Below are 72089 nucleotides of genomic sequence, written 5' to 3' on the forward strand. Positions count from 1 at the left end.
ATTTATATCTTTAAATTTCATCTTTTTAACTTTAGTTTAAGCACTAAAATTATTTCATTCAAATAAGTTGTTAAATTTTTAATTTCTCAATATATAAGTTATAATTTATCAAACACATAATTAACTTATCTTATAAGTAAAATTACTCAAACCTCTAAATAACTCTTACTTTTTTTAAGAAATTTCAACGGGCCATGTTTGATCCATCTCTATAGTATTTGATCGAGCAGCTTTCAGGTGAAATTAAATATCTAATGAAGGACCTTTTACTTTTAACCATTAATGTACCAAAATATCACTTCTAAAATTTATGATCCAAATTGTCACTTAACTACGTTACATCGTGTAGCGTTTGGAAATCACCCAAAACGCTACACGATGTAGCATTTTGTTATTTTTTTAATTTTTAAATGGGAAAACGTTACTTGAAATAACGTGTTGTGTATTTTGCTTTTTTCTTCTTTTTTTTCTCTTTTTTAAGCTTTTTTTGGTGTATTGTTTGGGGGTCTGGAAACACAACTTAATGTTACGTTTTCGATATTTTTTTATTTAATTTTTTAAAATCTAAGATTATACCACAATAATTAAGAAATGTTAGGCTCTGGCTCGGGAGGCATAATCATAAATACTCGCGTGGGATTCGAACGTGTGACCAAGAGGATAACTATCCCCTCTTTAACCAATTGAGCCAATCGGGCATCTTTAATATTTAAATAAATTTTTAATATTTTAGAATTTAACAATATTTTATTTGGTTTTAAATTATTTTTTTAAAAAAATAATGTGCAAAATGCTACACAAAGTAGTGTTTTAAATTAAACAATTTTAAAATTTAAAAGTATAACTTAATTTAATAATTTTTATCATTTTAGGGTTTACCAATTATCTTTTGGATTTTGGAAATAATTTAAATAAATTTTTAATATTTTTAGAAATATTTTTTTAAAAAAAAATTATGTGCAAAACGCTACATGATGTAGTATTTTGGTGTCAAAACTCTACATTATGTAGAGTTATGTACATTAAAAATTTAAAAAAAGAAAAAGAAAAGGGGTTACACCTACACGATGTAGCGTTTTAGGGTTTTTAACTACATTTTGAGTCATTATTTCCAGAAGTAATATTTTGAAACATTTTTTATCCCAAAATGACACTTCATGTAATATCCGGGATATATCGTGTAATTATTTTTGCTATTATATAATTGTTATGTGTGTTCAGTATCTATTCTGTGAGCTAATTGTTAAGTGTTATCTGTACTTGAATATTCAAAAATAATATTAATTGAGTATTTTAATTTTTATATGTCCAAAATAAAATATAGATAATTGTCATATCTTTCTAATTATTTTTATGTTGGTTTATGGATTTATAAGAATCATATGAAATTTCTAAAAACGGGAACCAACCGACGTCACCCGTTATTACGTTTTTAGAACCCGAAACTCTTTCGAGAACTCCTTCCTAACCTAATTGTAATATTCCGAGCATTTTTCATGTTTCGACTTTTTCGATCCGGCTTACGGTTTGTCCTGCGCGGGTCCCGGCGCAACATTTTCGATACAATATTCATTTCGGTAAATCAATAAAACCCGTATTTTCGATAAACGGGAGCTTTTTATTAAACTATCGCAATTATCACTTCGTAATACGTGTAACCAGGCGCTGAGACCAAGACCGCAGTACAAATTGTACTGATTTGGATAATTATCCCGAAAACCGATACCGTTTGGATCAGTTTTTACAAATAAACGTACCGTTTTATATCCGGAATGATCCAACGGGATACTAATTTTCCGTAATTATAAATAGCCTTTTATAGTATTTTATTTCGTATCAAAATCATTTGCAGACAGATAATTATATAATTTTCAGAGAAAAGCCCTAATTACATAAACTGTTCTAAGAATCAAACAGCAAAACGAAGGCGTTACCGATCTCTGTTTTCAAAGCTTGAGTAACCAAAACGAAGGATTTGAAGTGTTCTATCAGATTCTGAGCTTTATTTCACTGCAGAAATCAAGGTTATTTTTCTAAAAATTTATTTATTTTCGAATTTATTTTATTAAAAATATGAATTTTTGTTCGGATGATTGTTTATATGATTTGATGATTGCATGTTGTAGAGCTTGTTTTCCTGATGATTTTCATATGTCATACGTCTGATTTGGAGTTCAATAACATGCTCAAAAGTGGGTTTAATTTTCGAATTTCAAAATTAGGGTTTATAACCCGTGTGAATGTTCTTAATTGAAATTTGGGGGTTTCTTATTCTGTGATAGATTGATGTTGTGTTATAGTGGGTTGTGTTCTCTGTGAAATTTGCAATCTAGTCGTATAAGTTTCATGAACCAACGAGGTCTGTAGAGAAGGGAGTTGTGTTTTGAAGTTTTCCGATGTTCGCCGGAAACTGGAAAACTTCACGGCCAAATTCCGGCCAATCAGGGATTCTTAGGTTGTTTTGATTGCATGATTGTATTCCTGGTAATTTGTAGATGTGATCTGGAGCTTGTGGTAAGGTGAGGAGGTCGGAATCGTGTTCTCCGGCGAACCCGACTGTTTTCCGGCGACGGGATGTAAAATTGCAGTTTGGTCCCTGGACTTTTGGGGACGATACAGTTAGGTCCCTGAAGTTTCCAGACTTTGCAAATTTAGGATTCCTGTTTATAAAATGTTTAAAAATCATATTTTCTATTTATTTTTATTATAAAAATTCGTTTTTAATTTCTGAAAATTCTAAAAATTATTATTATTTTAATTCCGAAAATTATTTTTAATTCACAAATAAATTTGAATTAATTAGTTAATTAATTTCAGTTAATTTTTAATTGATTAATTAGTCAATTAATTCAAAAATTAATTGATTAATTGATTTAATTAATTATTAATTGATTTTAATTAGTTATTTAATTAGATTTAATTATTTAAAAATGATTTAAAAATTCTGAAAAATAGTTTCGAGCTTTAAAATATTATTCTAAATTATTTCCAAGGCTCAATAATTATTCTAAAATTATTTCGGAGCCAGAATTGGCCAACCGAACCCTGTTTATTAACCCGAAATTGATCTAACGACCCGTTTTAATTCCGAAAAATGTTTTAAAAATCATTTTAAATACCCGAAAGCATATTTATGACCCGAGACTTCTTTATAGATGATATGTCATTGATTACGTGATGTATTATGTGTTATACGTGACCTGTTGTTTGACTATCGGTCTATATATTCGGTGTTTACTTGGTTATTGCATAGATTTCAATCCGTTAATCGGATTTGGGTAAAACGAAGGGTAGATAGAAGTATGTGTTGAATAGAATCCTGTGAGTTGATGATTGATAGATGCTTATGATATGTGAGCAGAAGAGGCAAGGCGTAGGAAAGGGAAACAGGTAGTTGAGGAGTAAGACGATTGTGATTGAAAGCAAGTGCATGATAGTAAGCTAATATCAGGAAAGTGTTCTGAACTTTCTCGAGATATTGTAATTCTTGATAGTCTTGTTGACATTGCAAGTGCTTTGAAGCACGGAAACCTAAATCCTGATTTCAGTTATTGTTCTTGAGCTATGAACCATATTCTTTCTAAGCCATTGATTATTGTATACACAAACACGAACCACAAATCTACGATACTACTCCACAAATACATACAAACTAAATACCAGACACTGAACTGAATTATTATATACTCAATCCATGATATCTTATGCTTTGAAAGACCAAATCCTTGAAACCCTGAAACGTTGTTTCCTTTGCTATCCAATTCTTTCATTACCCAGCATTCAAGCTTTGAAAGTACCATGTTGATCCTTACAAGGATTGAAACCCTTTCATTGTTAAACATTTATTGTTGTTAATGATTTCGGTTATTGTTTATTATTGCATATTCTGTTATTATGTTAGAATTAGATTGTTTTTATAAAATTGTGGACCAGATTCGTGGTCAGACCATATAATGGTCAAGTTAGGCCAATGTGTGCCTTGGATCCAGTAGTTAGAGCAATGCTGTGTGCCTTGCTCGGGGTTAGTGCGTGACTGATCAGCAGCCTAACCTTGGTTTTAAATTAAAAGTATAATATCCAATTCTAAATCATAATCCATTATTCACTTGATATCATAACCATATTCACCTGATGATCATTATTCTCAGTTTTGTCATTGTGACTTGCTGAGCTAGTTAGCTCATTTGTACAACGTTGTTTATATTCTTTCCAGTTAAAAAGGAACCAGTTGGTAAAGAGGATCCCCAGTCCAGCGCGAGAGCTAGGGGTTCAGGTTGAGAAAGCTGAGCTAGTAGGCTTCTTTTGGAATAATTTAAGTTTGTAAAAGTTTGTAATAATGTTTAATACTCAGTTTGAATTTGAAATAGTTGGGATTTGAACGGTTTGTAATATATTAGTGTGTTTGGCTTGTGTGCATACTTTAACCTGTTGCGGTCCATGGTGGTTGGTAAGTAGGGTCACTGCATATATTATTATTATCTTTATTATTGTTATAAGCAGGTTATAATTAAGGTGTGTGTGTGGACCCCAAACATCTGACCCGGGTTTGGAGGGCGCCACACTTCAGGCCACCACCCCTAATAATAGAACACCACTCCTAATAATAGAATTTGAGGGGCTTCGGGATAATCCGAGAATACATATTTGGTTTCACTTATAAACAAATATTATTTGGTTCCACTTATAAACAAATACTAGCATAATAACCCGTGCGAGGCACGAGTCATTTTCTATATATTTTTTTGTACACCGTACACTTATATTAGTAAAATTCTTGATCGTTTTCTTATTGATAGATATTGCATAACGTCTAAAATATATCAACTACAAGTTGAGTATCTATCAATTTGTGTGATTTTCATATAAAATATTAATAACGTTCATAACATTTTTAATATATCTCATTAATTATAATACATATTTTCTTGTTTGTGTCGTGTAATGTTTATTTACTAAATGAATACAAGCACGTAAAAGGAAAAGATTGAAGTTAATCCATCAAATATGGTCAATATGTTTATAAAAAGAAACTATAAAATTAACATTTATGTATATTGCAGAGTCGAGTAAATTTTTTGAGTTTTGGTCAAATAAACCCGGAGTAATGAAATATTTTATTACTAAAGTCATTACTAATTTACAATTATCTTGCTTAATTTAAAAGGATTAGTAATGCATAATTAAAGTGGTCAACACCTGCAATCGTAATATTTAACAAAGTAGAATTTACACTACAATTAATATAAGTTTATTTTTTAAGAAAAATGTTATTTTTTAAATTCAAAGTTTATGTTGATTTAATATCATTGCTAATGTCTTAATTCATTAACTAAAGTTGATCTCGGTCGTGTACTTAGTTTTAATCCTCTCTATTATACAAAGTTAATTTTATAAGATGTCAAATAATTGTCAATTCATAAATTAAAATTGACATAATCTATTTAGTTTTTAATATATTGAAAAAAAACTTAAATTTAATTGATCATTCTTATTTTCAGAACATAAATTAGTTTTGTTATTTTTCTTCTAGTATATATATCAATAACTCTGAAATACACCATTAAAATTGAATCTTTTAATATTGGTAAAGATAAAGTCACATATGTGTGTATGCAAATTATTATTTATTATATTTTTGAGTAAATTATGTTGGTCTCGTTTATTTATATGTTAGATTTATGGGTCATGTATATATCTAATTGTTGTTCAGTAAATTACTCAAATAACATGTATTTATGATTATTCAAAAAATATAAATATTTAATAAATAAATTACAATTATTTATATATCGTAGTCGTAGTAGTACTGACAATCAAACAATATCTATTTTTACTTAACAGAACATCAGTCATGAATGTGACATAAAAATAATTCATATATTGTAAAGACTAACTACTAATATTTAGAAGTTTTTTCAAGAATCTGAAGATAAATTTATACTAATATCATCATTCAAATCATGTTGAAGTTTCTTTTATTTATTATTCTAATATTTCTTTTTATGGTAACTTGATATCATTGTATATTATTTTTTTATAATTAAATATTTTCAGTTTGATGATTTTTTTTAAATATTAGTTGAACTTGTTAATCCTTTCAAAATATCGACTTATATTAATTTTTTTTATTTAGATAGCATTACATGGGTTAAATCAAATAGTACAATACATTATAGTTTTCACCATTTTCAAATAATTCAAAATAGTTGTAAAATATTTTCCAACACTAAATATTTTTCTTGTAAATTTATTATTGCTAATTTTAAATATATGTTTTTCAAAGTATTGCTATAATTTTTTAAGTTAAGTCCATATATATTCTACAAGTAAAATAGTATAAAAAATTTGTAAAACTTTTTATAATGTGAATCATACAAATATCACTAATTTTATAAATATCTTTCAAATCTCATACATTTGACAAGTAAAACATGCTGAACATATGATTTTATTGAACATGATCAGTTTGAAAAACATACATATTCACATTGTAGAACACGTAAATATTTCAACTTGCTGAACATTAATGATATAACACCATAAACACGATTATATCATGTAGTTTATTATTTTAGTTTTTAAATTATTAAAAACATAAGACCTGAACCATTAGATTGGATTGTAATATAAAGTTAGGATTTTGGACTTGAGAACTTCACCAAAAAATAGGGACTTTATGTATATGCTTACTTATAATAACCATATAAAATTGAATAATATAAAATTTAGGATTTGTCTAACAAATATTTGAATATAAATATATCTTTAATTAAATAATGTAATAAATAAACTATTTTTCTATGAAAAAGCATCAAATGTCTTATCATTTTTCAAATAGCATATTAATGAAAATTATTAATTTTACTTTATTGATAGGCAATAAATAAATCATGATTACGTAGTTAATGTTGTATTAATTACACCTGATTTGGGTTGCAAGGCCCAATAAGAAGATGTATTACATTCAGACCAAAAAGGTCAACAAATTGATCAAGGCTGCTGGACCAGATCAGGCTTGATGGAACAAAGAAGACCCAAAACCCTGAATATTAATTAATTTCGTAATTAATTAATAAGGGAGAAAAATAGCTATTAAGATAAGTCCTAATGGAAATATAAATTCTTGTAGATTGGCCTCCAAGGAACCTCATGGGATAAGAAATCAGCTTCCTACTTCCTAGGACTCCAAAGTCCATTTTAATTCAGAGACTTCACCACCAAGTCTCCTATACCAAGTCCAATTCAAGGACTCCCAACATCTATATAAGGGGCCTCACCCCACAGATCAGAACTACGTTTTTTGACTTGATCCTTGGCAATCAGCAAGGTACGTAGGCATCTTGTTAAGGCAGATTGAGTCACGAAACACAAGAGCAGTCAAATCGAGCCTCGAAGCTCACGTCCCTTATTAATAAATACAGCAATCATATACTTTAGTTTTTAATCTATAACATTTGGCGCCATTTGTGGGAAAGCACAATAACAACCATGGCAAGAACACGAAGAACAATTAGAGCTCTTGAGGAAGGAACACCATCGGGGACAACCAAAGTGATTTCGTCAACCGTGGAGATACCTCCTTATTCAACTTATGCAGCTACCCAAGGAGAAGCCCAGATAGGGGCAACTCAACCTCAGCCACAAGGGACGATTCCCTCGGCTATTCAAGGTACGAATCCCCAAGTTCAACAACTATATGCACCTGTGAATTCTCGACCCATCGGGTACGAATATTCAACTGTTGTGACTACTAACCCCGCTTATGGGATGCCCCTTTACCCCGAGGTTGGAGGAAGTGGACATGCTAGATGGAGTGAAGCACGAGGGCGATCGCCCCCATACATACGAGGTTTGGCTCCTATCCCAGAGGATCAGGAATTTTCTGGTCCTTACACTGAGAGAGACTACGAATCTTTGGATGATGAAGTAGCCCCAAGAAGGAGACGTGCTTAAAAAGAGCTGATGGCTGATGGTAGCCAACGTCCTCAAAGCACCCAAGGGATGAATCCCCAAGAAGTACAGGAAAGAATCAGGGCTCACGAGGCTGAGATTCAGAGGCTGAAGCGCGACTTAGAGGCACACCAGACCACTAGACCCCCAATACCTCCTAGGGGGAGAAATCATCCTCCTATCATAGACCTGGATGGTTCAACACAGAGAAGGGTTGTTGTCCCAAGGGCTGATCCAAGCAATCTTCTCCCCCTTAGAGATCCTGATGATCCTACTCCGCCCTTCACTGAAGTAATAATGAGTGCTCATCTCTTAAGGAAGTTCAAGATGCCAACCACCATAGGTCAGGAACCAAGGCAAGCAACGCAGATGTTGGACTTTGTGGTGGTAAAGGCGAGTTCAACTTATAATGCTATCATGGGAAGAACAGGGATACATGCCTTCAAGGTAGTCCCTTCTTCCTACCATTCAGTTATGAAGTTTCCCACCCGGATTGGGATTGGAGAAGAGAGAGGAGATCGAAAAATGGCTAGAAGCTGTTATGTAGCCTCTTTGAGGGCAGATGGAGTTGGGGGGCAGGTTCTTCCTATTGAAGATATGGATATCCGAGAGAATGATGAGAAAAGAGGAAAGCCAATAGAAGACTTGGTTTCGATTTCTTTAGCCCCTGAGAATCCTGAGAGGGTGACTTTTATTGGAGCCACACTCGAGGAGCCCCTTAGAGGGAAGTTGGTGAGATTTTTGCAAGAAAATAGTTATGTATTTGCATGGTCAGCAGCTGATATACCAGGCATAGACCCAGAACTGATTACCCACAAGTTGAATGTGGACCCAAATCGGAAGACGGTAAAGCAAAAGAAAAGAAACTTTGCCCCGGAAAGACAAGAAGCTATAAAATAGGAGGTTGAAAAGCTCTTAGAGGCTGGTTTCATTGAGGAGATGCAGTTTCCAGAATGGTTAGCAAACCCTGTAATGGTGAAGAAGGCCAATAGAAAGTGGAGGATGTGTATAGACTTCACTGATCTGAATGATGCATGCCTTAAGGACTGTTTTCTGTTGCCAAGGATTGATACTTTGATAGATGCCACTGTTGGGCATGAGATGCTAAGCTTCATGGATGGATTTAGTGGATACAATCAGATTAAGATGTAGAAGGATGACATTCCAAAGGTATCATTCATCACTGACTTTGGTGTTTATTGTTATCTTATTATGGCATTTGGTCTTAAAAATGCAGGAGCCACCTATCAAAGGTTGGTAAATAAAATTTTTAAGGATCTTATTGGCAAGACTATGGAAGTCTATGTTGATGACATGTTAGTCAAGAGTCTTGTAAAGACTGATCATATAACCCATTTGAGGGAAGCTTTTGAGGTCCTGAGGTACCACAAGATGTTAAATCCTACAAAGTGCGCTTTTGGAGTAGGATCCGGAAATTTTTTGGGATTGATGGTCTCCAAGAGAGGGATCGAGGCCAACCCCGATAAAATAAAGGCAATCCTGGACATGGAACCACAAAAAACTGTCAAGGATGTTCAGAAGCTCACAGGAAGGGTTGCTGCGCTGGGATGATTCATCTCCCAGTCAAGAGACAAGTGCTAGTCATTCTTCAAGTCACTAAAGAACATTAAGGACTTTGTATGGAGTGAGGAAAACCAGAAGGCATTCAAGGAATTAAAGAAATATATGGCCCAGGCCCCGTTGTTGGCCAAGCCTGCTTTGAATGAAGTTTTATACTTGTACTTAGCCGTATCAGAGAGTGCGTTGAGCGCTGTATTGGTTAAGGAAGAACTGAAAATCCAAAAACCCGTATACTATTTCAGCAAAATTCTGCATAGTGCTGAGTTAAATTATTCAACTATTGAGAAATTTGCTCTAGCCTTGGTAATGGCATCAAGAAAGTTATGTCCTTACTTTCAGGCTCATCAAATTGAGGTGCTAACAAATCAGACCCTGAGAAATATCATTCATAGTCCCAAAGCTAGTGGGAGGTTGATCAAGTGGGCAATAGAGCTGGGAGAATTTGAAATCAAGTATAAGCCACGAACGGCAATAAAAGCCCAGGCATTAGTTGACTTCGTGGTGGAATATACCATACCCAACCAAGAAGTCGGGGGTAAGAAGATACCATACCTCAAGACAAGGAAGTTCATAAGGGGGACAAAGAAAAGGATGATAAGGAGAAAGAATATTGGGTTCTCTATTTTGATGGAGTATCAAAAATAAATTCAAGTGGAGCAGGTTTGGTTTTACAAAGCCCTGATGGGTTCTTGATTGAGTATGCCTTGAAGTTAGATTTCCCGACCATAAATAATGAGGCAGAATATGAAGCTCTGATAGCTGGACTCGGCCTAGCAGGGACACTTAGAGTCAAGAACTTAAAAGTCCGTGGAGATTTGAAGCTGGTCGTATCCCAGGTAAAGGGAGAGTTTGAGGCAAGGGAAGATACGATGGCTAAATATGTCCGCCTAGTAAGGGCTGTGATGACCCAATTCGATGAATGCCATGTTGAGCACATTCTGAGGGAGGAAAATGCTAATGCAGATGCATTATCAAAGTTTGCTTCGTCTGAGATAGAAGAAAGTTCAGGAAGTGTATACTTCCGTATTTTAAAGACACGAAGCATCGATGTTAAGCTTGTAGCTCCTATAGGCCTAGGGACGTCATGGATAGATCCCATTAAGGCCCACATTTAAACCGGTTGGTTGCCAAACGATGCTACTGAAGCATGGAAGTTAGATGTTCGAGCACTAAGGTACTCTTTGATAGATGGGATTCTGTATAAAAGATCTTTCGTGGTTCCTTACTTAAGGTGTCTCGGGCCCGATGAGGCACGCTTGGCTCTTGAAGAAGTACATGAAGGTATTTGTGGGCAACACTTGGCGGGCAGGGCCTTAGCTCATAAGATAACCCGTTTAGGCTTCTATTGGCCAGAAATGATGGCTGATGCCAAAGAATATGTGAAGAAGTGTGACCGCTGTCAGAAGCATGCACCGGTCGTTAGACAACCCCCTGAGATGCTGACCTCTATCAACTCACCCATCCCCTTTGCTATATGGGGAATGGATATACTTGGGCCTTTCTCCATGGCCACGGCACAAAGGAAGTTTTTTATTGTAGCCATTGATTATTTTACCAAGTGGATTGAAGCTAAGCCCTTGGACAAAATCACAACTAAGCAGGTTGCATAATTCCTGTGGGAAAATATCATGTGCCGGTATGGAATTCTCCGCATCCTAGTCACTGACAATGGAACACAATTCAATATCGAGGAATTTAAGAAGTACTGTGAAGAAAATGAAATTGAGTTACGGTTCACCTCTGTGGCTCATTCGCAAGCCAATGGGCATGCGGAAGTGGAAAATCGGATAATCCTAGATGGACTAAAGAAGAGGATCGAGAAGTCGAGAAATAACTGGGTGGATGAAATACTCCCAATACTATGGGCCTATAGGACTACCTGTAGAGTCACGACTGGAGCAACTCCCTTCATGTTAGCATATGGGGCAGAAGCAGTTGGTCCCGTGGAGATATCACATTCCTCTCCCAGGATTCAAGCTTTCAATGCTGAGGAGAATGAGGAAGGGCAAAGGTTAGCCCTGGATCTAATTGATGAAGTGCGAGATGAGGCACATGCGAAGATAGTGGAATATCATAAAAAGGCTTCGTTCTACTACAACCTAAGGGTTAAAGAAAGGTTTTTCAAACAAGGTGACTTATTTTTGAGGAAGATAGAAATTTCTGGTGTAGGACAGAAAGGGAAGCTTGCCCCAAATTGGGAAGGGCCATACAAGATCAAGAGTGTTCGAGGTAGAGGAACCTACAAGCTGGAGACTATGGATGGTTTTGAAGTCCCGAGAACTTGGCATGCACAAAACCTGAAGGTTTATTATGTGTGAAGCAGTTGAACATGATTCTCACTTGTCAAGATGACAAGTAGGTTGAAAACACCTTGAAGCTTTGCTTGCTTAGGATTTACATGTTTTAGCTTTATTTTGGAGTTTATTAAGATTTTTGTAAGGGATGAATCCCAATGACTTATGAAATTCAGAAAGTTTTCGAAATATATCTGAAATCTCTATGGCAAGTCAAGTAAACTAAGTGCGTGAAATACAAGCATAAAATCCGATAAATAAAATAGATCAAATAAATATTACAAGAGTTTGATAAATAAAGTCTCGAAAAAAGATAAAGTAAACAAGCCACGCAGGGCTGGAAAAGCTCTAAGGAGCTAAGGTGCCCTCGGCATCCATATCGTCATCCCCTCCGCTCTCGCTAGAAGTCTCTGTCGTCTCGGAGGAGGAGGAAGAGCTGTCATCCTCAGCAAGCCTGGAAGAAGACTCGGGAGGAGGAAGAAGCAGGCACCTGAGGGACGTGATCCGAGACAACTACTCGAGTGCGAAACCTCTGCAGCAAAGCCTCGTCATCAGGGCAGACATAATCCGTCGGGTTAATATCAGGACAGGCCTCGTTCACGGTCCCAAGGGCCGTGTCCCAACCAGTCCTGAAAAACCCAGGGAAGACTGAGTCATCCCTTATCCTCATGGACTGGGTAAACTCCTCCGAGTCTAGATAGTTATCTATAGCCTTATCTTTCTCGGCCCGAAGCACCACCAGCTCGGTGTTAGACTCTTTGAACTCTTCCTCCTTACGCTTGAACTTCTTTTCTAGAGCAGCATACTTCTTCTGCTGCCTCCTGAGGGCATTGACGGCCTTGTCAGAAGCCCTCTTCCATGACTCGGCTTGCCTCACAGCGCCTTGAAAATAGGCATTAGACTGAAATGAAGCAATAAACAAAGATGTAAGGCAAGTAAATGCTACAAGTAAGAAGGATATATTCCAAGAAATAATCATACCGAGGCTAAGGACTGAGCTCCCATGAGCTTGATCCTCTCAAGGTTAGGAATAGCCACCACGTCCGTGAAGTCTTTGGGAGTAACGCCATGGTAAGACCAATCCAGGCGTGTTTCGTGGATCCAACCACGGTATCCCCTCGGCGGAAACCCCAGAGAGGCTGGAAGACGCCTATAGCAGCAGCAACATCAACAGCAGCAGTAATAGGAGCACTGTGACCCTCAGCTCCCTCAGCTGAAGCCTCCCCCATGGGCTCCTTGTGTTTCCGTAAGAAGATAGGCTCAGTAGCCTTTTCTCGAGTGTCAAGGCCTGCAAGCTGAGCCTTCTTCATCCTGGCAGTCTCCTCAATGGGAGGCACAGTGTCCTCGTTGATCTCCTTAGCAGCTGCAAAACAAGATAAAAAAACAAAATAAGTGGTGTCAATAATGCATGAAATGAAGTAAAATTGAGAAGGGAAGAAAAATACCCTGTTGAAAAACAGAGGATAGCCCCACATGGATGAGGGAGAAGTGCTCTAAAAGAGTCCAGCTGGTAGTAGTGTCGTCATCCCGGGTAAGCTCATTGTAAATAATAGTTTCCTCGGGAGTTAAGTGAATGGATTTGAGGCTACTATCACTAACCTTCTCGAAGGAAGATCTGAAGAGTGTGCCCCAGTCGCCATTCTCCCACCGTAACCCGACAAAACTATTCCTCCAATTTTGGTTATTATCGGGAATGGAGGCGCTGTTAAAGATATGCTTACACTTGGGCCTTTGTTTAACATAGACCAAACCATAAATACTGGAAGAACTGTTATAACACTGAAAAATCTTCCTAAAAACAGCTACAGACAGGGGAAAACCTTCCCTAAGGCAGCAAACCATAAAACATAAAATGTTCCTCCAAGCGTTTGGAGGAAGCTGACACGGGTTTATTTGTAAATCAGCTAGAAGGTGAGGAATGAAGGGATGAAAAGGGAACCTAAGCCCAGCATTAAGGGCATTTGTGTAAATAAAGAGGGTGTCAGGTTTCCAGTGGCAAGTACGGTCACCACCAAAAACTGGAACTAATCTAAGAGGAGGAAGAACGTTATAACATGCATTTAATTTATCGAAATCTATGTTGTGCCAAGTGTTACAATGATTAAAAGAGTCGAGATGTGCAGTGGAGGGATATTCATCCCCCTAGTGTTAATCATATCGATCAAAGACATGTATGAAGAACGGATCTCGATATCCTTACCTCGTTTTGAAGCCGAGGCTATCTTGGCCGCTCTCTCATAATTCTTGTCAGCCATTAATGAAAAGCTTGGAAAGACTTGAAAACCTTGAAAGGAACTTGGCCGGAAATTTGCAAAAATGAGGAAGGAGGAAGGAGAGGAGAGTGTTTGGAAGTTGGAAGAAATGAAATGAGAAGTGTGAAATCACACCCCCCACACCTCACTCTTATATAGCCCTTGGTAGGGCAAATTGGGCCTCAAAAAAGCCCATTTGAGCCCAAAAATGGAAGAATCTGGAATGTTCCAGAAAATTTTAGAAAAATTTTGGAAAATTATGGCAAAATCTGGAATAGTCTAGAAATTCCAGAATATTCTGGAAATTGGGCTTGAGAATTAAGGCCCAACCCAAGTTTAAACGGGACTTGAATAATGAAACCTAGAAAAAAACCCAATTCAAAATGGACCAAACCAATGGGCCAAGTGCAAAACCTAGATAAGCCTAGAAAAATGGGCCTAAAATTTTGTTTATTGAAGCCCAGCAAAAAGAGGGCTGCTGAAAACAGGCCCAAGAAAGGGGTTGGCCCAAAAGATTCCAGCCCAGACTTATGGCCCAAGTCCAAATATATGAAAATTACAAAAATATATGTCAAAAAGAAATATACTCTTGACCCAGTTCGACCAGAATCTACATCATATTCCTGATCGAAATACGTGAGGTCAAAATCCTGTCGATTAGGGCTGAAAAACAGGCTTAATTCGACCAGAATTGAGACTCATTCGACCAGGAAATACAAAGGAATTCTGATCGAAATTATTGAGGTCGAAATCATGTCGACCTAGGCAACCAAAAGATGGATAATTCGGTCAAAAACAGGGAATCCTGACCGAAAGGGAAGAAAAATCCTAGTAGAAAATCTCCTGCTCGAAAAATTCAAAAAAAAATATACAAGGCAAAAATCCTGGCCGAAATTCGACCAGGAATTGAGGTCGAATGCACCCTCCTCGAAATCCTGTTGACCAGGGCACAGTAGAGGCCAAAAGAGGGAGGAAAAAGAAGGAAAAAATGTGTTTTCTGAGAAAGAATTTTTTATTCTGAATATTTCCAGAAAATTAAGGAAATTCCTTAAAATATTTTCTGAAATATGTTAATATTTCTAGAAAATAAGGAATTAATCCAGAAAATTAAGGATAAATCCCAGAATTAAGGGAAAAATTCCTGGAAATTAAGGATAAATCCGAGAATTAAGGGAAAAATTCCTGGAAATTAAGGATAAATCCCAGAATTAAGGGAAAAATTCCTGGATACTAAGGAAAAATCGCAGAATTAAGGGAAAAAATCCTGGAAATTAAGGAAAAATCCCAGAATTAAGGGAAATTCTTGGAAATTAAGATAATTCCTAAATAAAAAGGGATGAAAGTAAATCATTGTAGATGTGTAGGTCGCTCCACACTTTACGCAGAAACGATACCCCGTAAGGGAACAAATGAACTTAACTTTTGTGAAACCTAGTCACTGTTTCCCATAAGTTGAGGGACAAATGATAGGGAATAAATAAATCCTGATTACGTAGTTAATGTTGTATTAATTACACCTGATTTGGGCTGCAAGACCCAATAAGAAGATGTATGACATTCAGACCAAAAAGGTCAACACATTGATCAGGCCTGATGGACCAGATCAGGCATGACGGAACAAAGAAGGGCCAAATCCCTGAATATTAATTAATTTCATAATTAATTAATAAGGTAGAAAAACAACTATTAAGATAAGTCCTTATGGAAATATAAATCCTTGTAGATTGGCCTCCAAGGAACCTCATGGGATAAGGAATCAGCTTCCTACTTCCTAGGACTCCAAAGTCCATTCTAATTCAGAGACTTGACAACCAAGTCTCCTATACCAAGTCCAATTCAAGGACTCCCAACATCTATATAAGGGGCCTCACCCCACATATCAGAACTACGTTTTTTGACTTGATCCTTGGCAATCAGCAAGGTACGTAGGCATCTTGTTAAGGCAGATTGAGTCACGAAACACAAGAGCAGTCAAAGCGAGCCTCGAAGCACACGTCCATTAGTAATAAATACAGCAATCATATACTTTAGTTTTTAATCTATAACATTTATAGTCGTAGTTTAATTTTTTTCTAAAGAGAATGAAAAAAATAGGACTTTAGGTGCACCTCTTTATAAATTCACCATCATTAAATAATATTTTAAACTTAGTTTTTTTAAAGTGAAACACTAATAAATAAATCGATTTAGTATATCTTCATAATTTTAACGAAACTTGTGACATCTCATGTCAAATTTTGAATATATTTAAATATTGGGTCAAGTTTCAGATGTAATAATATAAAACCACTCAGATAGTAATTTTAATACATAATATCAATTGACTTGATCGTATGAAAACCTCAAAAATATTATTTTTATTAATATAAAATATTATAAAATTTATCTTTATTGGTAAGATATTCTCATCGAGCTCGTAATTTAAATTTATTAAACCTATATAGTGATGATGTATTTTCGGCTGGGTCATGTAGTCAAATTTCGAGTATTTGTTCAAAATAGGTAAAATTCTGATTTTGAAGCTAGTAATTTTGATACATATTATCAATTGACTTGATTCTATAAAAACCTCAAAGATATTAATTTTTACCAACATAAGATATCACAAAACTTTTCTTTGTTGGTAAGATTTTCTAGGCGAACTCGTAATTTAAATTAAACCTAGGTAGTGACGTGGTATTTACGGGCAGGCCATTTAGTCAAATTTCGAGTATTTTTTGAAAAATGGGTCAATTTCTAATTTTCAATTCTAAATAAATCGAAATACGCTAATTATAAGTTATCTAAATATGTAGTACACATATATATTATTTATTTAAGCGTGTCTCTTTTCAACATATAAAAAATTTAATTATATGTATAATTTATTTTTTATTAAAAATACATATATTAAAAATGTATGTGACATACTTTTCAAATTAAAAATAGTTTAATAAATAAGAGATTGATCTGTTTATGTACTATGCTTAACTTTATATCTCAAATTGAATTGGCATATTATGTGTATGATAAAAACTCAATTAAAGTTAAATATTTAAAGTTAAATAAATTGGCGATATTTACGAAACTCACATATTATGTGTATGATAAAAAAACTCAATTAACTGTGGTGTAGTGGTAAGGTGATGTGTTTGTGAATGTAAGTACTCGGGTTCAATTCCTCCCAAAAACCTCTTTTATATAAATTTAAAGTACAGGGCTAAATTAGTCATTTCAATAAGACTTTTTAATCTCACGAATATTATCACCATGTTCTCTTATTATATATAGAAGAGATTAGTGTGTACTAAGTGAGTCACTTGGTAATTAACCCCATAATATATGAATTATCAGTTCAGTCTAAGGACAAAAGATTAAACATATATTGCATGTATAACAAGACATACAAGAGAGGAATAGATTAACTAAATTAAAAGGTGTAATAAAACAAAATATGTAACACGTGAAGGATGAGTATATAAACTTATAATTATAAAAACTTATAAGTCTAATGGAGTAGTTCACATTATTCTTGAGATGAAGCTCAGGTTGATCTGTTCAAGAGAATAGTGGTGATAGGGAATAAAATAAGGCCTGAGTATGTAATTAATATCACATTAATTATATCAGAATTGGGCTGAAAGTTAGGCCCATTCGAAAGGGCCCAAAACTCTAAATATTAATTAATTTCATAATTAATTAATAAGGGATAAGTCAGCTAATCAGATGAGTCCTAGTGGGGAAATAAATCATTGTAGATTGGCCTCCAAGGAACCTCATGGGATAAGAAATCAGTTTCCTATGTCCTAGGACTCCAAAGTCCATTCTAATTCTGAGACTTGCCCACCAACTCACCCCCCACAAATCAGAACTACATTTTTTGACTTAATCATTGGCAATCAGCAAGGTACGTAGGCATCTTGTTAAGACAGATCGAGTCACGAGACACAAGAGCAGTCAAATCGATCCTCGAAGCTCATGTACCCTAGTAATATATACAGCAATTAATATACCTTAGATTTTAATCCATAACATTTGGCGCCGTCTGTGGGAAAGCACAACAACAACCATGGCGAGAACACGGAGAGGAAGCAGCGCCCTTGAAGGAGGAACACCAGCGGGGACGACCCAAACAATTTTGTCAATAGTGGAGGTGCCTCCGCATTCAACCTATGCCGCCACCCAAGGAGGAGCCTAGGTAGGGGCAACTGAACCTCAACCTCAAGGGACGATTCCCCCGACTCCTCAAGGGACGAATCCCCAACTTCAACAGCTACATACATCTGTGAATTCTCGACCCGTTGGGTATGAGTATTCAACTATTGTGACCACTAACTCCCTTATGGGATGCCCCTTTACCCTGAGGCTAGAGGAAGTGGACATGCTGGATGGAGTGAAGCACGGGGGCAAACACCCCCTACATACAAGGTTTGGCTCCTATCCCGGAGGATCAGTAATTTTCTGGTCCTTATACTGAGAGAGACTCCGAATCTTCGGATGATGAAGTGGCCCCAAGAAGGAGACGTGTTGGCAAAGAGCCGATGCCTGATTGTAACCAACGTCCCAGGAGCACCCGAGGGACGAATCCCCAAGAAGTGCAGGAGAGAATCAGGGCTCATGAGGCTGAGATTGAAAGGCTGAAGCGCGACTTGGAGGCACACCAGGCACCCAGACCCCCACTACCACCTAGGGGGAGAAATCCTCCTTCAATCATAGACCTGGATGGTCCGTCACAAAGAAGGATTATAGTCTCAAGAGCTGATCCAAGAAATCTTCTTCCCCTTGGAGATCCTGATGATCCTACTCCACCATTCACTGAAGGGATAATGAGTGCCCATATCTCAAGGAAGTTCAAGATTCCCACTATCAAAGCTTATGATGGCACTGGAGATCCTGCTAATCATGTCAGGAAATTCTCTAATGTACTGTTATTGCAGCCCACGAATGACGCTATTAAGTGTCGGGCCTTTCCTCAAACCCTGTCGGGAATGGCTCAAAGATGGTATAGTCATTTGCCCCCGAACTCTATTGGGTCTTTTAGAGAATTAAGTCAGGCTTTTATTAAGCAATTCATCAGCGGGAGAGTGCATGATAAAATTTCAGCATCCCTCATGAGCATTGTGCAGGGACCAAAAGAGTCATTGAGGGACTATCTGAATCGTTTCACAAAGGAAGCTTTAAAAGTCCCGGACCTTGATGACAAGGTAGCTTTGATAACACTGCAACAGGGAACTAGGGACGAGTTCTTCAAGATGTCCTTGGCCAAGCGCCCCCCTGAAAGCATGTTACAGCTCCAAGATAGGGCCGGGAAGTACATCAAAGTGGAGGAGAGGATGAGGAAGACAGTAGTAAGTAACGAGCCCACTAGAGGCAAGAAGCAGAAAATTTGATGATTTTTTTTAAATATTAGTTGAACTTGTTAATCCTTTCAAAATATCTACTTATATTAATTTTTTTATTTTGATAGCATAACATGGATTAAATCAAATAGTACAATACATTATAGTTTTAACCTTTTTCAAATAATTGAAAATAGTTGTATAATATTTTCCAACACTAAATATTTTTCTTGTAAATTTATTATTGCTAATTTTAAATATATTTTTTTCAAAGTATTGAATTCTATAATTTTTCAAGTTTCTTATATATATATATGAGTTAAATTCTATTGAGTCCTTATTTTTAGTTGAATACGGGAGTCCATATATGTTCTACCAGTAAAATAGTATAAAAAATTTGTAAAATGTATTATACTATGAATCATACAAATATCACTAATTTAATAAATATCTTTCAAATCTCATACATTTGACAAGTTAAACATGCTGAACATATGATTTTTTAGAACATGATCAGTTTGAAAAACATACATATTCACATTGTAGAACACGTAAATATTTCAACTTGCTGAACATTAATGATGTAACACCACAAACACGATTATATCATGTAGTTTATTATTTTAGTTTTTAAATTATTAAAAACATAAGACCTGAACCATTAGATTGGATTGTAATATAAAATTAGGATATTGGACTTCAGAACTTCACCAAAAAATAGGGACTTTATGTATATGATTACTTATAATAACCATATCAAATTGAATAATATAAAATTTAGGATTTGTCTCACAAATATTTGAATATAAATATATCTTTAATTAAATAATGTAATAAATAAACTATTTTTTTTATGAAGAAGCATCAAATGTCTTACCATTATTCAAATATCATGTTAATGAAAATTATTAATTTTACTTTATAGTCGTAGTTTAATTTTTTTTCTAAAGAGAATGAAAAAATAGGACTTTAGGTGCACCTTTTATAAATTCACCATCATTGAATAATATTTTAAACTTAGTTTTTTTAAAGTGAAACACTGATAAATAAATTGATTTAGTATATCTTCGTAATTTTAACGGAACTTGTGACATCTCATGTCAAATTTTGAATATATTTAAATATTGGGTCAACTTTCAGATGTAATAATATAAAACCAATCAGATAGTAATTTTGATACATAATATCAATTGACTTGATCGTATAAAATCTCAAAAACATTATTTTTATTAATATAAAATATTATAAAATTTATCCTTATTGGTAAAATATTCTCATCGAGCTCGTAATTTAAATTTATTAAACCTAGATAGTGATGATGTATTTTCGGCTGGGTCATGTGGTCAAATTTCGAGTATTTGTTCAAAATGGGTAAAATTCTGATTTTGAATCTAGTAATTTTGATACATATTATCAATTGATTTGATTCTATTAAAAGCTTATAGATATTAATTTTTATCAACATAAGATATCATAAAACTTTTCTTTGTTGGTAAGATTTTCTAGGCGAACTCGTAATTTAAATTAAACCTAGGTAGTGACGTGGTATTTACGGACAGGTCATTTAGTCAAATTTCGAGTATTTTTTGAGAAATGGGTCAATATCTAATTTTGAATTCGAAATAAATAGAAATACGCTAATTATAAGTTATCTAAATATGTAGTACACATATATATTATTTATTTAAGTGTATCTCTTTTGAACATATAAAAAAATTAATTATATGTACAATTTATTTTTTATTAAAAATATATATATTAAAAATGTATGAGACATACTTTTCAAATTAAAAATTGTTTAATAAATAAGAGATTGATCTGTTTATGTACTATGCTTAACTTTATATCTCAAATTGAATTGTTCAAAGTTAACTCTACAAATATTTTAGTAATCTTATTTAAAGTTAAATAAATTATCGCTATTTACGAAACTCACATATTATGTTTATGATCAAAAAAAACTCAATTAACTGTGGTGTAGTGGTAAGGTGATGTGTTTGTGAATGTAAATACTCGGGTTCAATTCCTCCCAAAAACCTCTTTTATATAAATTTAAAGTACAAAGCTAAATTAGGCATTTCAATGAGACTTTTTAATCTCATGAATATTATCACCATGTTCTCTTATTATATATAAAAGAGATTAGTGTGTACTAAGTGGGTCACTTGGTAATTAACCCAAAAATATATGAATTATCAGTTCAATCTAAGGACAAAAGATTAAACATATATTGCATGTATTACAAGACATACAAGAAAGGAATAAGCTTAACTCAACTAAAAGGTGTAATAAAACAAAATCTGTAACATGTGAAGGATGAGTATGTAAACTTACAATTATAAAAACTTATAAGTCTAATGGATTAGTTCACATTATTCTGAAGATAAAGCTCACGTTGATCTGTTCAACAGAATAGTGGTGATAGGGAATAAAATAAGGCATGAGTATGTAATTAATGTCGCATTAATTATATCAGAATTGGGCTGAAAGTTAGGCCCATTTGAAAGGGCCCAAAACTCTAAATATTAATTAATTTTGTAATTAATTAATAAGTGATAAGTCAGCTGATAAGATGAGTCCTAGTGGGGAAATAAATCATTGTAGATTGGCTTCCAAGGAACCTCATGGGATAAGGAATCAGTTTCCTACTTCCTAGGACTCCAAAGTCCATTCTAATTCTGAGACTTGCCCACCAAGTCTCCTAACCCAAGTCCAATTCAAGGACTCCCAACATCTATATAAGGGGTCTCACCCCCCACAAATCAGAACTACATTTTTTGACTTGATCATTGGCAATCAGCAAGGTACGTAGGCATCTTGTTAAGGCAGATCGAGTCGCGAGACACAAGAGCAGTTAAATCGAGTCTCGAAGCTCACGTATCCTAGTAATATATATAGCAATTAATATACCTTAGTTTTTAATCCATAATATTTGGCGCCGTCTGTGGGAAAGCACAACAACCATGGCGAGAACACGGAGAGGAAACAGCGCCCTTGAAGGAGGAACACCAACGGGGACGACCCAAACGATTTCGTCAACAGTGGAGGTGCCTCCGCATTCAACCTATGCCGCCACCCAAGAAGGAGCCCAGGTAGGGGCAACTGAACCTCAACCTCAAGGGATGATTCCCCCGGCTCCTCAAGGGACGAATCCCCAACTTCAACAGCTACATACATCTGTGAATTCTTGACCCGTTGGGTATGAGTATTCAACTATTGTGACCACTAACCTCCTTATGGGATGCCCCTTTACCCCGAGACTGGAGGAAGTGGACATGCTGGACAGAGTGAAGCACGGGGGTAAACTCCCCCTACATACAAGGTTTGGCTCATATCCCGGAGGATCAGGAATTTTCTGGTTCTTATACTGAGAGAGAATCTGAATCTTCGGATAATGAAGTGGCCCCAAGAAGGAGACGTGCTGGAAAATAGCCGATTCCTGATGGTAACCAACGTCCTAGGAGCACACGAGGGACGAATCCCCAAGAAGTGCAGGAGAGAATCAGGGCTCATGAGGCTGAGATTCAAAGGCTGAAACACAACTTGGAGGCACACCAGGCCCCCAGACCCCCACTACCACCTAGGGGGAGAAATCCCCCTCCAATCATAGACCTGGATGGTACGTCACAAAGAAGGACTGTAGTCTTAAGAGCTGATCCAAGCAATCTTCTTCCCCTTGGAGATCCTGATGATCCTACTCCACCATTCACTGAAGAGATAATGAGTGCCCATATCTCAAGGAAGTTCAAGATGCCCACTATCAAAGCTTATGATGGCACTCGAGGTCCCGCTAATCATGTCAGGACATTCTCTAATGCACCGTTGTTGCAGTTCGTGAATGACGCTATTAAGAGTCGGGCCTTTCCTCAAACCCTGTTGGGAATGGCTCAAAGATAGTATAATCGTTTGCCCCCGAACTCTATTGGGTCTTTCAGAGAATTAAGTCAGGCTTTTATTAAGCAATTCATTAGCGGGAGAGTGCATGATAAAAGTTCAGCATCCCTCGTGAGCATTGTGCAGGGAGCAAAAGAGTCCTTGAGGGACTATCTGAATCATTTCACAAAGAAAGCTTTAAAAGTCCCGGACCTTGATGACAAGGTAGCTATGATAGCACTGCAACAGGTAACTAAGGACGTGTTCTTCAAGATGTCCTTTGCCAAGTGCCCCCCTGAAAGCATGTTGCAGCTCCAAGATAGAGCCGGGAAGTACATCAAAGTGGAGAAGAGCATGACGAAGACAGTAGTAAGTAACGAGCCCACTGGAGGCATGAAGCATAAAACTGATCTGGAATATATTGCTAAGGACAACTGTAACACCCCCAGATCCGGGGTCGGGGATCCGGGTCGTCACAGTCTTTCTTTCCACAATATCACTTCACTTAATTAATAATAAATAACCTTATGCTGTGACCCCACACTAACACACACCACAACCCGTTATAGTCTCAGAGATGAAATTTAAATAAGTACAAGTCTTTGAATCCACAATTTAAAAGTTATTACAACCCGAAATGATTACTTGATAAATTTACAGTTAATTGCCATTATCTGCCACAAGTTATAATTATACATAATTGATTCTCAAAAGTAGAATGCCTGATCTACCAATAGATCTACCTCTGCAGCTATAGCAGCCACAACATCATCGGGAAGACGCGGGACGCTTCCCACGCGCTTGCGCTGGGTCTGCTGGAGTCTGGCCATCTTTCCTAACTGTTGTTGTGTGATGAAGAAATAAAGCAAGAGTGAGCCTTACAGCTCGCAAGATAATATATAGTGATAATAATAATATAAGTATCTAAATGGATACTTACTAGAATCTTTTATCGTGTGTAAGATAATTACTAGTATATACTTACTAGTATATGAGCCTTCTCATAGTACTCATGAAAGTCTTGGTCAAAAGAAATGAACCAAGTTTGATATCTTAATGCGATGAAGTCGCAAAATATTCAGTATATATATATATACATATACATACTTTTCAAAATATTGGAAGTCCTCTTCCATGCATAATACACACAAAGTTCCAGTTTATAACTGTATATATAAAAAAAATATCGTTGCAAGGTGATCTCATATATCTAACCTTGTCTCAACGTTTTTCCGAAAATCTTTGTCATTCATAAGACAATCATTAACTAGATATAAGTTTCAAAGATGAAGTTACAAGATACCCCAATATACTTATATCTTTCCCAAATACTACTTGAACTACCACCGTTCAAGTTATAATTAGTTTTAAGAAAAACATCCCATAGATGAGAGCACAAGTTAAGACTTGAATAGATTCAATCTTTGAAATATTATTGAACGAAAAAGTTATGAGATACTTTATTTAGTCCCGATATATATATATCCACATATATATATATCTCTAAAACATTTCCTGGAACCTCTGTTATGTAAAGTATGAACAGAGTTTGAAACATCCAATGAATTTTGGAAAGGAAAAGAATTTTGGCATAAACCAGATATCTTGCTGATCAGGCAAAGATACCCATTAGTAACCTTTTCTACTAGTAGATGGACGAATTCCCCACTGGTCATCACCCTGGCCGCATTAGGACCTATGTTGGACTGCCACTCAGCCACTTATGCATTTGATGGACTCCCACTGAGCCACTTACACTATCATGGACGCCCACTGAGCCCATGTTGCTTATGCCGACTCAATAGATGGACTTACTTCCCGAACGTTGGGTAAGTAATCAATTCATTTACCAAAACTGCAACCTTGTTGCGAATATAAAATACACCACAGAGCCGGATCCCTCAGGTTTTAAGCGAGTATTTAAATCCCCTTAAAAAGGAAGATCTTAAATATAAAAAATGAGTTTTGGGATCCGCTCTAACTTTTAAAAATCATTTTGAAGACTCGAAAACACTTTATAGAGTGTTTGGAGTAAAGCTGATTTAATGAAGTAAATCAGTCCCCAGAATATTTAGAAAATGACTGAATATTATTAATTAAATAATATTCCCATAAAGAATAATCTTTATAAAAATAATTGAAGTAGAAGTATTAAAATTTATACTTGAAACGAGTATTAAATAACCAAAGATATACTTATATGAAAGTATTATCTTCATTTGAATAATCGAAAATAAGTTTGATTATCGAAACATTATTCTTTAATAAAATACAGAATATATCTCAGCAAATAATCGGAGTCATAGATCCTCAAATGAATATTCAAATAATATTCATTAAATAATATAAACTGAGTCATAAGCCCTCGAATGAATATTCAAATAATATTCAAATAATAAAATAAACTGAGTCATAAGCCCTCGAATGAATACTCAAATTAATATTCAATTAAGTAAAATAAAGATATCGAATAAACCTTATTCGATCCATAGTTTTAAAAACTATATCCATATATATATAAATATATATATATATAATATACTCGGGAACATCGACTCCCGGTTTAGAAATATGTTCACCTTTTATCCCCTATACTAAGGGTATACGCAACTACTTGCTTATTTCTAGCATAGGTATTATGCAACTATAAGCATTGAAACCAACAGATATATAAATCAAGAATACGAAACAGGCATGCATATATATACCATATCAGCATGCTTCAATATATCGCAACATTTGCTAATTAACCAACATGCATCTATCGCAAGATAATGCATATACATATATTCATCACAACAACAGTATAACGGGTAGAAAACTTGCCTGAGCGACTGGGGGTTACGAATGGCTCGGGACGAGTCTGGTAACCTATAAGCAACAAGTAAGTTGGAATTAAACCAAAGTCACTTGTAAATCTATACTTTAACTAACTTAGACTCTAACGCTTGTTTTGCGCTCACTGATTCGCTTAAGTCACTCAGGTGCCCTTGGCTCCACCATTTTTAATAATTTAACCTTTACGAGTTTTAAAGCGATTCCTTCGCGAGTGTCTTACCAACTGCCTAACACACTTACCATAAATGTTTCATACATTAATTAACCCTTTTTGGTCTTTAACCTATGTTTCAAAGTAAGGCGAGGGGAAAAGTTTCGTTCGCAAAACGCCGTTACTTGAAACGGTCGTTTCTCCTAAACCGTGCCTCGGAATCGAACGAACTACATATCAAAACGAAGCTCGTAACATGAGCTATCTAAACATGGCAGTGGTCATAATCTAGCAGGGGGTTCTCGGGTCCTAATGTTATGCACAAAAACAGTCTACAGAAAATCGGACGTTACGACGGCTATGTTTACGCGATTTCCCAAATTTTTAAACCATTCAATACCAACCACAAATCAACCCCAATTCAATCATACAACCAATATTCCTCCAAACCACATCATAACAGCCCCAACAAATCCACATTAACCATTTATACTTATTCCTCACATGAACTAAAAGCTTTACTTAGGTTCTTTAACTAATTACCAAGATTTACAACTCCAACAATGCAACAAAACCAACTAATCTCTACAAACTCAACCAAACTTCAACCAATCAAGCATCATGCTTCACATATGCTATATCAAACACATTCAATCCTAATTACTCAAAACTAAAGCTAGGGTTTGTAGTTTATACCTTCCTTGGAGAGTGGAGAATCAAGAGAATGGCTTGGAATCACCTTTAAAGCCCTTATCCAAGCTTAATCTAAACAAAACTTCAAGAACACAAATTTTAGTTCTTGAAAACACTATTCACCATCTTCTTTCATGATTTATAGAAAAAGATTGGCTTGGAATTAGAAGCTTAAACTTATAGGAAGTATGTAACTATCCATGGGGAAGCTTAGATAATTACCTTGCTAAATAGTAAGTGGAGGAGCTTGGACTTCCCATTTCTTAAGAAAGAAGCCGAGAGCTTCATGAAGAAATGGAGGATTTGGTGTTTTGTGATTTGTTTTGCTTGGTTTCTAGGTTTTTGTTTTGTTTGATTTAGTCAATTACCTTGTTGCCCTTGAATTTGTGTGGTTAAAAAGTCACCACATCTCCTTCCTTTCTTGTCATGCTTGTGTCATCCTCATGATGTCATCCTCCCTTCCTTGTCCTCTTTCTATTGGTTGGATGACATCATTCCCACTAATCCCTTTGATTAACTTCCTAATCGTTTGACTAATGACCGCTGATCTGTTATACAGTTCGCTTAACTTTCGTTCTCGTTTATCGTTTGAGGGATCATACCCGGGATCTTATTACTTAGGTTCCCTTAACCTTTCTCAATATATTATATTCCTTTTATGATCCTCTCCTATAATCCTTTAATTTAAATCCTTTTTATCCTGTTACCTTATACTCAATTCTTTCCGTATCTAGTGGATTTCCGGGAAAAATCAAAGTGTTCGGAATTGGATTCTGGCGATCTTTACATACACTTATATACCATATAGAGTACTAATAAAATCTCAGAATATCCATAACAGAACCCCTACATAGTGTGGCATGAAAAGTTTTCTCGTTCAGCAAAAACACTATTCATAAGGGTTTCAAAATTTCTCAAAAATTGGGGTTATTACAACAACTATCCTAGAACTGAGCAAACCCTGATTCAACCCCGAAGAAGGGAGGGCTTGGGCAAAATTTCACTGAATATGCTAAGCTGAATGCTCCCAGAAGCCAGATCTTGATGGAAATCGAGAAAGATCGAGATATTCGTTGACCTAAACCCTTGAAGGCTGATCCTACCAAGCTAGATAAGAGCAAATATTGCAGATTTCACAAAGATGCTGGGCATGACACCGATGAGTGTAGACAATTGAAATATGAAATAGAGTTTCTCATTCGAAAAGGAAGATTGAATAAGTACACCGGAGATGGAGGAGATAGGAACAATAATGGAAGAAAGAACTTTGAAGATCGTAGGAGGGACCAAGACGATCAGGGGCGGAATCCCCAGCCTAGGGAACCGGTTATAAATGTATTTTTTGGAGGACCGCGACCCCGAGGGCCTGTGATAAACACAATTTTTGGAGGACCAACTGCTGCTGGATTATCCAGGAACTCCAGAAAAGCATATACCAGAGAGGTTATGCATATTGTTGGGGAAGCCCCGAAGAGGGTCAGGATAGGAATAACAATGGCATTTGATGATTATGACTTGAAAAGTGTGAAATTTCCTCATTATGACCCGCTGGTCATAACACCAAGAATAGGGAACAGCCCGGTGAAGAGGCTCCTTGTAGATAATGGTGCTTCAGTGGATATCTTGCTCCATGATACCTTTTTAAGGATGGGTTATAATTATTCTCAACTAACCCCGACCGATATGCCAATATATGGATTTGCATGAGTGGAATGCCCCGTAGAAGGGATAATTAAGTTGCCAACAACCATAGGTCAGGAACCAAGGCAAGCAACACAGATGTTGGACATTGTGGTGGTGAAGGCTAGTTCAACCTATAATGCAATCATGGGAAGAACAGGAATACATGCCTTCAAGGCAGTCCATTTTTCTTACCATTCAGTTATGAAGTTTCCCACCCAGAATGGGATTAGAGAAGAGAGAGGGGATTAAAAAATGGCTACGAGTTGTTATGTGGCCTCTCTGAGGGCAGATGGAGTTGGGGGGCAGGTTCTGCCTATTGAAGATCTGGATATCCGTGAGAATGATGAGAAAAGAGGGAAGCCAGCAGAAGACATGGTTTCGATTCCTTTGGCTCCTGAGGATCCTGAGAAAGTGACATTTGTTGGAGCCACACTAGAGGAGCCCCTTAGAGGGAAGTTGGTGAAATTTTTGCAAGAAAATAGTGATGTGTTTGCATGGTCGGCAGCTGATATGCCAAGCATAGACCCGGAACTGATTACTAACAAGCTGAATGTGGATCTGAATCGGAAGACCGTGAAGTAAAAGAAAAGAAGTTTTGCTCCAGAGAGGCAAGAAGCTATTAAACAAGAAGTAGAGAAGCTCTTAGAGGCTGGTTTCATTGAAGAGATCCAGTTTTTGGAATAGTTAGCGAACCCTGTAATGATGAAGAAGTCAAATGGAAAATGGAGAATGTGTGTGGACTTCACTGATCTAAATGATGCATGCCCAAAGGACTGTTTCCCATTGCCAAGGATATATACATTAATAGATGCTACTGCTGGACATGAGATGCTGAGCTTCATGGATTGATTCAGTGGATACAATCAAATCAAGATGCAAAAGGACGACATCCCAAAGGTATCATTCATCACTGACTTTGGTGTTTAATGTAATCTTGTTATGGCATTTGGTATAATATCCGGGATATATCGTGTAATTATTTTGCTAATAAATAGTTATTATATGTATTCAGTATCTATTCTGTGAATTATTTGTTAAGTGTTAAATGTGTTTGAATGTTTAAAAATGTTATTAATTAAGTATTTCAATTTTTATATGTTCCAAATAAAATATAGATAATTGTCATATCTTCCTAATTATTTTTATGTTGATTTATGAATTTATAGGAATCATATGGATTTTATAAAATCTTTTTTTCCGGGTATTTAAAACCTATTTTATAAAAACAGGAACCAACCGACGTCATTCGTTTTTACGTTTTTATAACCCGAAACTTTTCCGAGAACTCCTTCCTAACCTAATTGCAATATTCCGAGCATTTTCCATGTTTTGACTTTTTCGATCCGGCGTACGGTTTGTCGTGCGCGGGTCCCGGCGTAACATTTTCGATACAATATTCGTTTCGATAAATCAATAAAACTCGTATTTTCGATAAACGGGAGCTTTTTATTAAACTATCACAATTATCACCACGTAATACGTGTAACCAGGCGCTGGGACAAAGACCGCAGTACAAATTGTACTGATTTGGATAATTATCTCGAAAATCGGTACCGTTTGGATCAGCTTTTATAAATAAACGTACCGTTTTATATCCGGAATGATCCAACGGGATACTAATTTCCCGTAATTATAAATAGCCTCTACCGTATTTTATTTTATACAGAAAATCATTTGAAGTTAGCTAAATATATAATTTTCAGAGAAAATACTTTATATCCATAGTGTTCTTCGTGTTCTTCGTGTTCTTTGCAATCAAACAAGGATTTAAAGGCGTTATTGGAATCCGATGGAGGCGTATGAGTAGTCGAATTAAAGCCCTAATCATGCTCTATCTGATTACGCAAGCAAATCAATCAAAGGATTGGTAAATGTTAATTTCACTTTTTAGGGTTTAACACTCGAATTAGGATTTTTGTTTTTAATGATTGTTTGGGTGTTTTGATGTTATAAGTAGTTTTATCTGTTAAATTGCAATCGATTCGGGTATATAGTTGGATGGACTTTTGATTCTTCTTTTCTATGATTCTTGATGATTGGTTGTTGATGTGAGTGATTGTAATAGATTCGTATGAGCTTGGGCTTCATTTTCTAATCAATTCGATCGAGTTTTGGTTCGTAATTCTGGAAAGTTGAGGTCGACCGGAAGAGTTGCGAGCTCGTCGGTGTTTATGTCTTTAATTGCCGGATTTCTTAACTCTGTTGCTTATCTGAGTTGATATGGAGATCGTTGAGTTGCTGTGATGTGGTTTTTGTCATTGGGATTAAAAGAGGATGTTCACAGCTTATTTCAGCCGGGGAAATGGCTTCACCGGAGTCGGTGACACTCGCCGGAAAACTGGGTAATCCCAGAATCCGGTCGGTGCTCATACCGACCCGGATTGATTCTTCATGACCCGATTGGATAACCCGGGTTTAATTCCCTTGCCCCCATTTGCAATTACTGAAATCTGTTACTACAAATTCTATTTAAAAATTTAATTAAAATTCTTTTTTTAATTCTAAAAAAATTCATTTTTAATTCCAAAAATCATAATTTTAATTCTGAAAAATTATTTTTAATTTAAAAAAAAAATTAATTATTTAATTAATTAATTTTAGTTAATAATTAATTAATTAATTAGTCAATTAATTTAAATATTTATTTATCAATTAATTTAATTAGATATTAATTGATTTTAATTGATTATTTAATTGGATTTAATTATTTAAAATTGATTTAAAAAAATTCCGAAAAATAGTTTCGAGCTTTAAAATATTATTTTAAATTGTTTTCAAGGCTCGATAATTATTATAGAATTGTTTTGAAGCCAGATTTGGCCAACTGAACCTTGTTTATTACTCTAAAACCGATCCAACGACCCGTTTTAATTCTTTAAAATGTTTTAAAAATCATTTTAAATACCCGAAAGCCTGTTTATGACCCGAGACTTCTTTATAAATGATATGTCATTGATTATTTGACGTGTTATGTGTTATATGTGACTTGCTGGATTGATTGTCGTTCTATATGTTCGGTGATTACTCGTTTATAGGATAACTTTCAATCCGTTAATCGGATTTGGGTGAAATGAAGGGTAGATAGAAGTATATGTCGAATAAAATCGTATGAGTTAAATATTGATAAATACTTATGATTCCTAGCAGAGTAAGCAAGGCGTAGTAAAGGGAAGCAGGTGATCAGAAAATGGAATCGACATGTAGAAAATACAGCAAGTGATCAGAAAGTAGAATCGAGGCATAGGATAAGTAGACAAGTGGTTGTTGAAGAGAGTCATTTGACGAATACAAGTGAAATTGGAATCGATTGTGATAAGGCAAGTACTTCTAAACCTTTTTCGAGATATAAAGCAAATATTTCTAAATTCTCTTGTGACATACTGTTAATATTCAAAATAGCTCTGTTTTATATTGTAAATACTTTAAATCCTTCAGCCTTGAACCTGAGCCACATCATTTGATCTTTGAGCCGTAAGCCTTATTCTTTGTAAACCATTTCTTGTTGATTTACCAGATACTAACCCACACAAATACGATACTACTCCACAAATATATATCCATCATATACTAAACACTGGAACAGAATTATTACACATACAGAAACTTTTATACTCAACCATACCTGGATATATCAAAGTGCTAAAACCTTATAAAAACCATATTCATCTAATACCCGATTATCCTACTGGCTGGAGGCTACTTCTTTTATATACTTTGACATACCCTTTCGGTAACCATGAATTTTTACCATGCTCTTTTACAAATGTTTTATTGTTATTGATTATGATTTAATTTTATTGAACTCTATTGTTTATCATATTAAAATCCTTTAGAATTGGATAGCTTTTTTTATATGGACCAGATTCGTGGTCAGACCATATCGATGGTCAAGTTAGGCCAATGTGTGCCTTGGATCCAGTAGTTAGAGCAGTGCTGTGTGCTTTGCTCGGGGTTAGTGCGTGACTGATCAGCAGCCTAACCTTGGTTTTAAAAACTTAAAAATGAATATCCAATTCTATTAGTTGTTTAACAAGAAATTTGATTCCTTTGAATCATCTCGTTTGATCATTGTTTAACCTCAGTTATTGCCATTATGACTTGCTGAGCTAGTTAGCTCACTCTTGCGAATCTTTTTATATATTTTACAGTTAAGAAGGATATGGATGATAATGAAGTTCTTCAGTCCAAAGTGCGCGCTAGGATTCCAGATTATGTTGGATCGAGCTAGCAAGAGCCTAACACAGTAGTGAGATAGTAAGATTGTAAGAATAATTTCATTATCAGTTGTAAGTTAAATTAGTTGGGATTTGATACGTTGTAATAAAAATTAAGGTTGTGGCTTGTTTTCATACTTTAACCTGTTGCGATCCGTGGTTATGTACAGCAGGGTCATTACAAATAATATTTCTTATTTAGGTTTATATATTGTATATGTGTTGTGGACCCCAAACTTCTGACCCGGGTTTGGAGGGCGCCACAGGTTGGTATCAGAGCTACAGGTTATATGTCACTGAAACAAGCCTAGATTGTCGGGGATGGGTAGAGGGTTAGGATTAGGAATAGGAAATTGAAAGATAGGTCATCATGAGGTTGAGTGCAACTGTATAGTAGGTCTCCGGCACGGTTCGTGTTGCGATTCGGGATTCTTAACTAGCGACGTGATATGCAGGCAACGGAAATGGCAGATCCTGATTTCCTTGCATCAACCGATTGTTTGGAGCTTTCCGTTTAAGGATCATCATCTTCTCTCAGATTCGATTTACGCCTTGTTCCTCCATCAGTATTAATGGTATTACCTTCTATTATGACAATTGCGCTTTTCCAAGTTATTCAACGCTATTCTATCATCTCTCAATATGAGACTACCTATTCAAGAACCTTCATTTGCTTATTCTTGTTCTTTTGAACATTCAACTATGAGTGTATCTTTTCTGTTTACTATACACCATATTCTATATCCTCAGTTTAAAAACATTTCCAATGAAACAACAGTATTTGCGAGAAGGGACACGATAGCTGTAGTAAATGGTGAGTATTGAGATACAAATTAAGGTGAGAAGGAGTTTAGAAAGAAGATTCAAGTATTCTGGAGAATGGCTGTTATCAGGTTACAAGAAGCTATTAGTAATTAGGCCACTCATGACTAGCTTGTGAAATGGAGTAGATAAGTGTTGAAGAGAGAGAGTTAGAGGAGATTAGGGATCTGAAGATTTCTTGAAATTAATGGTGTTGTAATGATGTGATATATATTTTAACAAGATGATGTGACATTAGCTGACTTGTTGACTATTGGATAGTCTGTTCCACTTAATGATTACAAAGTGGTTAACGGGAATACTACCAGTATGGGAGCCTTAATGTGAAGCTACGAATAAGATAACGTGCAACGGCAGCGGAAGTTTTCATTGATTACGGAAAGTAATAGACCCCAATGAAGGAGAGGAGATAAATGGAAGTGAATGGACCTTTGAGTGATCGTTCTTTAACTTGGTATTTGGTCATAAGAAGGACAACAACCAACTCATACAGTAAGGACAACCGGAGGTGTGATTTTTAAAATTTTCAAAATTTTCAACAAGTTTTCGAAAAAGATTTTCCTTATAAAATTTCTAAAAGCCTTTTTGGAATAAAATAAGTTTTAAACATCGGTTGTCAAGTTACTACTTGAGTTTCTTGTTTGTCAAAAGACTCGGATTAGCTGAAAGGATATTATTTTAGATTTAGTATTGTTAATTCAGAGGACGAAGTAATCCGTGATTATGAGGAAGTTGGTTATTCCTAACAGAAATGTACAAATATTGTTTGATAAGATTAACAACAGAACTAGCGTACGGAGTAACTATTCATCCAATTACTGGGATTATCAGAAATTCAAGGAATTCATGGATTTAATGGAAGCCTGAGCATGACCGAAGAAGCTTGGGAAAATTTTCAGACTTTTCTAAAGAAAGAATATTATTAATAAAATGATCGCTATGTTGAATGATTCATGGTTATTCCAAATTAAAAAGAGGAAACTTAAGGTTATCTGATAAGAACGCCATTATGATCGAATTGTTAAAATATTATACGTGTAGGTGCGACGTTACAGACGCGAGACTTAACAAGTAAGAATCTACCATAATGCTTAGTTGTGAAGGCATTTTAGCATACTTCTAAAGTTGTTATGTGATACAATTGGAAAATGATCGAGCAAGCTCGAAAGATAAATACAAGTGAAATGTGGATGATAACCAATGGTATCATTCTCGTCTTCAATATTACAGCGTATATTCCGTTTTAATTCCTAAAATGTCTAAACTCCTTTTCTTAATAAATTCTTTTTGATGATATCAAAACAGAGGATTTTGCTTTCCTTTCCAAATTCAATTGTTCCCCTCAAGTTTTGCTTTCTGATTGGGACAAACAGTGTTATGATGAGACACTTTATCGGAATGACGAAGAGTCGGGTGGGACGCCACCTAATCATGTGCTGTATGCCATACGGTATGAAAGACTGGTCATCTTAAGTACTAATGTGGTTGTCTCATTCATATTCAAATTATTACTTCTTCTTTCTTTTCAACTCTAAGTTTATTAAAATTATGAATCCTTCTAGTTGTTTCGTTGTACCGTTGTTCTTTGCGAGAGCTTTTCAAACAAAAGTCAACGTATTATACCCCCAGCGGGCAAAGTCTCATTTACCTCTCATGCATGGAAAGGAAACAAGGGCATATAGTGAGAATTGCAAATCACTGGCCCTAGCCAGGGATGCATTACGAGTCAAGGGAATCTACTTCAATAAGGAATATGTCTCCGAGAACGAGAATTTGCGATTTTCCTGAGAAATATGTTGTTTAGAATATGGATGTGATGACATGGAAGATTATTGCGGATACCTTATGCGTTAAAGTATTAAAAGATGTGGGAGCAATTTGATCGCATATCTCTCAAGGTTTTATTGATAAGATGAATTATCTTGTCGAATCAATAAGTTTATGACTAAATGACTAGCAAGTTAAGAATGTGCAGTTATTGAATAAGTAAGTACCAATGGCGGAATCGATATTTCTGGCAATAAGTTGTGAAGAACTGATATCATTTAAGATAAGAGGATTTGACATTATTCTAAGGAGTGGATTAACTATTCAAGTGTGATGCCCAGGTAGACCGTCGTGATGAAAGATGGTTTTGAAGACGCCAAATGAGAACATGAAAAAGTTTAAAGGACAAAGGAAAGTAAAGAACTTGTTAAGAATGATTTAAGATTACAGTGACCAAAATATAAGTGCTATGGCGATTATAAATAAGAGTTAGGAGCAAACCAAACTTAAAGATTTTACAGTCTCAAGATATGTTTTCAGACGAGTTACCAATATTTCCTTTAGATAAAGAAAATGCGTTTATGATTGATTTAGCACCTGAAATGAAGCCAGTGTCCAAAGCCCCGCACAGAATGGCACCAGATAAAATAAAGGAGTTACCAGAGCAAACGTATGAGGTAATTAAAAGAAAAGGCAACTAGACCTAGCGTACCCCCTAGAGTGCACCGACAAGATGTGTTAATAAGAAAAATGGAAGTGTGAGATTATGTGTTAGCGAAAGCTCAACAAGCTTACTCTCAAGCGCAGAAATCTGTCACCTCGAACCAATGATTTGTTTAACTAAATGAACGAAGCAAGGTATTTTTATAAGATTGATTTAAGACTGGGTATATTACCAAGTGAAGATTGAACTTATGGACATATCAAAGATAATTTTCAGAACTCAATACTGTTGTTATAAAATCCTAGAAATGTTAGTTGGACGAACTGAGATACCAATGATATTTAAATTTGATGAGTAGAATCTTGAAGGAGGAATTTGGATAAGATATACTTGTGTTAATTAAGAAGAACCATGCAACCTATACAATGATAGCTGAGGAGTCAAAGAAGAAAGAAGCGGTATAAAAAGGTTACTAGGTGAAAACTTTAATGCCCGGAAGTATAATTCTTAGTATAGACAGTCAGTAAGGAGGAGACAAAAAGGGGATTCAGCAGAGGAGTTTAAAGATAGTATTAATGAAGAAAGACCAGAAGCACCAACAAAAGTAAGAAGTTTTATCGTGGACCAGTTATTATCAGAAATTGTGCAAGATTTCTTGAAAGTTGCAATATTTTGGATGAAGCTAACCAGGAAAAGCAAGAAGGTTATATGAAATGGAGAAGGGTGAAGAAAGTTTTGCGGAGTTAAATGACAAAATGATTACGACACCTATTTTATCACTTTAAAAGTATCAGGGAGATTTGGTAGTTTATAGTGATACTTCTCGTAAGGGAATAGGATGTGTGTTGACGCAAAGCAATAAAGTTATTGCATACGCATCCAGTCAACCGAAACCTTATGAGCAGAAGTACCCTACTCATAACTGGGAATTAAAAGCAACCATAATATTTGTTTTGAAAAATTGGGAAATATTATAAGTATAGAGAAAGATGTGAGATATATACGGACCATAAGAGTTTGAAGTATGAACTCCCGAGGAAAAGCGAATGTAGTGGCAAGAGATGAGTAAGAAGGAGAGAGAATGAACATAGAGACTGTACTAGAAGAATTAGCTATGGAATTCTAGAAGTGGGAATTGAAAGTCAGGGTTCATGATCCAAAAAGGAGTAAGAATGTATAAATATAACTTTTCAGTCGGAATTGTTAGAGAAGATAAAGAAGTGTCAGGAAGAGGTAATAGATCAGGATATAAATCATTTAGTAGGTGAAGAATTGTGCATGCAAAAAAAAGACGATCAAGGTGTTCTTAGGTTTTCTTCTAGAATTTGGATTCCACCAGTGACGGAATTGAAGGATGAAATTTTACAGAAAGCTCATAATTTAAGGTATTCAATCCATTCAAGCAATACCAAGACGTATAGAGATTTAAAGGAAAATTATTGGTGGCCAGATATGAAGAGGGAAATTGCGGAATGGATTAGCAGATGTTACATATGTCAAAGAGTTAAAGTAGAACATCAGAGATCAAGTGGATTGCTACAGCCATTGGAGGTTCCAGAGTGGAAGTGGGAGCATATCTCCATGGATTTTATAGTTGGGTTACCAAGCACAAAAGCTAATCATGATACCATTTTGGATTATAATGTATAGACTTACCAAGTCAGCTCATTTTCTGTCTATAAATGGAAGATTTTCACTAGACAAGTCAGTTTATATGTACTTAAAAGAAATTGTAGTTCGTCATGGAATTCCTGTGTCTATCGTATATGATCGAGATCCAAGATTTAATTCAAGATATTGGGAGAGTTTTCAAGAATGTTTGGGAACGAGACTGAATATGAGTACGGCTTACCACCCGCAGACGGACAGCCAGAGTGAAGGAACGATCCAGACAATCGAAGACATGTTACGTGTTTGTACTATAGATTTCAAAGGAAGTTGGAACGAGCATTTACCTCTGGTAGAATTTGCTTGCAACAATAGTTATCACGCCAGTATTGGGATGTCACCCTAAGAAGCCCTTTTATGGATGCAAATACAGATCTCCAGTGTATTGGGACGAAGCAGTAGAACGCAAAATACTTGGACCTGAATTAGTACAGCAGACAAAGAAAATTGTTGAAGTTATCCAAAAGAGATTGATAGCCGCCCAAGATCGTCAAAGGAAATAGGCAGATCAATCAAGGAAAGATATGGAATTCGAAGAAGGAAGCTTAGTATTACTAAAAGTATCACCGTGGAAGGGATTAATGAGGTTTGGAAAGGAAGGAAAACCGAACCCAAGATATGTCGGACCTTTTGAAATTTTAAAGCACGTTGGCAAAGTAGATTACGAGTTGTCGTTACCTTCGTACATGGAGCACATTCACAATGTTTTTCACGTATCGATGATTAGGAAATATAATCCAGACTCCAAGCATGTAATAGAATAGGAGCCAATAAAGCTCCAGGCAGATTTATCATATGTAGAGAATCCGATAGAGATTCTAGAGGAAAGAGATAAGGTATTGAGAAATAAAGTGATAAAATTAGTAAGAGTATTATGGAAAACCCAAAGGTTGAAGAGTCAACCTGGGAGTTAGAAAGTGATATGAGAGCAAAGTGTCCTCATATGTTTCTTAGGAGATTCTGAGGACAGAATCCTTTTAAGAGGGGAAGGATGTAATATCCGGGATATATCGTGTAATTATTTTGCTAATAAATAGTTATTATATGTATTCAGTATCTATTCTGTGAATTATTTGTTAAGTGTTAAATGTGTTTGAATGTTTAAAAATGTTATTAATTAAGTATTTCAATTTTTATATATTCCAAATAAAATATAGATAATTATCATATCTTCCTAATTATTTTTATGTTGATTTATCAATTTATAGGAATCATATGGATTTTATAAAAAAAAAATTCCGGGTATTTAAAACCTATTTTATAAAAACGGGAACCAACCGACGTCATTCGTTTTTACTTATTTATATCCCGAAACTCTTCCGAGAACTCCTTCCTAACCTAATTGCAATATTCCGAGCATTTTCCATGTTTTGACTTTTTCGATCCGGCGTACGGTTTGTCCAGCGCAGGTCCCGGCGCAATATTTTCGATACAATATTCGTTTCGGTAAATCAATAAAACTCGTATTTTCGATAAACGGGAGCTTTTTATTAAACTATCACAATTAACACCTCGTAATACGTGTAACCAGGTGCTGGGACCAAGACCGCAGTACAAATTGTACTAATTTGGATAATTATCTCGAAAATCGTTACCGTTTGGATCAGCTTTTATAAATAAACGTATCGTTTTATATCCGGAATGATCCAGCGGGATACTAATTTCCCGTAATTATAAATAGCCTCTACTATATTTTATTTTGTACAGAAAATCATTTGTAGTCAGCTAAATATATAATTTTCAGAGAAAATACTTTATATCCATAGTGTTCTTCGTGTTCTTCGCAATCAAACGAGGATTTAAAGGCGTTATTGGAATCCGATGGAGGCGTATGTGTAGTCGAATTAAAGCCCTAATCATGCTCTATCTGATTACGCAAGCAAATCAATCAAAGGATTGGTAAATGTTAATTTCACTTTTTAGGGTTTATGTAATAACCCCAATTTTTTGAATTTTTTTAAACCCTTATGAATAGTGATTTTGCAGATTATGCTGAATAAGAAAACTTTTCATGTCACACTATGTAGGGGTTCTTTTATTGTTATTCTGAGATCTTATTAGTACTTTATATGGGATATAAGTGTATGTAAAGATCGTCAGAATCCAAATTCGAACACTTTGATTTTTTACCGAAAATCCACCAGATACCGAAAGAATTGAGTATAAGGTAATAGGATAAAAGGGATTTAAATTCAAAGATTATAAGAGGGGATCATAAAAAGGAATATAATGTATTGAGAAAGGTTAAGGGAACCCAAGTAATAAGATCCCGGGTATGATCCCTCAAACGATAAACGAGAACGAAAGTTAAGCGAACCGTATAACAGATTAGCGATCATTAGCCAAGTAATTAGGAGTTAATCAAAGAGGTTAACGATGATGATGTCATCACACCAACAAGAAGAAGATAAGTGTGGGAAGATGACATAAGTGGATGATATAAGCATGACCAAATGAGAAGGATTTGTTGGTTGATTTCAAGCCACACAAATTTTACCATGGTAAAAGATTAATTAACAACAAAAATAAAGCAACCAAGACAAAATAAATCAAAAACACAAAATACAAGTTGACTTTCACTTTCAAGAACATCAAGCTCTCGGCTTTCCTTCATTTTCAAGGAGAAAAAAATGAAAATCCAAGATCCGAGCATTGTTAAATCATGAGGTAATTATCCAAGGTTCCTTATACATAGATATAGCTATCCCATGAATCTAAGCTTCAATTTCCTTCACAATCTCTTCCAATAATTCAAGGAAGAAGATGGTGAATAGTAACTTCCAAAAAATAACTTTAGTTTTCTTGAATTTTTATGAAAGTTTAAGGTTATACAAGCAAGGATCAAGGTTCTTTTAGGCATTCAAAGCTCTTATGTTGTGTTAAGAAGCTTCAAGAAGGTATAAACACCAAACCCTAGCTTTAGTTTTGAGTAATTAGGAATGGTTATGATTGATATAGTATATGAGAAGCATGATGCTTGTTTATTTAAAGTTTGGTTGAGTTTGTAGAGATTTTGATTGTTGAATCTTGGTTATTAGTTAATGAATCTTAGTATGGTTAGTAGCTTTTATTGTGATTGAATAATTTGGATAAAACATGAAGTAATGGACTGATGTGGTCAGGTTTGGAGGGATTTTGGTTGTAATGTTGATTACGGGTTGAATTGTGGATTGGTTTGGAGTAGAATAAAAATTGGTAATCGCGTAAACATAGCCGTCGTAATGTCCGATTTACTTTAGACTGTTTTCTTCTTAACATCAGTACTCGAGAACTCACTGTTAGGTTTTGACCTTTGCCATGATTAGATAGTTCATGTTACGAGCTTCATTTTGATATATGGTTCGTATGAATCCGATGTACGGTTTAGGAGAAACGACCGTTTTAAGTAACGGCATTTGGCGACCGAACCATTACCCCTCACCTTACTTTGAAACCTTGGTTAAGGACTTTAAATGACTAATTGGGATATGAAACATTTATGTAAAGTGGATTAGGCAGTTGGTAAGGTGCTCATGAAAGAATCGCCTTAAAACTTTTAATGGTTAATTTATTAAAAATGGTGGAGCCGAGGGTACACGAGCGACTTAAGTGAATCGTTAAGCGCTAAAGCAAACGTTAGGGTTCAATTGGTTAAAGTCTAGTTTCTTAAGCGACCGGGGTTTAATTCCGACTTATGTTGTTGTTCATAGGTTATCGGACCCACTCTAAGCTTAAGTCTATCCGGGAGCACTCAGGCAAGTTTTCTACCCGTTATACTGTTGTTGTGATGTATACATATGTATATGCATTATCTTGTGATAGATGCATGATGGTTAATTAGCAAATTCTTGCGATATATTGGAGCATGTGATATGGTATATATGCATGCCTGTTTCGTAATCTTGATACATATATCTGTTGATTCAGTTGCATAATACATATGCTAGAGATAAGCAGTAATTGCGTATACCCTTAGTATAGGGGACCCGAAGGTGAACATTTTCTAAACCGGGAGTCGATGTTCCCGAGTATAATATATATATATATATAGATATATAGATATAGTTTTCAAAACTATTAATCGAATAAGGTTTATTCGATAACTTTATTTTATTAATGAATATTACTTTGAATATTCATTCGAGGACTTAAGACTCCATTTATTATATTTAATGAATATTATTTTGAATATTCATTTGAGGACTTATGACTCCGCTTATTTATAATATAATATTCTTTATTTTATTAAAGAATAATGTTTCGATAATCAAACTTATTTTCGATTATTCAAATAAAGATCATACTTTCGTATAAGTATATCTTTGGTTATTAATATTCATTTCAAGTATGAGTTTTAAAACTTTTACTTCAATTATTTTTAAAGATTATTCTTTATGGGAATATTATTTAAATAATAATATTCAGATATTTTTTAATATATCGGGACTGATTTATTTCATTAAATCAGCATTTCTCCAAACATTCTTAAAAATATTTTCGAGTCTTCAAAATGATTTTAAAAGTTAGAGCGGATCTCAAAACTCATTTTTTATATAATTAAGATCTTCCTTTCAAAGGGGATTTAAATTTTCGCTCAACACCTAAGGGATCCGGCTCTGTGGTATTTTATATTCGCAACGTGGTTGCTGTTTTGAGAAAACAATTTGATTACTTGCCCAATGTTCGGGAAGTGAGTCCATCTAATTGAGTCGGCATAAGCGACAGGCCGGGGTACGGTCTGTGAAGGTGTAAGAGGCTGGGTGACAGTCCATCCACGCGTGAGTGGCCGGGTAACGGTCTAGCACGAGGTTCGAATGCGGCCAGGGTGATGACTGGAGAGGAATTCATCCATCTAGTGTAGAAAAGGTTACTTATTGGTATCTTTGCCTGATCAGCAAGATATCGGGTTTATGCCAAAATTCTTTTCTTTCCAAATTCATTGGATATTGCAACTCTGTTCATACTTTAGATGACAGAGGTTTTCAGGAAATGTATGGGAGATATATATGAATATATATATATATATATATCGGGACTTAATGAAGTATCTCGTAACTTCATTTCATTCAATAATATTTGAAAGATTGAATCTATTCAAATCTTGTCTTGTAGTCTCATCTATGTGATGAACTTTTGAAACTAATTATAACTTGAATGGTGGTAGTTCAAGTAGTATTCGGAAAAGATATAAGTATATTGGAGTATCTTGTAACTTCATCTTTTTAACTTATATCTAGTAAATGATTATCTTATGCATGACAAAGATTTTCAGAAAAACGTTGAGACAAGGTTAGATATATGAGATCACCTTGCAACGATATTTTTATACAGTTATAAACTGGAACTCTGTGTATATTATACATGTCAGAGGATTTCAAAGATTGTGAAAAGTATATAGGTATATATATACTGAATATTTTGCGACTTCGTCGCATTAAAATAACAAACTTGGTTCATTTCTTCTTAACCAAGACTTTCTTGAGTACTATGAGAATGCTCATATATTATAAATTATTATACATACTATTTCGGTGGGCTTGTTGCTCACCCTTGCTTTCTTCTTTCATCACACAACATCAGATAGACAAGATGAACAGGACCAAGCTCCCAATTCGCGAGTGGATAGGAAATGTTCCGCAGTTTCCTATAGGCGTTGATATCGCTGTCGCTGTAGCTGAGGTAGGAACTACCAATAGGCTAGGCTTTCAACTTTTGATGTACCAGACTTATGTATCTTTATGAATTGTAATAATGGCAAAGAAATGTAAATTTATTCAGAAACCCTTTTAAGGTGTAATGGCATATAATTGTGGAATAAAATGACTCGTGTTATTTTTGGATATTCATCTCTGAGACTATAACTTGTGGTGTGTGTGTTTATTGTGGGGTCACAGTACGGAGTAGTTGATTGTTTATTAAGATTGGGTGTTATTAAGGGAAATGGAACTCGTGACAACCCGGATCCTCGACCCCGGATTTGGGGGCGTTACAGAAATGGTTTCAGAGCTAAGCGTTATAAACCTCAGAGATGATATGACGTTAAAATAATAAGTTCACTAAGATAATAAGAACTCTTGCCAAGTTCATAGTCGGACTACCTTACGTAGTACTGACAGTTAAAACCCTTATGGGAACCCTTATAAATATCGTGATAGAAGCGTAGTTCGTTATCGTATATGGGAGCGGGACTCCGAACCCTGAGGTTGAGGAGCAACAACGCGATGATGTTTTATTACTTATTGGAGGTCAGATTATGGATCCGATAGAGCGTCCTAACGAGGGACCAGATGATGTTCATATTGAGGATATAGCGGTTGAGGATGTTGTACTAGAAGGGATCATTGCTGAGAAGGATCTCGTGGAGGATCCTGACAAGACTGAATAATGGACCACTGAGGAATTGATGACCATGGTTAGGGAAACTACCAGAGGTGGGATTGGCCGGTCACTACCGGAGGTTCGTTCAAGTTTGTAAAGATAGTAGCCCCTTTGACGCGGCTTACTCGTAAGACTAAGAAGTTTGAATGGACAGAGAAATACGAGAAAAGCTTTTAACAACTAAAGCAAAGGTTGGTGGCGGCCCCTATGTTGGCGTTGCCGGATGAAAAAGGAGATTTTGTGAATTGTAGTGACGCTTCGCATAAGGAATTAGGGTGCTTCTTATACAGCACAGCAAGGTAATCGCGTACGCATCAAGATAATTAAGGGAATATAAAGTTCGATATCCCCACCCATGAGCTTGGGCTCGTGGCAATAGTTTTGCCCTAAAGATTGGAGGCACTACTTGTATAGAGAGAAGTGCGAGATTTACACAAGCCATAAGTGTTCTAGTGCATTTTCACGCAGAAAGAGCTCAACATGCGCCAGAGGAGGTGATTAGAGCTAATCAAGGATTACGATTATGAGATTCTTTATCATCCAGGGAAAGCCAAAATGGTGGCTAATGCCCTTAGTATAAAGGAGAGACTCAAGATGAAAATGTTTTTGGGAGAGTTTATAAGAGATTTTGAGAAAATGGAAATAGAAGTTAAGGTAACCGGAGCCGGTACCGAAAAGCTGTTTGAGATTGCAATACAGTCCGAATTATCGGAAAAGAACATATTGTGCCAGAAAAAGTGATGAATGAAAGCAGAGAGCCAACAATTAGATAAAAGATTAATACCGAGAAAGATGATAAGGGAATAATGAGGTATTCCTACAGAATTTGGGTTCCAAATGTTTAAGAGCGTAAGGACTGGATCTTAGACGAAATCCATAGCTCGAGGAATAAGATTTAGGGCAAACCCCGAATGTGATAGTCAGGGAGTTTGCCATTAAGAAAGAAGGAGCCCATAACATAATGAAGTGGAAAACAAGGATTTTAACGTATAAGATAATCCCAAGTATGGGAGAAGGATGAAACATTTCATACTAAGGAAACAGAAAGTCGAGTAAGGAAAGGAGACCTGAGATGGTACTCCTATACGGCAATTCATGGACCTGTCTAAAGAGAACTTAGACTATTATCCCCAATCACCACCCTGAGGAGACAGTGCGGTGGGAAATTCTTTCAGGACCTTTAAGTCACTAAGCTCTCAGAGTTCCAAGGAACAAGCGAACCCAGTCGAGGCAAGAGCCTGGCTAAAGGAAATATAGGAATCATTTGAGATTCTAAATGATTGACGAATCACGAAAGACTGTTTTTGTCACTTACCCTCCTAAGAGAGAGGCCACCCGCTGGTGAAAGACCAAGAAAGGCACGGAGCCAGAGGTTAGAATAAACTGATTAAAGTTCAGTCAATTGTTTTCGGGAAAGTAACTCCCAAGGTTATGAAGGTAGTATAAAAACTTAAAGCCAGAACAAAAGCGGACAAGTATGATGAATTATGAATTTAAGTTGTAAAAGTTGTCAAGATTCGTTCTGAGGACATGAATCTAGAATGACGGGATGTTTGAAATCAATGCTTATGTTGTGTTGGTTCATGTAATGGTTGTAATGGAAACGAAAATAAAAGACTGAAAAGGGTAGGAGTATAAAGTGATATAAAGGAAATAGAGTTGAGAAGTGATAAGGGAGTTAGGTATGGGAAACCCTAAGAAACCCTTGCAATAAATATAGAGAAGTGTGTCATCATCAGCGCGATGGTGACTGATCATGAGATAAATTCAAGGTTTGAAGGCGTAAGCGATACGTATAGTTAATTCCCTTGAAGTTGACAGTATTCGATGAAACTTTGAGATAGATCGATTGATTAATAAGGAAACGCGGATGGACTGAGGAGTCAAGAAAGTAAGAAATTAGGAAAATTGGATGAAGGAAGTGACCTTCAAGAATGTGAAGTGTAAGACCGGTGGCTTAATACCCAGAAAGGGAGACGCCAGGTTTGAAAGATATCCCAACATTGAGATGACTGTTGAGATAAACAACAAAAGTAAATAAGGAATTATTAAGAAGAAGTTCACGTTGAACATGACCAATATCTTCCAAAATATCCTTGTTATCGTTACCCAATTTAGGCAAGAAAAGCGGATAACCGTTGTTATCTTTTGGAGGCCATATCGATTGACCTCATTTTGAATACAGATGTTATTGTGAAATTCGGCATATACTATCGAGGTGGGAAGGATTGAATAAGGCACCCTTATCAGGGATATATGACTTGATTTATCCATGGAAGGATGCATGTACCTTTTTAAAGGTGGAATTAAAGATAGAACATCGGTAACTTAAAATGAATCCTAGGGGAATGCATAAAGGTTGGCATTTCACCCTTAATAGGGAAAGTATGAGTTTTGACAGTATGAATTGGAAAGGATTAAGGTAATAACAACCTTTAAGTATCAGTAGAGAATTTTTTTCAGAAATATATAGACAATGGTTCTAGTATTAGCAAAGGGTATTTTGATATATCCTGTATCTAGGGAATACAGGAGGAACGATTCAAGGATAACCTTAGAGGTTTTACAAGGAGAAAGGTAATATTCAAAATTCTCAAGAATAGAAATTTTGATAAAGGAAATATGACGTAATAAAAATAATGCCAAGTGGGGCACATGTTAAACCATGAGAAAGTATAGATTGAACCCAACGAAGGTCAAGAATGGTGAAAACAAGAAGGACCCAAGATAAGAGACGTCCTAAGTATGATCGAGTGTCAGTCATGACAATGATTAACCTCTAAAGACTGAGGCAATAACTTATGGAAAAAAATGGTGGTATTTTTTTTTTACTCATCAGATTTTAAGGAAAACATCTTCACACAAGCAGTGATTGGAAATGAGGTAGAAAATTTAGTTGGAGATCGTTCAAACGATATTGATTGTAAGGAAAATTTACTATCAGGAAAGGCCAAAGAGGTGGCCGACACTTTAAGTGTAAGAGAGCAATTATAGGCGCTCGTGCCAGAGGAATACAGTGATGATGGTTGAAGCCGTAAAGGTTGTATTATGGTTTGGAAGATTGACATTCCTTCTGATGACTGTGCAATACCCAACCGTAATAGTAGTTGGTAAAGGTTTAACTTGTGTAATCACCATGAGCGGGCTATCTATCTCAGAAGGTACTATCTTGAGATAAGCCAGGACCATGTTTCAAAAAGGACTAGACGAACCTTTGAGTTAAGTCTTCTATTTAAGGCATATGATTAAGAATGGTATTAACCTGCTATCATTGTTTTGATTGAAACTCTTCTGCAATTTTATCTGCTTCATGTCATGAAAGTATGTCAGAATTTGGAGTTTTCTTCATGAATTATGAATGGTGATTATGTTAACTCCTTAGAAGAATTCTATACGACATGTATGGACTCCGTATGGTTAGATATTAAGATTTCATGGAAAGTGAATGATGACAGTAGGTCAGTGGTGGACCATAGTAATGCAGCAATGATTCTGCGAGTAATGAGCTGATTACAACCGTGAGAGTTGTATTGGAATGGATGTTGAGTACCACTAATCGGGTCATGTTGACGTATAAGTTATCTTTGATAGAAAAACTAGGTCCATTATTTACCTATTGAATATTTAATTCCTTCTTATCAATAGAGAGTCGTATTACTATACGAGGAAGGTTGCAGTGCAACATAGAATTCTAGTAACGATGATGTCTAGAATGAGATCCCAGATTCGATTTTCGATATCGAGGGAGTTTCAAAGGTGATTGTGTATAAGCTCGAGGAAGAGCATGGGTCCATAGAATGATGGACGGAATAGCGAAAATATTTAGGCATGTGAAATACGATGCTATAATACTTGATGTTGATATAAATACATATATGTTTTGTTCTCCTATGACAAACCTCTATAGTTCAGAGGTAGATTCCAAGCCAGATATTTTATGGCAATAAATTTTTTTACGTATATACAATTCTCTTCAATTCATTCTTTTCTCTCCTTTTCATTTTGTATAAGTTGAGAAGAACAACCCTTCCAGAAGGGGAGGTATTGCCAAATGACTATCTATCTGTGTGATAAAAGCCTAGTAGGATACCACATGTTATTTAATTGATTGTCAAGTATTAAAGGCTGGCCACCTTCTGTACTAACTATGCAATAGAACAAGTGTTCATGATCATAGTGATCTCTCAACAAATTCCTTTGCTTTTATACGATTGATCAAATTTTGGAAAATAGAAACAGCTGAAAAAGGAGTAGTAAAGTTATGGTGGTATTCGGAATGGAAACACATTCGTGATACTAAGATTGACGTGGTTATTAAATGGTTATAGAACGCTAACAAGCAAAAGTATAACCAGTATAATGTTAGGAACGGAAGGTAGTAGCGCTTACGAACTGGAAAAGAATGGGTATTGAGAAGCAAAATCTAATGCTAAAAGCTATAATGAGAGTCTGTGCAATAGACTTGAAAGAATTTGGAATGATCACGTAACGCGGATTGAGTTTTCTTACGACAATAGATCATATGTCGTTATCGAGATGTCGCCTTATAAGATCCTTGAGGGAAGACAATGTCGATCTCCCTTATGATATGATGAAGTTGCAGAGCGCAAGATGCTTAGACCAGCAGTGGTCCAAAGGACCAAGGATATAATAGGTTTAATCAGAGGACGGCTGGTAGTAGCCCAAGATGGGCACCCGAAGTATGTTGATTTGACTCGAAAGGACAAAGAGTATGAAATAGGGGACCTAGTAATGTTATAGGTACCCCTTGGAAAGGATGGATGAGGTTCGGAAAGAAAGGAAAGCTAATCCCACGAATTGTTGGACCGTTTGAGGTATTAAGACGTATTGGGAAGTAAGCATATGAGCTAGCCCTACCCCCGAACATGTAGCAAGTTCATAACGTGTTCCACGTATAAATATTAAGGAAGTATAATTCGGATGCCAGACAAATAGGGGCATATGAGCGGATAGACATCCAACCCGACGTAACCTAAATGGAGCAACCAGGAAGGGTTATAGATTGAAAAGGAATAAGTGCTTAGGAGAAGGGTTATCAAACTAGGCAGAGTTTGGTGGTAGGACCACAATGTGGGAAAATTTACTCGAGAGTTAGAAAGTGCAATGCTAAGAAAGTATCCCTACTCATTTTCTATCTGATTCCGGGACGGAATCCTTTTAAGGAGGGGAGACTGTAATAACCCCAATTTTTGGAATTTTTTTAAACCCTTATAAATAGTGATTTTGCTGATTATGCTGAATAAGAAAACTTTTCATGCCACACTATGTAGGGGTTCTTCTATTGTTATTCTGAGATCTTATTAGTACTTTATATGGGATATAAGTGTATGTAAAGATCTTCAGAATCTAAATTCGAACACTTTGATTTTTTACCGAAAATCCACCAGATACCGAAAGAATTGAGTATAAGATAACATGATAAAAGGGATTTAAATTCAAGGATTATAAGAGGGGATCATAAAAAGGAATATAATGTATTGAGAAAGGTTAAGGGAACCCAAGTAATAAGATCCCGGGTATGATCCCTCAAACGATAAACGAGAACGAAAGTTAAGCGAACCGTATAACAGATCAGCGATCATTAGCCAAGTAATTAGGAGTTAATCAAAGAGATTAATGATGATGATGTCATCACACCAACAAGAAGAAGATAAGTGTGGGAAGATGACATATGTTGATGATATAAGCATGACCAAATGAGAAGGTATTGTTGGTTGATTTCAAGCCACACAAATTTTACCATGATAAAAGATTAATTAACAACAAAAATAAAGCAACCAAGACAAAACAAATCAAAAACACAAAACACAAGTTGACTTTCACTTTCAAGAACATCAAGCTCTCGTCTTTCCTTCATTTTCAAGGAAAAAAAAATCAAAATCCAAGATCCAAGCATTGTTAAATCATGAGGTAATTATCCAAGGTTCCTTATACATAGATATAGCTATCCCATGAATCTAAGCTTCAATTTCCTTCACAATCTCTTCCAATAATTCAAGGAAGAAGATGGTGAATAGTAACTTCCAAAAAATAACTTTAGTTTTCTTGAATTTTTATGAAAGTTTAAGGTTATACAAGCAAGGATCAAGGTTCTTTTAGGCATTCAAAGCTCTTGTGATGTGTTAAGAAGCTTCAAGAAGGTATAAACTCCAAACCCTAGCTTTAGTTTTGAGTAATTAGGAATGGTTATGATTGATATAGTATATGAGAAGCATGATGCTTGTTTGTTTAAAGTTTGGTTGAGTTTGTAGAGATTTTGATGGTTGAATCTTGGTTATTAGTTAATGAACCTTAGTATGGTTAGTAGATTTTGCTGTGATTGAATAAGTTGGATAAAACATGAAGTAATGGACTGATGTGGTCAGGTTTGGAGGGATTTTGGTTGTAATGTTGATTGCGGGTTGAATTGTGGATTGGTTTGGAGTAGAATAAAAATTGGTAATCGCGTAAACATAGCAGTCGTAATGTCCGATTTACTTTAGACTGTTTTGTTCTTAACATCAGGACCCGAGAACTCACTGTTAAGTTTTGTCCATTGCCATTATTAGATAGTTCATGTTACGAGATTCATTTTGATATGTGGTTCGTATGAATCCGATGTACGGTTTAGGAGAAACGACCGTTTTAAGTAACGGCGTTTCGCGACCGAACCATTACCCCTCGCCTTACTTTAAAACCTTGGTTAAGGACTTTAAATGACTAATTGGGGTATGAAACATTTATGTAAAGAGGATTAGGCAGTTGGTAAGGTGCTCGCGAAAGAATCGCCTTAAAACTCTTAATGGTTAATTTATTAAAAATGGTGGAACCGAGGGTACATGAGCGACTTAAGTGAATCGTTAAGCGCTAAAGCAAACGTTAGGGTTCAATTGGTTAAAGTCTAGTTTCTTAAGCGACTGGGGTTTAATTCCGACTTATGTTGTTGTTCATAGGTTATCGGACCCACTCTAAGCTTAAGTCTATCCGGGAGCACTCAGACAAGTTTTCTACCCGTTATACTGTTGTTGTGATGTATACATATGTATATGCATTATCTTGTGATAGATGCATGATGGTTAATTAGCAAATTCTTGCGATATATTGGAGCATGTGATATGGTATATATGCATGCCTATTTCGTAATCTTGATACATATATCTGTTGATTCAGTTGCATAATACCTATGCTAGAGATAAGCAGTAATTGTGTATACCCTTAGTATAGGGGACCCGAAGGTGAACATTTTCTAAACCGGGAGTCGATGTTCCCGAGTATAATATATATATATATATATAGATATAATTTTCAAAACTATTAATCGAATAAGGTTTATTCGATAACTTTATTTTATTAATGAATATTACTTTGAATATTCATTCGAGGACTTAAGACTCCATTTATTTTATTTAATGAATATTATTTTGAATATTCATTTGAGGACTTATGACTCCGCTTATTTATTAAATAATATTCTTTATTTTATGAAAGAATAATATTTCGATAATCAAACTTATTTTCGATTATTCAAATAAAGATCATACGTTCGTATTAGTATATCTTTGGTTATTAATATTCATTTCAAGTATGAGTTTTAAAACTTTTACTTCAATTATTTTTAAAGATTATTCTTTATGGGAATATTATTTAAATAATAATATTCAGATATTTTTTTAATATATCGGGACTGATTTATTTCATTAAATCAGCATTTCTCTAAACATTCTTAAAAATGTTTTCGAGTCTTCAAAATGATTTTAAAAGTTAGAGCGGATCCCAAAACTCATTTTTTTATATAATTAAGATCTTCCTTTCAAAGGGGATTTAAATACTCGCTCAACACCTAAGGGATCCGGCTCTGTGGTACTTTATATTTGCAACGTGGTTGCTGTTTTGAGAAAACAATTTGATTACTTGCCCAATGTTCGGGAAGTAAGTCCATCTAATTGAGTCGGCATAAGCGACAGGCTGGGGTACGGTCTATGAAGGTGTAAGAGGCTGGGTGACAGTCCATCCACGCGTGAGTGGCCGGGTAACGGTCTAGCGCGAGGTCCGAATGCGACCAGGGTGATGACCGGCGAGGAATTCATCCATCTACTGTAGAAAAGGTTACTTATTGGTATATTTGCCTGATCAGCAAGATATCGGGGTTATGCCAAAATTCTTTTCTTTCCAAATTCATTGGATATTGCAACTCTGTTCATACTTTAGATGACAGAGGTTTTCAGGAAATGTATGGGAGTTATATATGAATATATATATCGGGACTTAGTGAAGTATCTCGTAACTTCATTTCATTCAATAATATTTCAAAGATTGAATCTATTCAAATCTTGTCTTGTAGTCTCATCTATGTGATGAACTTTTGAAACTAATTATAACTTGAACGGTGGTAGTTCAAGTAGTATTCGGAAAAGATATAAGTATATTGGAGTATCTTGTAACTTCATCTTTTCAACTTATATCTAGTAAATGATTATCTTATGCATGACAAAGATTTTCAGAAAAACGTTGAGACAAGGTTAGATATATGAGATCACCTTGCAACGATATTTTTATACAGTTATAAACTGGAACTCTGTGTATATTATACATGTCAGAGGATTTCAAGGATTGTGAAAAGTATATAGGTATATATATACTGAATATTTTACGACTTCGTCGCATTAAAATAACAAACTTGGTTCATTTCTTCTTAACCAAGACTTTCTCGAGTACTATGAGAATGCTCATATATTGTAAATTATTATACATACTATTTCGGTGGGCTTGTTGATCACCCTTGCTTTCTTCTTTTATCACACAACATCAGATAGACAAGATGAACAGGACCAAGCTCCCAATTCGCGAGTGGATAGGAAATGTTCCGCAGTTTCCTATAGGCGTTGATGTCGTTGTAGCTGAGGTAGGAACTACCAATAGGCTAGGCTTTCAACATTTGATGTACCAGACTTATGTATCTTTATGAATTGTAATAATGGCAAAGAAACGTAAATTTATTCAGAAACCCTTTTAAGGTGTAATGGCATATAATTTTGGAATAAAATGACTCGTGTTATTTTTGGATATTCATCTCTGAGACTATAACTTGTGGTGTGTGTGTTTATTGTGGGGTCACAGTACGGAGTAGTTGATTGTTTATTAAGATTGGGTGTTATTAAGGGAAATGGAACTCGTGACAACCCGGATCCCCGACCCCGGATTTGGGGGCGTTACAGTTTAACACTCGAATAAGGGTTTTTGTTTTTAATGATTGTTTGGGTGTTTTGATGTTATAAGTAGTTTTATCTGTTAAATTGCAATCGATTCGGGTATATAGTTGTATTAATTAAGTCTCGAATTCGTATAGGAGAGTTACTAGTTTGGATGGACTTTTAATTCTTCTTTTCTGTGATTCTTGAGGATTGGTTGTTGATGTGAGTGATTGTAATAGATTCGTATGAGCTTGGGCTTCATTTTCTAATCAATTCGATCGAGTTTTGGTTCGTAATTCTGGAAAGTCGAGGTCGACCGGAAGAGCTGCGAGCTCACCGGAGTTTATGTCTTTAATTGCCGGATTTCTTAACTCTGTTGCTTATCTGAGTTGATATAGAGATCGTTGAGTTGTTGTGATGTGGTTTGTGTCATTGGGATTAAAAGAGGATGTTGACAGCTTGTTTCAGCCGGGGAAATGGCTTCACCGGAGTCGGTGACACTCGCCGGAAAACTGGGTAATCCCAGAATCCGGTCGGTGCTCATACCGACCCGGATTGATTCTTCATGACCCGGTTGGATAACCCAGGGTTAATTCCCTTGACCCCATTTGCAATTACTGAAATCTGTTACTACAAATTCTATTTAAAAATTTAATTAAAATTCTGTTTTTAATTCTAACAAAATTCATTTTTAATTCCAAAAATCATTATTTTATGTCTGAAAAATTATTTTTAATTCTAAAATAAATCTTAATTATTTAATTAATTAATTTTGGATAATAATTAATTAATTAATTAGTCAATTAATTTAAATATTAATTGATTAATTAATTTAATTAGATATTAATTGATTTTAATTGATTATTTAATTGGATTTAATTATTTAAAATTGATTTAAAAATTCTGAAAAATAGTTTCGAACTTTAAAATATTATTTTAAATTATTTTCAAGGCTCGATAATTGTTATAGAATTGTTTTGAAGCCAGATATGACCAACCGAACCTTGTTTATTACTCTGAAACCGATCTAACGACCCGTTTTAATTCTGAAAAATGTTTTAAAAATCATTTTAAATACCCGAAAGCCTGTTTATGACCCGAGACTTCTTTATAAATGATATGTCATTGATTATTTGACGTGTTATGTGTTATATGTGACTTGCTGGATTGACTGTCGGTCTATATGTTCGCTGATTACTCGTTTATAGCATAACTTTCAATCCGTTAATCGGATTTGGGTGAAACGAAGGGTAGATAGAAGTATATGTCGAATAGAATCGTATGAGTTAAATATTGATAGATACTTATGATGCCTAGCAGAGTAAGCAAGGCGCAGTAAAGGGAAGCAGGTGATCAAAAAATGGAATCGACATGTAGAAAATACAGCAAGTGATCAGAAAGTAGTTACGAGGCATAGGAAAAGTAGACAAGTGGTTGTTGAAGAGAGTCATTTGATGAATACAAGTGAAATTGGAATCGATTGTGATAAGGCAAGTACTTCTAAACCTTTTTCGAGATATAAAGCAAATATTTCTAAATTCTCTTGTGGCATACTGTTAATATTCAAAATAGCTCTGTTTTATATTGTAAATACTCTAAATCCTTCAGCCTTGAACCTGAGCCACATCATTTGATCTTTGAGCCGTAAGCCTTATTCTTTGTAAACCATTTCTTGTTGATTTACCAGATACTGACCCACACAAATACGATACTACTCCACAAATACATATCCATCATATACTAAACACTGGAACAGAATTATTACACATACAGAAACTTTTATACTCAACCATACCTGGATATATCAAAGTGCTAAAACCTTATAAAACCCTATTCATCTAATACCCGATTATCCTACCGTCTGGAGGCTACTTATTTTATATACTTTGACATACCCTTTCGGAAACCATGAATTTTTACCATGCTCTTTTACAAATGTTTTATTGTTATTGATTATGATCTGATTTTCTTGAACTCTATTGTTTATCATATTGAAATGCTTTAGAATTGGATAGTTTTCTTTGTATGGACCAGATTCGTGGTCAGACCATATCGATGGTCAAGTTAGGCCAATGTGTGCCTTGGATCCAGTAGTTAGAGCAGTGATGTGTGCTTTGCTCGGGGTTAGTGCGTGACTAATCAGCAGCCTAACCTTGGTTTTAAAAACTTAAAAATCAATATCCAATTCTATTAGTTGTTTAACAAGAAATTTGATTCCTTTGAATCATCTCGTTTGATCATTGTTTAACCTCAGTTATTGCTATTATGACTTGCTGAGCTAGTTAGCTCACTCTTGCGAATCTTTTTATATATTTTACAGTTAAGAAGGATATGGATGATAATGAAGTTCTTCAGTCCAAAGTGCGCGCTAGGATTCCAGATTATGTTGGATCGAGCTAGCAGGAGCCTAACACAGTAGTGAGATAGTAAGATTATAAGAATAATTTCATTATCAGTTGTAAGTTAAATTAGTTGGGATTTGATACGTTGTAATAAAAGTTAAGGTTGTGGCTTGTTTTCATACTTTAACCTGTTGCGATCCGTGGTTATGTACAGCAGGGTCATTACAAATAATATTTATTATTCAGGTTTATATATTGTATATGTGTTGTGGACCCCAAACTTCTGACCCGGGTTTGGATGGCGCCACATTTGGTCTCAAGAATGCAGGAGCTACCTATCAAAGGTTGGTAAATAAGATTTTTAAGGATCTTATTGGCAAGACCATGGAAGTTTATGTCGATGACATGTTAGTCAAGAGTCTAGTAAAGACTGACCATATAACCCATTTGAGAGAAGCTTTTTAGGTCCTGAGATACCACAAGATGATGTTAAATCCTACAAAGGGTGCTTTCAAGTGGGATCTGGAATGTTTTTGGGATTGATGGTCTCCAAGAGGGGAATCGAGGCCAATCCCGATAAAATAAAGGCAATCCTGGACATGGAGCCACCAAAAACTATCAAAGATGTTCAAAAGTTCACTGGAAGGGTTGCTGCATTGGGGCGATTCATCTCCAAGTCTGGGGACAAGTGTTTGTCGTTCTTCAAGTCCTTGAAGAAGGTTAAGGATTTTGTATGGAGTGAGGAAAGCCAGAAGGCATTCGAAGAATTAAAGAAATATATGGCCCAGGGCCCGTTGTTGGCCAAGCCAGCTCTGATGAAATTTTATACCTGTACTTGGCCGTTTCAGAAAATGCCTTGAGCGATGTATTGGTTAAAGAGGAACTTAAAGTCCAGAAACCCGTATACTATGTTAGCAAAATTCTGCATGGAGCTTAGTTGAATTATTCAACTATTGAAAAGTTTGCTTTAGCCTTGTTAATGGCTTCAAGAAAGTTGTGTCCTTAATTTCAGGCTCATCAAGTTAAGGTGCTAACGAATCAGCCCCTGAGAAATATTATTCATAGTCCCAAGGCTAGTGGGAGGCTGATCAAGTGGGCTATAGAGTTGGAAGAATTTGACATCAAGTACAAGCCACGAACGGCAATAAAAGCCCAGGCATTGACTGACTTCGTGGTGGAATGTACCGTACCCAACCAAGAAGTCGGGGGGCGGGAAGATACTATACCTCCAAACACAGAAGGTGATAAAGGGGATAAAGAGAAGGAAGTCAAGGAAAAGGAATATTGGGTCCTCTATTTTGATGGAGCATCAAAAAAAATTACAATGGAGCAGGCCTAGTTTTACAAAGCCCCGATGGGTTCCTGATTGAATATCCCATGAAGTTGGACTTCCCAACCATAAATAATGAAGCAGAATATGAGGCTTTGATAGCTGGCCTCGGCCTAGCGGGGACACTAAGAGTCAAGAACTTGAAGGTCTGTAGAGACTCGAAGTTGGTCATATCCCAGGTGAAGGGAGAGTTTGAGGCAAGGGATGATACGATGGCTAAGTATGTCCGCCTAGTAAGAGCTGTGATGACTCAATTCGATGAGTGCCATGTTGAGCACATCCCAAGGGAGGAAAATGCTAAAGCGGATGCGTTGTCAAAGTTTGCTTCATCTGACATAGAGAAAAGTTCCAGAAGCGTATACTTCTGCGTTTTGAAGACACGAAGCATTGATGTTAAGCTTGTAGCTCCTATAGGGCTGGGAATGTCATGGATAGATCCCATTAAGGCCCATATTCAATGCGGTTGGTTTCCAAATGACGTGACTGAAGCCCGAAAGTTGGTTGTTTGAGCACTAAGATACTCCTTGATCGATAGGATTTTGTACAAAAGATCTTATGTGGTTCCTTACTTAAGATGTCTCAGGCCCGATGAGGCACGCCTGGCTCTTGAAGAAGTACACGAAGGTATTTGTGGGCAACACTTGGGGGGCAAAGCACTGCCTCATAAGATAATCCATTTAGGCTTCTATTGGCCAGAGATGATGGCCAATGCTAAAGAGTATGTGAAGAAGTGTGATCGCTGTCAGAAACATGCACCTGTCGTTCGACAACCCCCCGAGATGTTAACCTCCATCAACTCTCCCATCCCCTTTGCAATGTGAGGAATGGATATACTTGGACCTTTCCCCATGGCCATAGCACAAAGGAAGTTCCTGATTGTAGCCATTGATTATTTTACTAAATGGATTGAAGCCAAGCCTTTGGCCAAAATCACAACTAAGCAGGTTGCACAATTCCTGTGGGAGAACATCATGTGCCGTTATGGAATTCCTCGTATCTTAGTTACCGATAATGGAACACAGTTCAACAATGAGGAATTCAAGAAGAATTGTGAGGAGAATGAGATTGAGTTACGATTTACCTCCGTAGCTCAACCTCAAGCTAATGGGCAAGCGGTGCGAAAGTGGCAAATCGAATAATCCTGGATGGACTAATGAAGAGGATCGAGAAGTCGAGGAATAACTGGGTGGATGAAATACTCCCAATAATATGGGCATATAGAACTACCTGTAGAGTCACGACTGGAGCAACTCCCTTCATGTTAGCATATGGGGCAGAAGCGGTTGTTCCTGTAGAGATATCACATTCGTCTCCCATGATTCAAGCTTTTAATGCTGAGGAAAATGAGGAAGGGCAAAGATTAGCCATGGATCTAATTGATGAAGTACGAGATGAGGCACATACGAAGATAGTGGAATATCAAAAAAAGGCTTCGTTCTACTACAACCTAAGGGTTAAGGAAAGTTTCTTCAAGTAAGATGACTTAGTCCTGAGGAAGGTGGAAGCTTTTGGTGTTGGGCAGAAAGGAAAACTTGCCCCAAATTGGGAAGGATCATACAAGGTCAAAAGTGTTCAAGGAAGAGGAACCTACAAGCTGGATACTATGGATGGTTTTGAAGTCCCGAGAACTTGGCATGCATAAAATCTGAAGATCTACTATGTGTAAAGTGGTTAAGCACGATTCTCACTAGTCAAGATGACAAGTAGGTTGAAAAGCACCTTGAAGCTTTGCTTGTTTAGGATTACATGTTTTAGTTTTGTTTTGAGGTTTATTAAGACTTGTGTAAGGGATGTATCCCAACAGTTTATGGAATTTAGAAATTTTTCGAAATATGTTTAACACATCCTTGTGGCATGGCAAGTAAACTAAGTGCATGAGATGAAAGCATAAAGTTTGATTAATAAAACTGGTTCAAATAAATAATACAAAGTCTGATAAATAAAGTCTCAAAGACAAAGTAAAATAAATAAGCCACGCAGGGCTAGAAAAGCTCTAAGAAGCAGAGGTGCCCTCAGCATCCATATCATCGTCTCCGCCACTCTCGCTGGATGTCTCAGTGGTCCCGAAGGAAGAAGAGCTATCATCTGCAAAAGGCCTAGAAGATGACTCGGGAGGAGGAAGATGTGGGTCTTGAGGGGTACGATCCGAGACAACCACTCGGGTGCGAAACCTCTGTAGTAAAGCCTCGTCGTCAGGGCAGACATAGTTCGCTGGGTTAGTATCAGGACAAGCCTCGTTCACGGTCCCAAGGGTCGTGTCCCAGCTAGTCCTAAAAAACCCAGAGAACACCGAGTCGTCCCTCACCCTCATAGACTGGGTGAACTCCTCTGAGTCCAAATAGTTATCGATCACCTTGTCCTTCTCAGCCCTTAGCACAACCAGCTCAGCATTGGACTCTTCAAGCTCTTCCTCCTTACGCTTCAACTTTCTTTCCAAAGAAGCGTACTTCCTCTGCTGCTTCCTGAGGGCATTGTCAGCTTTGTCTGAAGCCCTCTTCCACGATTCAGATTGCCTCACAGCGCCTTGGAAGTAGGCGTTAGACTGAAACGAAACAATAAACAAAGATATAAGGCAAGTGAATGCTGCAAGTAAAAAGAGAGTAAAGTTGTAAGAAAAAGTCGTACCGAAGCCAAGGAATGAGCACCCATGAGCTTTATCCTCTCCAAGTCTGGGGAAGCCACTAAAAGAGATATGTCCTAAGTCCAATCATGTATGAGGATTTAGGAATAACTTTTATGTAATCTGTTTTGATTTCATTGATATTAATAAAAGACTTGTTTTGTTTTTATTGCGGGTTCTATCTATTTAAATGTTTAAATAAGATATACCACAGTTTAGAGTAAAGTTTTTTATGGATTGTGATGAGATCATAATAACGAGACCTAAAAGATGATAACTCTAAACTTAAATAGTTCATGGTCGTAGGATTACTAACTGATAATTAATAATCCGCAAAGATCGGTACATACTATGCTTGCTTCATTATGAAGGATGTATGTTCTCATAGACATTTGTGTGGTGACACTATAGCTAGTATGTAGGTGCTTATTATAGAATAAGTTCACTGAACATGACTCACACAGCTGAACAACTGATGCAGTTCACTCACGTGTCAGCAGTTGTTCACATATATCCATATTCCGGCCAACACCAAAACCTTAACCAAATTTAACGATTAAACTATCAAAATAATCCTCGTGACCTCAGGAACAACAATCAATCATCACAACCATCAAACAATCCCTTAAACTCAAAAATCGAATTTAACTAATAAAATTAAAAAATCGAAATTCTAAATTAATCAACCTCTATTGATGATATAGGTACGAACATATAGCTCTCATCAAGGGCTTCACAACGGTTACAAATACTTTCGATTTGGTGTTCGATATCACCTTCAAATTTGGGTTTGATTCTCAGAACTTTTCAAGAACACCAAGAACACATTTTCAAATAATTTTCAGAAAATCAAACTTCAATTACTACATGATATTGAACTCTATTTTTGAAGTATAATATATGAAATTGACCAGAAAAACATGCTCTACAACATGGAATCATCAAAACACTCAAATAATCACGTCTGCAAAAATTCATTTTTTATTCACTAAATAATTCGAATTAAAATAATTAAATAAGAAAAATAACTTAATTCCTGGGCAAAAACTGATGATTGATTCAGAAAGAAGATTTCGAGAGCTTCGTTTTGATATGTTGCACGCCCGAATCGGAGTTCGATAATGCCTTCGTTCGTACGATTGATTTTCAGGAACGTATCGGTTTCTAGGGTTTTTCTCTGTATTTACTATATTTTTACTGGTTGCAAATGAATAAACGAAATAAATGAAATAAGAAATAGTCTATTTATATTTACGTAAATATTGGTTCGTTCTGGATCGATAAATTAGTTGCTTAGCCGCTAAGTAACTGCAAAACGATCCAAAACTAGATTACTTAACCGCTAAGTAACTATAAAAATAATACAATTAATATCAGCATCGGATAATCATCAAAACCGGGCTGCTTATAAAATATTATATACGAAAATAATGTAAAAAATATCCCGTCTCTCGAGAATACGGGTTTTGTTGATTTATCGAAATGGTTATCGTATCGAAAATCTTGCGCCGGGCCGCGCACGGGTCAAACCGTAATCCGGATCGGAAAAGTTAAAACACAAAAAATATCCGGAATTACCAGATTAGGTTAGAAAAGAGTTTTCGGAAGAGTTTCGGGATGTAAAAACGCAAAAACAGTTGAAGTCGGACGATTCCCGGCTTTATAAAACAGTTTTGTAATTCTACAGAAAATAATTATTAAACACATAAATTATTATAAAATCATTTAACAATCCAAAAATTACCGGAGAAATATCACAATTATCTATATTTTATTCTGCACATATAAAAATTAAAATACTCAAAGAATATCACATATAAACACCCAAACATCAATTCCACTTATCATATAATTCACTAAGATTCACATAAAATCACAAAAACAACTCCAAATAATAATACTACTAATATTTGAAAATATGGGATATTACAATCTACCCCTTATAAGGATTCCGTCCTCGGAATCAGCAGAAGAGAGCACTAGGGACCTTCTAGCCAACTTTCCAATCTTGCATAAGCAACTTTTCTCAAAACCTCAAATAAAACTTTGATTCCTTGTATAACATAATGATCACGGGAACTTCACTTCGCACCATTGTTCCTTCCACATATCATTTGACCAATTCCTCAATAGAATCACTTTTACTGGTCGCGAGAAAGAAGAATAGAGAGAAAGATAGAGAGAAGAAAAGAAAGAGAGATAGAGAAAGAAATAAAGAAATGGATTGACTTCGTTATATGCCACTGGTATTTTAATCGCATTGCATTCCACTGTCGTCCTTGGTAATTCCATCACATCGCCTTACTTTGACTTGACCAAGATAACTCAGCTTAACTTGATTGACATACCTTCGAATATTTGGAATGATAAAATCATGGAATTCCAAAAAGAAAAGAATTTCATATCATAACGGGACCAAAATCTGAATTTGAGAAAATGTATTGTTGAAATAAAAGAATAACTAAGAGATCAATATGATCATATGAACTTGGTATTGCGTGCCCAAATTAAGACACTACTAAAGATTGTTAACCTTCTTGTAGTCACAACACACACAAGTGATGGCGTCCCATCCAACTCCTATCACACAGACAGGTATACCTTGTGTCCCCTATAGTTAGGGTCGTTCATCTCAGTCAGAAGAAAAGAATATAAAAGAAATTCAAAAATCAAACGATTATGAATATGAAAAAATTTCAAAGCTGATATTTCTGAAGGAAATGAAATCCAGAGAACAAAAATTATGGCATAAAATGAGCAAGTGGTGTCACCTCACCAATAAACTATCCTCCCTATAAAAAAGTGGAAGTTAAATTATCATAACTTGGCAGAGCTATCAAAACCTGAAAAATAGGCTTCATGACAGCCTCTGGCACATTTAAAACACAGATATGATTGAAAATGAATGGTTAGGGAATATATCCTCTAACAATTACTTCTTTTTGAGAGATGTCAAAAGGGAATTATAGAAAGAGAAGGTATTGTCAAGGTCTTAATACTTATCTTCTATCTGAACTCTTCTGTTGACTCGTCATCCGATTCTAGACACATCTTCATGTTTTAAGGATATCGATAATCCTCATCGTCGTCAAATCGTAGTATCCTCGAAAGATTCCACAATAGAAGTTTGCATCTTCCAGGAATTTTGTCCTGCTCAACACAACCATCTCAAACGAATGCGCCTATCTTAACTTACTCGTTGGTACTGAAAGAGATATGTCCTAAGTCCAATCATGCATGAGGATTTAGAAATAACTTTTATATAATCTGTTTTGATTTCATTGATATTAATAAAAGGCTTGTTTTGTTTTTATTGCGGGCTCTATCTATTTAAATGTTTAAATAATATATACCACAGTTTAGAGTAAAGCTTTTTATGGATTGTGATGAGATCATAATAATGAGACCTAAAAGATGATAACTCTAAACTTAAATAGTTCTTGGTCGTAGGATTACTAACTGGTAATTAATAATCCGCAAAGATCGGTACATACTATGCTTGCTTCATTATGAAGGATGTCTGTTCTCATAGACATTTGTGTGGTGACACTATAGCTAGTATGTAGGTGCTTAATATAGAATAAGTTCACTAAACATGACTCACACAGCTGAACAACTGATGTAGTTCACTCACGTGTCAGCAGTTGTTCACATAGTGATAGTTGTACAAGTATCCTTAGACTTGAGGTCATCATAGTCATCTTGTGTACACTGAACTATGCTTTGGTTTAGTTCTTAGTCTCAAGGGACAATTATAAGGGTTCTACTGGGTATAGGAATTTGTACACGAATATAGTGTATGATCAATAAAGGATCTACTCATTCCAGTGTAGGAAGAGAATGTTAAATGCTGATCCACTTATGTTAGTTCAGGAATCTCTGGTCAGAGTGAATGAAATTAGAAAGGAGTTTCTAATTTACATTAAATAGAACTAAGCATAGTGAATGGGAAAGCAAGTGATTAAATAAGATAGGCTTGACACAAGTTTCATGCCTTGTATTTAATCGTGACATTGCAGAGTAGAAGGAATTAATTGTACGGTAACTACTCACTGAATAGGTTCTTGGTATTCTAAGCAGTGAATTCGTATTATCCGGATAGTCGCGATATGCTGAGAAGTATCTATCCCTCACGATGTAGAATAAATATGATTAATTAATTAATCATATTTAATGAATTAGAGAATTTATATAAATAATGATAAAATAATTTTATTATTATTTATTTCTACTATCGGCTTAATATTGAATCTACATGGTCACACCATAAAAGAGAATGATTTAATGGTGGAGGAATTAATTAATAATGGCTGATAATTATTTATTTATGAAATAAATAATTAATTGGAAAATTTAATAATTGATTAAATGAGATTTAATTGATTATAAATTAATTAAGAAAAGGTTCTTAATATTATTAATTAAGAATTTAATTTTTGGAAATTAAATCAAGAGAGGGAATTTTTTCTAAAGTGTTTAGAAGAAGGATTAATAATTAAAAGGTGTTTTAATTATTAATGAGAATAATAAAGGGTTAATAATAATAATATTTTATGGGAAAATTTTCAGCTGAAAATTTTGCCTATAAATATACTATTATAAACCCTATTTTTGCCTCAACCTAAAAATTTTACAAAACCCTAATTCTCTCCACCTCCTCCTTCTCCATTACATCGTTTTCTTGGTGGATACCGGTGGAGTTCTTCACACTTGAGGAGCAGCTGCTAAGGATCTCCGCTCGTGGTTCTTGGATCGCTATTAAAGACCTCCATCTTTTCATTAATGTAAAGCTTCTTAAGGTAAACATACTGAACTACGAATTAAATATTATTTTTCGCATGGATCCTGCGGAGGGTTTCGGTTTTTTTTTTAAGATTTAAGTTTACGTTTTCGCTGCGTTTATGTGCTAAAACCCTTCGGCCACAACATCAGTAAAGTCCTTGGGGGTCACACCATGGTAAGACCAATCCCAGGCATGCTTTGTGGATCCAACCATAGTATCCCCTCGGCGGAATCCCTAAAGAGGCTGGAAAGCACTAGTGGCAGCAGAGACTGGAGCAGCAGCAGAGATGGGGGCATTCTGGACTTCAGTTCCCTCAGCAGGAGTCTCCACCATAGGCTCCTTGTGCTTCCTTAGGAAGCTAGGCTCCGTAGCATTTCATCGGGTGTCCAGTCCCACAAGGCGAGCCTTCTTCATCCTCGCGGTCTCCTCAACAACAGGCATGTTATCCTCATTAATTTCCTTAGCAGCTGCAAAAATAAGAGAAAAACAAAAATAAGTGGTGTCAATAATGCATGGAAGAAAGTAAAAACAAGAAGGGAAGAAAAATACCCTGAGGAGAAACTGAGGAGAACCCCGCTTGAATAAGGGAAAACTCCTCTAAAAGAGTCCAGCTAGGAGTGGCACCATCATCCCGAGTGAGCTCGTTATAAATGATAGTTTCCTCGGGGATTAGGTGAATGGATTTACGTTTACCATCGCTAACCTTCCCGAAGGAAGATCTGAAGAGGGTGCCCCAGTCCCCATTCTCCCACCTTAACCCGACAAAACTACTCCTCCAATGTGGGTTGTTGTCGGGAATGGAAGCACTATTAATATATGTTTACACTTGGGCCTTTGTTTAATGTAGACCCAACCACAAAGACTCTAAGAACTGTTATAACACTGGAAGATTTTCCTAAAAACTGCTATTGATAAAAGAAAACCTCCCCTAAGACAAGAAATCATGAAACATAAAATGTTCCTCCAGGCGTTTGAAGGAAGCTGACAGGGGTTGATTTGCAAGTCTGCAAGCAAGTGAGGGATGAAATCGAGGAAAGGAAACCTAAGCTCAGCATTAAGGGCATCTGTGTAAATAAAAAGTGTGTCTGGTTTCCAGTGGCAAGTACGAACACCACCACTAACAGGAACTAGCCTAAGAGGGGGACGAACATTATAAAGTTCGTTCATTTTATCAAAATCTATATTATGTCAGGTGTTGTAATAATAAAACGAATCAAGATGTGCATAAGAGGGGTACTCGTCCCCTCTAGTGTTAATCATATCTAATAAAGACATGTAAGAAGAGCGGATTTCGATATCGTTACCTCATTTCGAAACTGAGGCAATCTTGGCCGCTCTCTCAGCACCCTTGTCTGTCATTAATGGAGGAAAAAGAAAGCTTGGAAGCTTGGGGAGATGAAAAAGGCCGGAAAAGGCTAAAGAGATGGCCAGAAATTTCCTAAAGACAGAGGAGTGTTGAGAGTGTTGAGAGGAGAGGAGATTTCTTGAAATGAAATGAGAGGTGTGAGTGAAATCACACCCCCACCTCACTCTTATATAACCTCCCAAACCAGCAAAATGGGCCTAAAAAACCCATTTGGGCCCAAAAAACAGAAGGATCTAGAAAGATCTAGGAGTTTTTTAAGAATAAAAAATTAAAAACTTGATTTAAATGTATATTTTTGAGGAAATTCTGGAAGGATCCCGAAGAATCTGGAAATAAAAGTGACAAGTGAGGAATAAATTTCAGAATTCCAGAACATTCTGGAATTTGGGTTTGAAATAGAGGCTCAACCCAAATCTTACTGGGCCTGGGAGTATGGAAGCCCAGTGTAAGGGCCCAAGTCAGAAATATATTATAAAAATGTGAATCTTATTGGGCCTAGGAAATATAACAAGCCCCTTTGGAATCAAGCCCAATAAAAGGGCCCAAATCTAGAAGTATCTAAAAAAGAAAATTATGGGCCCAAAGGAAGGCCCAGGGTTGAGGCCCAACTATGTTTAAGGGATGGAATTAAATCAGGCCCATGTGCTAGGGCCCATTTAGAAGCCCAGAAAAATCCTAGCCCCGAGAAATTATTTAAAAGAATAAAATATATACGAGCATAGTCCTTGACCTGATTCGATCAGGATTAATGTTGTGTTCTTAGTCGAATACTTCTGCTCGAAAACATCATCGACCAGGATAAAAAGAAGGCAATAATTCGGTAAAAAAAACCAAAATCCTGACCGAAAAGGACAGGATCTTGGTCGAATTACAAAATAAGGGGGAAAATTCCTGACCGAATCGGTCAGGTTCTAGTCGAACACTCCTCCTCGAAAACGCCTTCGATCAGGGTTAGAAAGAAAGGTTAATTCGGTCAAGAACGTAAATCTTGACCGAAAAGGTTATAATCCTGATCGAAAATCGATTAGGAATTTTGCTCGAATGATCCTCCTCGACAGCACCCTCGATCTGGGCATTATAGGGGCTAATTGGACCAGGATCCTGGTCGAACAGGATTCCTGGTCGAACAGGATTCCTGGTCGAACTGTGTATTAAAAAAAAGAGAGGTAAAAAAGAAAAAAAAAAGGGAAAAAGTGGGGGGGAATTCCTGAAAAATTTCAGAAATTAGGGAATAAATTCCAGAAATTAAGGAATAAATCCCAAAAATTAAGGAATAAATCACAGAAATTAAGGAATAAATCCCAGAAATTAAGGAATAAATTCCAGAAATTAAGGAATAAATTCCAGTAATTAAGGAATAAATTTCAGAAATTAAGAATTAAGGAATAAATCCCATAATTAAGGGAAAAATTCCTGAAAATTAAGGAAAATTCCCAGAAATTAAGGGAAAATTTCTGAAAATTAAGATAACTCCTAAATAATAGGAATAAAGGTAAATCGATGTAAATGTGTAGGTCGCTCCACACTTTACGCAAAAACGATACCCTGTAAGTGAACGAATGAACTCAACTTATGCGAAACCTTTTCACGGTTTCCCGGAAGTTGGGGGGGGCAAATGATAGGGAATAAAATTAGGCTTGAGTATGTAATTAATGTTGCATTAATTATATCAGAATTAGGCTGAAAGTTAGGCCCATTTGAAAGGGCCCAAAACTCTGAATATTACTTAATTTCGTAATTAATTAATAAGGGATAAGTCAGCTGATAAGATGAGTCCTAGTGGGGAAATAAATCATTGTAGATTGGCCTCCAAGGAAACTCATGGGATAAGGAATCTGTTTCCTACTTATTAGAACTCCAAAGTCCATTCTAATTCTGAGAATTGCCCACCAAGTCTCCTAACCCAAGTCCAATTCAAGGACTCCCAACATTTATATAAGGGGTCTCACCCCCACAAATCAGAACTACGTTTTTTGACTTGATCCTTGACAATCAGCAAGGTACGTAGGCATCTTGTTAAGACGGATCGAGTTACGAGACACAAGAGCAGTCAAATCGAGTCTCGAATCTCATGTACCCTGGTAATATATACAGCAATTAATATACCTTAGTTTTTAATCCATAACAAGTGAGAATACAATAAAACCTCGATAAATTAATATCTTTGAGATCATGAAAAATTATTAATTAATCGAAATATTAATTTATAGATAAATTAATAATTTATTAATTTATCGATATATTAATAATTTATTAATTTATTGAGATATATTATTTAAAATTTTATAACGTATACAATACTCAAAGTAATAATTTATTTTCATCTATTGAATACTTAAAATAATATTAAGAAATATTTATGAATTTAATTAAATTGAAAAGATTCACTTATTTAATTAGATTACGTGATGTCCTGAAGTTCTCAAAATGGTTCAAGCCAGGACCCTATCTTTTCTAAATCAGTTTTGGTCTCATTTGCCACAACAATAAAAGGGATCTTATTTAACTAAGTACACGGGAGTCGGTCTCACAAAAAGATATCCTTAAAGTAACAATTACATTACGTAATTTCCTCTTGTAACATGAACATCTATGCCAGAGCTCCATAATGCACTAAGAAATATTCAAGATGAAGTATAGGCGATATCAATTTTAAAAAGAAAATTGAGGTTTACTATAAAAATGCATCCTAGAAATCTATAATTTTGATGTGATTATTAATTTATATATTATATGGGACTTATATGTATTAATTAAAAATAATATCTTATAAATTTAGCGAATTATTAATTAAGCATAAAGGATCCGACTCGGGGTTACAAGAAATTATTATTAATTTAACGAAGTTATTAATTTATCGAGTATTAATTTATCGAGGTTTAAATGTAAATAACTGTAAATATGTATTATCTGGAAAAAATGACAAAAATAGCAGATTTTTGAAAAAATTTAGCAAAAATAGTCATTTTGAAAAAAGTGGCCAATTTTGGCCGATTGAATACTCCACTGTCAGTTGGGTATCCCAATTTGTATAAGATACTCCAGTGGTAGTTGGGTATTTCATATATGGGATACTCCACTGCTAGTTGGATATCTTGTATAAAGTGGATACTCCAGTGACAGTTGGGTATCCAATCGATTAAAGTTGGCCAACTTTTCAGAAATGGGTTATTTTTGTCAATTTTGTGTAAAAATAGGCTAAATTTGTCCTTCACCCTATTTCTGGTTATCCTAATCTTTTTATTCCACGTAAATAATAAATATGCTGAAGCCCTTCAAGTTCTATTATTTGAGAGAAATTATGTGATCAACTTTCAGCTGCTTCGTCTGTTCTATGACTTTTATAGTTGTTTTATATTATTTTGACTAAAGATGTATATATTAATTTTTCAAAATATCATCTTTATTTCGTTAATTTATAAAGTTTAGCTAAACTTCGTGCGCAATACCCGGGCAATTGCTAGTTACAATTACAAGGAATAAGAAATATATGATCTTACCTATTTTGGACAACAGGCTTTACCTCTAGCTGGTGCATACACAATTAAATTCTCATTACAAATAATACACGTTCTTATGCAACATGTACCTCACGTAGGGAACTTAAACGGAATCGGAGGTAAAAACGCTTGGGTTAATACAAAATCGGATGTATAAGTAGCTTTGAGAGGAATTAAGCGGATTTTGACCGCTTAAACGATTTTTGACCGATTAAAAGGGGATTAAAAATAATTAGAAAAAATTAAATCTTATTTTTAAAAAAAGTGTAATTTAATATTTTATAAATGTTACTTATATTTTTTAAGTTAATTTTGACTTTGTGATGATTATTTTATTGATTTGTTATGATACGTGAATGTTATCTCTTTATTCGAAAAAAATATTCATTATTTTTAATATATATATACATATTTATTTATTTATTTATTCATAATCCAATTAAGTGTCCGCTTTTAAAACCGCTTAAGCGTCCGTTTTAGGTGTTTAAACGCTACAAGATAACCTCACCGCTTAGCTCCAATTTACGCTTTTTAGAACACTGATACTTGCAACACTGATACTGAGACGACTTTACAAATAATGCATGTTCTTCCATTGCTTAACACACGCTCAAATACTGAGACAACAGTGGAAGTTGGATTCTAAAGCGAGGCAGCAGCTGTTGAGAAACTCACTAACAAGTAAAGCAACATAGAGGCAAGTGTATAAAGAATTTAACAAGTTTAGGCCAAGACCACAGTTAACAAAACAAAACATGCAGGTAAACAAAATCAGTAACTGAAATAACGTAGAGAGAAAGAAAGATGTACCCGAAACCATAGCTTTCAACAGTGACTGAAATAAAGTTTTACAGATACAAAACGCCAAGAAAATGATTACAGCTGAGTCACCAGGCCTTGCTCGAAGTCCTGGCTGCTCTTGAAGAGATTATTGCCCCCTACCTGCTGCGTTTGGGATGTGCGCAATATCTCCACCAGGATAAAACAGCTCGGAGTTTATGTTAACAGCAGCAACAAAACCTCCACTTCGACCAGCACCTCAGTCGCCGGAAAATATCAGCACTTCAGGACTTATGGGAGAAATGCAGAGAGATTGAAGAGAAGAGATGAGAATGTAGTGTGCTGTATTCATTCAATTTAGCCTCTATTTATAGGAGAGGAAAAATGAAACTGTCCACACACTTAATGTCTGAATTAAACTGCTCCATTAATGAAAAAATCAAAACTGATCAGATTTTGAATTCATAAATGAAAAAAAAAAATCAAAACTGAACAGCTTTTGAATTTAAATTATTTGTAACAGCTTTTCACATTAACACCCACATTATTATCAGAACTTAAGTTAAGTTCTGATTCGACTCATCAGTACTTAAGTTCTGATTCGACTCATCAGTACTTAAGTTCTGATTCTGATATCAGAACTTGTTAAGTTCTGATTTTATTCATCAGTTCTTAAGTTCTGATTCTTATATCAGAACTTGTTACAGATCAGATTATTTGCAGGTTCAATATATTTAGACTACTTAGCCTATTTCAGAACCCAGCCCAATAATCCAATCACCGATAAATAAATTCGAATTAAAATAATTCTCAAATAAATAAAATCCTCGCCCAGGTCGCCTCGCGTACGCGAGACGCCGAGACATTCGCCCAAATCGCCCTTCGACCCGACCCGGTCCGGTCCGGTGCGGTGCGTGGCGGGGCGGGGCGCGCGTGTGTGTGTGCGCGCGTGAAGCACACAACAACACAATGGACCATCACACACCTTAGTAGTTGTATACTACTCATGTGGGTAATACCATATAAAGCACACAACCCCCTTTATTTATTTCAATGTGGGACAAACATTCTCAAATTTTCCAAGCTTTTCCAAGCTACTTTCATCTCTCATTTCATATGGATTTCATTAAGAAAATTCTTAAAACCATACATGAAAATTTAAGTTCAAATATCATTGAACAATTTCCAATCATTAGATTTTAGGATTAACATCAAGAACATAATTAAATTAAGCTCTAAAATCCTAATTTTCTAACAATCCCCCACAAATCCATACAGAAATGTGATCAATTTCCCATCATGACTTGTTTTTCAGAGTCGGTACCCTTCCGGGTTTGAACCCTCCTAATTCCTCTACTTCAATGGCTATCGGACTCAGATGGAATGTTTCACCTTGAATCTTAATCCGTTTAGTATAACCATATTCCATAGACGACGACAAGTCAAAGGTTATGGTGTCAATCTACGGCTTTGAGACATTAATGGTCATGTCTCGATCCTGTTCGTCGAATGCTTCAAGGATTAACCCTATCCTCTAATTGCGACCACACAATTACATTCGCTTAGCTGGGCATCTCCAGAGATATACTGCCTCTATCTCGTCAAATGACTTGATCCCATTCAGAGTTTTAACACTCTTGCTTTTCTGGCAGTGTCAGTACCTTCTAGGTTTACAGGGGATAGACTCAGATACTATAGTATCATCTATGTAGCAAAGGTACTACCAACTCATCCTTACAGCTTGTTATTACCCATTGAATACACTTCGAGGGATCTCCTCTCATGTGTATTGGGTTCCCACTGTTGATGAATTATGATGGGTTGACAATCCCATCCCCAACCTTGACTTAAGGACCACTGCAGGTTCCAGTCCTTTAGTAAGAGGATCAGCTATATTATTCTGAGTTCCTATGAACTCTATAGCTATGATCCTATCAGTCACTAAACCCCTTATAGACTTGAGTCTAACTTGGATGTGTCTCTTAGTTTTAGCATTATGCTTTTTACTGCTAATCTTGTCGATAGTTGTTCGACTATCACAGTGAATAGCAA

General features: G+C 35.7%; 1 protein-coding gene across 1 annotated transcript; it reads right to left on the reverse strand.

Annotated features, from left to right (window-relative positions):
* Positions 1–12721: 12721 nt before the first annotated feature.
* LOC141685529 (uncharacterized) lies at positions 12722–59858 on the reverse strand. Its single transcript, XM_074490623.1, has 4 exons — positions 59614–59858; positions 59029–59530; positions 12955–13188; positions 12722–12726 (listed from the first exon to the last, which is right to left on the reverse strand). The coding sequence occupies exons 1-4, from the start codon at positions 59635–59637 to the stop codon at positions 12722–12724; spliced, it is 765 nt and encodes a 254-aa protein (XP_074346724.1). The 5' UTR covers positions 59638–59858.
* Between the last annotated feature and the right edge of the window lie 12231 nt (positions 59859–72089).

This window comes from Apium graveolens, chromosome 9 (genome assembly GCF_009905375.1).
Source record: "Apium graveolens cultivar Ventura chromosome 9, ASM990537v1, whole genome shotgun sequence".
NCBI lineage: Eukaryota > Viridiplantae > Streptophyta > Magnoliopsida > Apiales > Apiaceae > Apium > Apium graveolens.

Excerpts from the sequence above, each read along its gene's own strand:
- LOC141685529 (XM_074490623.1), bottom strand. The coding sequence starts at position 59,637 with ATGGGTGCTCATTCCTTGGCTTCG. Across the intron at positions 59,531-59,613 it reads GTGCTCATTCCTTGGCTTCG|TCTAACGCCTACTTCCAAGG; the intron begins GTACGACTTTTT and ends GTTTCGTTTCAG. Across the intron at positions 13,189-59,028 it reads CACTGAGACATCCAGCGAGA|CTGCTAAGGAGATCAACGAG; the intron begins GTGGCGGAGACG and ends CTTGTTTTGCAG.